Here is a 72,089-nt window from a genome sequence, read left to right as displayed (position 1 = left end):
TAGGATGTTAAATTTTCTAATTGATCCAATTAGAAGTCAATAACTACAGTTTGTTTCGAATAAATTCACTTGTTAATTAATGTCATTATTTTTAGGATATGTGGATTTATTTTCCATTATTTATTTCTCACAAATCAAATATTTGTGTGCTTGTATATAATTGAAAAATATTTAAGCATACTCATATTTTCAGTTCATTTGAAAGTATTTTAATCATTATTGATTAAATTATCAGTAATATAAATGCAACATAATTTTAGTTTATAAAATTATGATATTATCAAGTTAATGATAATCATTGCATGCATGTGAATAAAATTGTGATTTATCAATTTTGGTAAATTTTAAATCATTTAATATTTTAGATAATTCACTAAAATTATGTATTTGATTAGCATAAATAAATTTTATAAACCTTTGATATGTGTCGATCAATGATATATTGTTTAGTGGTAATTAAAATTTAGTTTGTGACATTTCTATAATTTCCTAATTTGTTGGTTGGAAATATTTTTGAGTAACAGCTCTACAGGAGGCGCAAGTGAGCTCAAGGCTTCACTATAAGTTCAAGTAGGATTCTACTTAGAAATTTTAAGTGTAAGACACTTTAAGCGCAAGTAACTACTTAGAGTTATTTCTAATAATTACTGCAAGCACAAGTAATGTCTAATATTTGGCATAAAGGGTGCAAGTGAGCTCAAGACACTACTATAGGCGCAATTAGGATTTGTACTTAAAAATTTTAAGTGTTAGACACGTTTAGCGCAAGTAACTACTTAGATTTATTTATAAGAGTACTGTAGGCGCAAGTCCAATAACTCCTTGTAGGAGCAAGTAACTCAGCTGCTTACATTTTTTTTATTTGTGTGGTATATATATATATATATATATATTAGGATTTTGTTTCACATATATACACACAACAACACAGAGCGCAAGTAAGGTGGTTTTGTGACTCAAATTTTTAAATTGATCAAAACTAGAACAAAACTCTGCCAAATTTTTTAATAAAACTAGATTCTTAAAGCCCTTTTCATTCTCTTTCATTTGATATAAGGATCACATTATTTCATAAACAATTGGATTGGAACCACGATTTCACATCTCTTGGTTTAAGGGCGCGTTTGGATATTTTTTTGATTAATTTTAAAACGGATCTTCATTCGAACTGCTTGATCTAAGGTTTAACATTTATGTGTTACATATTATTTATGTATGGGTTATTTTATTGATTTAATACGTGTCAAAAAAATAATTTATTTTAATCTTAAAAATGTATTCTCATTTTTAATTAAATGGCGGATAATATTGAGATTCAAAAAAAAATTACGTTCTATTTTAGAACATGATCCAGGGTAAATGGGTACTTATGAAAAATGGATATGTTTTCTAAACGGACACTCAATTGTGCACCATGCTTTAACTACTAATGTCAAATTGAATATTGAGCTTCTCAAGTATATTCACACTACAGATGAAGATCCGTCTGATGACAATCATCTTAGATTTTCTTTCTTAATTGGTGATAAATAATTAGAATCACCGAGGACGACTTAAATGGGCATCTTCAACTTTCTCGTGATAATTTTTATGATTTACCAAAATGATAGGAACTCCGAAGCTTCTTTCATGCCATCAAATGGACTATGGAAAATTACAAGCTCCCTCGCAAAATATAAAAGAGTCATTTACCAAAAAAAAGGCACTTATTTTTCAATATTTTGTCGTACTATCTAGCTCCAAATACCAGTAGCTTCCACGGGATTACAAAGTTCAATCAAATCATTGAAGTGGTTGTCACTGAAAATTTTTGAATCAACTTTGAACATCTGTTCATGGAAGAAATCTTGGAAAATCAGTCACTTCGTCAGTATTATTGCTTATATCTTAGATTCATACAGATTATGTTGGATGGAAAGCTTATAGAAGAAAAAAAAGCTTTAGTGCAAAGTAATTACCTGGAAGATTCCCATGTACTGTCAGACAACATTGTTGACAAATTGATAAATAATTAATCTTATGTCAACAACAATAGAGGAGAAGCACAAGTATCACTGACAGATAACATCCCGAACCACTTTGTTATTCTTTCTCTACAATCAGTAAATGTTCCACACATTAAGGAAGCAGAAGAACAACAAAGTGCACCTCATCCTGAAGTTGGAGAAATGGACATTGATCAGGAACCTATCACCACTGAATAACTAGGAGTTTTTGTGCCAACACAATCATCAAAAAATTTCTACAGGACAGACTTCTCATGTGTGGATGTTTCAATAAATAATGGTACGTTTGACAACGTTACTGATTTAATTGATATTGATTCATTGTACATGGATGATTTTCACACACAGATCCTTGAAGATCAAGTTAGGATAAGAGGCAATGAGTTTATTTACCCACAAATTCATAACCAACCTACAGAGCCAATTACAGAATCTCAAAAACTTCAAACCAAATCCCTGGAGTATAATGATCTTATGAGTGTGGAGGGAGAAACTGCTCTAGATGCAGTAAATAAGGAAGGTATGTTGAGAGCCCCCATATCTCTATCTCCTAAGAAGAAAAGTAGTATCAATACTGAGAAAACTATAATCCCCCTTGTATCATCCCAAAAGGATACTGGCTGGAAAGGCAATAAAACAGTTCCTAGGTCCATCTTCTCAAAAAGATGTATCAATTGAAATTCACCCATCGGCCAGGGTATCCTGTACTGAGTCATATATTCATTCACCTATTTGAGCACTTGAATCTTTGAATATGTCAATAATATGAGAGGTTTTTGGTGAGGACATATTGGCGGAAACAGAAGGTTTAATGATTGTATAGTTAGAATCTTATACTCAAGGTCCTTCAATGGATCAATTGCCTTCACAGATGTCAGGAGAGAGTTTTTAAATCGCTACAATGTCTAGCACATCACTTACTTCTTCAGGACTAGTCAACTCGGATGCATCTGCGGATATGGGATCCGACATAGGTGTGGATCGGAAATCCATTGGCCATGAACCAGATTCAACTGGTGAGCCTAAGGGCAAGTGTCTTCACAGACACTTAAGAACACTGGAGAAAAGATGCCACATATGATGGTTTCATTAATTACCCCGGAGATTCAACCTCTGGACAGGTCATCTCAGAATGACAGGAAACTTGTCTTGTACAAGGATCGGGAATCCCGAACTCCCATTGCATAACTGCTGACCTCCTTAAGGATGGCTCTAGTTATTTTTACAGGTACATACGAATCTCAGAGCTTTGATAGAAGTGTATATGTGAGGACTAGTGAAACACATACCCCTAAACTGAGTGACAAAGTGCTAAGTGAAACACTGCGAGAGCCTCGTGAGACACCTACCATCCAAACTACACCTAGAGACATGTCACAATATGTTATGAAAACATATCTTAAAAAGTAATTGGCATTCAAAGATGATTATATGGAGTAAAAAATGTCTCTAAAAGATCAACTACTAAAAGTTGAGTTGTCTGTCAGGGACCATCAGATTGCACGTCTTTCTGAATAACTTGAAGTTCAACAAGCATCATTTGCTAGTTTACGGGAATTTGTGGAGCAATCTTTATCTCACTCGGGAAAGGAAAAGACAATTTCCAACACTGGGCCAAAGATCTCCGTTAGCAAGCAAGTGCCAATTCCTACTTCCACTAAAGTAGTTCTTGCTAGTACTAAGCCAAAGACCTCAGACAGTAAGCAAGTTTATATTCCAGAATCATCCGCTCAACCAATTCCTGACTTGATTTTGTCTACTCAATCAACCTCGTCTCTGAAGGATAACACAACTGAGGGGGAGAAAAGGGTTGAAAACAAGAAAATGTAGCTGATGTTGTCGATTTAATTTAAGATGCATTTCAAGCAGCAGACTCAATGTATGATGAATTTGATGATGAGATAGAGGAAGTTGTGAAAGAGGAAAGAGTGGATGAAAGGGTTCTCATAAAAGTAAGAGCAAGTGAGCACAGTTCAAGAACTCAAGGGGAGCATTCGATCTCTAAACAAGATCTATTGAGCCAAGTTCTAAAATCTCAAAGGAGTCTTCTATCAGACGTATATGTTCCAAGACCCTTATTCATAGAACTGGAGGATAAATTAGAATGAGGAGAAATTGATGAAGAGGAAGTTCCTGAAGGGTTTGAGCCGATGTTTGAGAAATTTGTATTAGAAGGGAGAAAGATCTCTGAAGCTGAAGATGTCATATGAAGATATTCAAGATCAAATAGCCAGAGCGAGAGCAAGAATCCAAAGAGTTGTTCAAAGGAAAGAAGCGAGAGAGGCAAGGAAATCAACTCTTCAAAATAGAAGAAGAGGGAGAAAGTAAGAGAGGGTTAAAAGCAAAATGGACAAATCTGAGGCTTATCTTAAGACAAACGCTGACAACAGATAGCTTTTGAATATTGTGGAAGAATTTAAGAAATGCTACATGAATATTCATATATTCTATCACGAGTTCAGTCAGATTATAGCTGGTGTAACAGTGAATACTTTGAAGAACGGGTGGAATATTTATGTTAATCATGTAGATGGAATTTCAATGAAGATATCCACCAGTGTGCTGAGAAAATTGAACATGGTTGAACTGTTTGTCCTGTCTACAAAAATCCCATGGATGGCCTTACTTAAAAATGAGTATTTCAGAGACAAGCTTCACAAGATGATAATTGATGTCTCTCCACAAGCTTTCGATGAACCATTCTTGATCAAAAGGGTTGCAGACAACAGGATGTATAACTTGACTTTAACTGATGAAAGTGTGAGACTAGTTCCATATCTTTAACTCACTTTTTTAGAGAGTCAGCTTAGAAGCAAAAGAGCCAAGCTAAGTTAAAAGATCAGAAGCAAACTTCAAAGTTGCTGAAGTGTTTTATGCTTATAGGTTGAACGACAAGATGATTAGAGATTCAGAAAAGGGCATGAGAAAGTTAAACAGAGCATATCATGAGATGGTGTTCATTGTTGGGGTGGCTAAGATTGATATTCTGAAAGATAGCGAACCTATTATCAGCAAGGATGATGAAGGGGATCTAGTCTTTGAGATCAATAAAAAGAAGATTAAAATTAAAGGTTTAAGATTGACCGATTGAGAACAAGAAAGCTATGTGTGATGTCAAAGTCTCAACATGCAAAGATGACAAGCGTGCCTTGATTATAATCATTGAAGTACTTGAGGAAGTCATCGAAGAAGAGAATGTCAACAACACTAAAAGAGTGTAAGACTTTCCCAAGAGGATAATTGTCTATGTACTAGGAAGAAAATCTTCATTATTGCTTAGTCATCTTAACAAAGTTAGCAATATCAGATTTCTTCAACTGATGCTCATTGAACTGAATAATCGACCATCAAATAATGCACTGAAATTAAAGCTCGTGATTTTGTTCAAGTAAGACTAAATGAATTTCTGAACCGCAAAAAAAGGAAAAGAGAAGGAAGCATCTCATCCTGACTCTACACAGGCCTCAGATTCAAAGAAAAAACTACCAAAAGAAATTCTATTCAGAATGAATCTAATCAAGAAGAAGAAGGTAGTCAAGGCAAGAAGCGGAAGAAGTAAAAGACCAAGAATACATAGTTTATTTTTTAGGCTAGAGGAACACTTCTTATCTTTGTACTAAAAATTAAGGAATCTGAAATGGTATATGTGATCCAGAATGCATTTAATATTATTCTATGTTTTCAGCACATACTTTTTCCTATAGTCAGTTAAGTTACCCTTTAAGGATTTGCTTGTTGAACTCTAACAAACAAATAGGGGATGATTGTAAAGTGTAATGTAATGTAATACGTAACCGAGGATTTATAACTCACCATGAAACATAAATAGATAAATAATATTAAATTTGAAGCACAGGAACCCTGAAAATGAAGACTGGATAAATACAAAAACTCAAAACATGGAATTAATGCTCTAAGTCCGTAACTAGGTCATGGAAAGAAGTTCATTAACATGTTCAAGCCTCCATAAAAAAATAAAATATCAAAGGACTTCCAGTGACAAGGAAATGTATTGATTTGAGTATTAAAGATTAAAGGGTTATAGAAGAAGCAATGAATGACCAACAGGCTTTATCAGCTCAGAATTGTAAAAAGGTTGAGTGAATCCAATTCATTGCTAGTTATTTCTAAACCAGACCAGTGCACTAAGCGTCAGCCCATCAGAAAAGGATTAACTTGATCATTCAGAGGAAAACAAGCTGATACAACTTAGAGTAGATCAAAGAATGGAAGAAATTGAGTTATATTGAAGAAAATCAGAAAAATGTTTTAAGTCTTATATTCTCCCCTTTAGGCGCAACTAGAGATCAATACTAAGGCAGGGAACATCATCCACTCATGTCGCAAGCGGAAAATTGTTGCATAAAATACTGATGTGCAGCAGTACACAATCGTAAACAAGTAATATAGTAGTAAATACTAGATATCGTTCCTCAAGGATTGTATGTGTGAGTAAATCATAATTAATATCAAATAATTTAGTTAGAGAACACAAGAACGAGTTTTGATTTTTCTAAATTAACTAATTAATAACTAAATTAACTAACCAATAATATGGCAAAGAGATAAGTATAAGTTTTAGATACGAAAAGTAAAGTCAGGATATTACCCCCCCTAATATGTTCATGTCGGTAATAAAATAGTGTAATACTACAACAAGATCACAATTCACTAACCTGAAATTCAATGATTATAGGTTTCTCTCGAAATCACTATGATATAGATTATGTAATTAAACTAACATATTTCTATGCCCAAATTAACTTCCAGAATACAACTAAGCACCAATTTCATACAAATAAGCAAGGTAACAATTATGTCTATACCGTCAAAATAATATCAACAAATTAAATCATGCATCATTCAAGATTTGTGTCAATTATCTATAACATTTTCAGTATTATAATTAACTCTCTAACCTACTAAAGTTGATAAAACAATAGCTAGCATTAGCATAAAAATCACTTGAATAAATAAACTACAAATTGCATATAGTACTTCTTACCAAAACACCAACTATATACTAGGGTTCCATAAAAATCCCAACTCATACAAGTTTAGTTTATAATCAAAGTATCAAAATAATCTCAAGATAACTAACACAAGTTTATAAGAAGAGATAAATAAAAAAAATAAGAGAAACCAAAGCCAACTGAATGCCTCCAATAGCTGAATTCTTCTCCATTGATGGCTTCTCCTCCCCCTCCCATATGTGGCTACTTATTTCTTGTCTCTTCTCTAGCTATTAGGTTTGGTCTAACTTAATCTAATATATCAATAAAAAGTCTTTCTAATGAATTTAAGCAAATAGAATGAGATTTCCCAATTAGAATTGAATTCCAAGAAAGTGGAAATTTGTAGTTGACTTTTGAGCTCTGATTCTGGGTTGATTCAGCTGGACCTTGAATTCAAGACCACTTCTAAAATAAAGTTCTTCTGATAAGATTTATGTTGGCTATTAAATCATAAGAATCAGACTTCTAGAACTCCATATATGGCCCAAACAGTATAAACTGTGCAGCTGGCCTATAAAATCTGATTTTAAATCAAATTAAACTTTGAATCTGATTTTGTAAACTTCAAGCCTTCCTCTATTATAAATCCTTGATACCTACAAAGGAACATCAATATTTATAAAATAAAAATCCAAATCAATTCAAAATAACCAAAATATATGGACAATATTAAGATAAAGTGTACGCTTATCACATCCCATACTTAGCATTTTCCACGTCCTCGGGCAAAGAATAAAGAAAAATTCTAAGTCCTACTAGTACCACTACCGTAGGTGATCACGGTTGCATTTGGCATATGTAATAAGCCCTTTAAACCCCCAAGGTAGCCCTAGTGGACGAGTAAGGTCTCGTGAAGGCCTATAGTGAATGTACCCACAAAATTTCTAATTTTATTCTGATTTCTAAGTCTCAAACATGAATATATAATAGCACTCCACACATACAAACATAGAGATATAATAGCTCATAGATGCCACACAATATGATTCCTCGACTTTACACACATACACAACTATTTAAGCACGCAGACATAGTCTTAAAAGACTAAAATAATCATGAATAACATCAAAGTTTCATTCAACAAAAAATAGAATGCTTTTTATAGAAAAATAACCCCACAAATACTCAAATAACAAAAGTATTTAGGTGTAAATATATCACTTAAGTTCAATCGAACGCACTTGTGCTACCATAAGCTTTCTTGTTCACCAAAACTTCTAGACTTCGCGCATGTATAAATTAAAAGGTATTTGTCAAGGGTTGTAACGAGGCTTATGTGAAGGGTAAGGTATCAAAAAAATAAGCTAACAACTGGCTAAACTTGATAACAAGCAGAGCATAGTGTTCACTTTTAATTATAGCACCCAACATGAATAGTAGATCATGTAAAAGTTGGCCAGACTCTCACAAGGATTAAACACCAAAGCACATATTGCCATATAGTTTCCCACTTTCACATTCACTACGTAATAGATGGCCTATTTGCACGTTTTTCTTTGGTGTTGCCTTAGAAAATGTTGCAATAGGTATGAAATTTTGAACCTATTACAACACCCCAATGTTGGTGTTGCAATAGATATAAAAACATGTTGCCATAGCTCAATACAATTCTGGTGTTGGCATAGATATCCTCCTTATTGCAACACGGTAGACTGTGTTGCCATAGACCTTTTTTTATTATTTAAATTTAACTGAAAAATAAATGTTAATAATTTGATTTTTTGTAGAATGTAAATGTACATAAAATAAATAAATTATTAATATTTCATAAATATTTGTATATTTTCTTTAAATATAAAATTAATTATAAAATTAATTAATATTTATAAAATTTAGGGGAATTGAAGTAAATGGGTTGGGCTTATATTTTTGGGGTTGGGCTGTGAATTTTTGGTTTTGGGCGGCTGAATTTTCAGACAAGCGGGAATTGAAATTTCATATTAAGCAAGAAAAGGGGAAAATAAGGAAAGTATACTAAATTTCATACTGAATTTTTGCAACTAAAAGTAAGGCGGCTTATCTGAGGGTTCAAAGGGGATACAGTGACGGGTTGGGTTTGAGTTGGAGAGTGACGGCTTATGTGAGGGTTCCATTGCAGAGTGACGGGGTTCAATTAGGGTTCAACATTGCAGAGTGACGGGGTTCAATTAGGGTTCAACATCTTTGCCGATTTCCGATAGAAGGTATAAACCCTCTTCCATCTTGTAAATTAACTTTAAAATTTAATATGCACTGATTTGGGTTTAAATTAGGGTTCAAAATGTATGCATGTTTGGGTTGGGTTAGATCTGAGTGTTTGCTTGTATGTATGGTGTTTTGTCTGCATTTTGATGTTTGTATATTGCTCTTTCTGTCTCACTCTCTCTCTCTCTCCCTCTCTCTCTCCCCCTCCCTTTCTCTCTCTCTCTGTGTGTGTTTGTGTTTGATACTCTGTTTATGTAATGTTTGTTGTTTGATATTGTAACTCACAGTGTAAGACACACCAATATATTAAGGATGTTAACTTTTTGTCTCATAATTCTAGTAATAGATGCATTTTTTATGCTTAATCTGCTACTACCCTAATGGCCTATGTGAATTTCAGTATTGTAAGTAGTCATGTGTTTCAAGTTATAAGCTATTATAACAACTCGAATAGTGTATTTAAATGTTGTGTTTAGCTAAAATTTAAGTTCAAATACAGAGTCCTTTGGATTTTGAGACATATAACCCTCTCCCATCTCCCATTACTCAAGGAGTAACCGTAATTGATTACTCGTCCTTTATACTGACATACAGCTTTAGAGTTGTATTGTAGTTTCTTTCAAACAGTTTTGACCATCCTTTGCTAATCCAAAATCAGAGAGCTTAGCTGTGTAATCCTGAAAATGGATAACAATACAGCTAATTAAGCTTAATTACCGAGTGTAGCAAAATATTGGAAGCTTTAAAATCATGGTAAATAAGGGTATTAGTTAATTATTGATGAAATTGTTGGTTATATTTTTTTGTAGAAAATAATTGAGAAAAAGCTCGCTACATCAGAACCTTTTGACGGTATCGAAGAACTACTTTCTGGAGGAAAAAGCTCTCATGGGTTGGCTCATTGGCAGACACGACGTGAATGCTCTAAAAAATCCTACTCCAAATCCATCGGATTCATGCTTACAAGAGTTGACAAAAAAGATAAGGCAGGATGTTGTTGAAGAAGTCGAAAAAAGTTTAACAGGAAGCTCTCTGATGAAGTTGCCAAGGTTAAGAAGGTTCAAGACAATGTGAGCTTGGTGCTGCAGAAATTACTTGAAGCAAACCTCGGGTTGAACATTGACATGGCTCAGATTTGTGGGACAATTTCAGGTGACACAAGAGCTGATGGTGCTCCTCTTACCGGTGGTCGTAGCACTTAGACCATTTGGTATCTCTCTTCTATATTATTTTTAAAGACTTGTATGCTTTTGCGTTATCTTGCACGTTTAGTTTTTAGCAAGAGTACTTGTATATGGTCTCAAGTTATATTTTGGTGTGATGGATTGTAATTGTTGGTTGGACAGAATGTAATGGTTGGATGGGTAGTTAAGATTGGTTGGATGAATTGAACTTGTTGTGATTATTGTTGAATTTATGGGAAATCAAGTATTTAAAAAGTATATTTCAATATTTTACAGTCCAGGTGTTGCAATAGCCTATTAGTATGTTGCAATAGGGTGCTAAATTATTCACATAAATTTCTTTTTTGCAACATTAAAGGAGTTGCAATAGGTGTGTTTCCATAGATAATGTGGCCCCCACATTTGGATCCCACCAGTGGGACCCAACCACGTGTCCTGCCCTTGTTCTACCACATGTCCTGCCATGTGTCATGTTACGTGTCATGCCATGTAGGGCCCACATGTGGGGCCCACTTTTTATCAGTTAGTATACCTATTTCAATACCATGTCTGAGCTGTTATACTCTGAAAATTCGGTTGCAATTGATATCTATAGAAACCTATTTTTCTATGTTGCTATAGATTGACATTGGTGTAAGGTTAGATACCTATAGTGACGGTCTTAGACCCAACACCGAAAAAGTGTTGTAATAGACCAATTTTCGCCTATAGCAACATTTTTAGGGGTCTGTAGCAACACATTTTTGGTGTTGGTTAAAGCCATCTATGGCGTAGTGATTGTAAAAACAAATTAACACAAATCCTACTCGATCTCCTTCTTGCTCAATTTTTTTTCTTGTGTTTTTTTTCTTCAAAGTCAAATCATTCTACGGTAACCAAGGGCAGTGAAAATTCACCAAGACATTGTACTTTATACTAGCACATGTACATGAATCGTTCCTTTCATATGACATTGCACTTGCTACACATTGATCTCACAGGAGTACCTAATATTTTTTTTGCAATACACTGATTTTTTTCTTTCTTTTTCTTGAAAATTAAGTAAGTGAATCATCTTGATTCCCACCAAAATATCCCACTTTAATAAAGAAATCCTCACACTTAAAATTTACCAATCTCAAACATATATCATAATGTCTACTAGTTAATCAAGACAAAAAATAAATAATTAAGCTCAAGATTAAATTGCTGATATATGAAGAAAAAAGATATAAGCTCAAAGGGCTCATTAAGAATTATTTTCCAGGGTACTCTTTTGGACAATAGGGTTAATCCTAGTGCCTTATCATTTTTACACATACACAATATCAATAAGCGCACGACCTGGTTTAAAGCAAGTTCTAGAACAACATAGACAATGACGAATAACTCAACACAAACAAAATTTATTGATAAAAGGATCTCACGGGGTAATAGCATGTTACACTCATCAAAATAAACAATGACGTACATTCAAATTTTGAATTTTCGCAAGCACATATAAGACATCATTATACATGGGGTATTTTACGCTAATGAGACATATATATCACGCACAAAAATAAGTTTGCATGATGTGTACTTATCCTTATTAACACGCTATATTGACAAGGCAATCAAATATTTTTAATATTTTTTATTTTTTTGTGTTTTTTATATTTTTTTATATCAAAAAAATCTAATAAAAAAGTATCGTAATAATTCTTTTTAATGTTGAAAACCTTTCCCCACACTTAAGTGGTTCATTGTCCTCAATGAATAATCTAGAAAAAAGAGAAGAAAGAAAAAAGAAAGAGAAAAATATATAAAGAAAAGTTAGAATAACTCCCCTAATGCGTAGTGTCAACTCGTCGAATAACTCAGTGGGTCATTCTCTTTCAGATAAAGAAGGATGCCTCCTTTGGATGACGTGAATGAAGGTGCATGAGCATGTTAGAAGACTCCATGATCATGCTGACGTAGCCAAGTCTGATGCGTGAGCATGCAAAGAGATGTGCATGTCAATTCCATGGCGAGAACCCTTACTTGATAATGATTTATGAAAGAGCAGCATGATCACGTTATTAGATTTGCTGGAGCATGCCAAATTGGTTGGTAGAGGTAGGGTTGTGGAACTGCATGACCATGTTATGAATTGCGAGAGCATGCCAATATGAAGAAATATAACATGCGTATAAATATGGAGTTGCATGATCATGTCGACATTGGCATGGTCATGCCAAATTGGAAAATTCCAATATCATGCCAAAAATTGGCATGTTCATGCCAAACTGCAAAAAAACCAACAATTATGTAGAAGTGAAGTTGCATGTTCATGCGGGACATTGGCATGATCATGCCAAAATGGTGAAATCCAACAGTAGCTCCACGTTGTTATCCAATAGGTAATTCACCATCATGCTAAAAGTTGGCATGGGTGTGCTATATTCCTTGAAATTTCACACTTAATCAAACGTTTCTCACAAACAAAATTATTTTGTAGCATTACCTAAAACACTTAATGCCCACATCAACGCATCTAGTGGAATTAAACTGATTATCTAGATATAACATACATATGTAACAAGCTTATTAATACATATAATCTTCATGGGTTGCCTCCCAAATACCGTCTTTCTTTAACGTCTTTGGCTAGACATGGAACTTATCCTCTTACTTAAAAACTTTACACCATAGTGTAAAATTCCACACCGTGTCTCCTAATGGCTATTTAATTATCTTTTTCGGAGCTAAGTGTTTGACAATAAAATTCAACTTCCTTTTTCCATCAAAAATGGCCGTGAGATAGTCATCACACCATGTTTGCATACCAAGAGAAAAGATAATATCATGAATATTTAAAATCATGAATCCAATACTTGACTTGCGCTTTTGTAGAACCTTCATAAATAATCCATCTTTATTCGGGGGTAAATCCGTTGAGATGATGATGGATAAAACCGTAGTTGAGCTCAATTTTTTTTTAAAATGAAAAGGCATCTTTAATTCCAAATCAGGTGGTTCCTTAATAGATGTGTTTGAAGGGTTCACTTCCATAGATAGTACCTTCAATGATTCAAAATAATGCACTTTTTCTATATTTCATGAATCAACCTCCACTAAGATTACATGTTCCTCCTCTTTCCTATTCTCATGTTCAGTATTGAGAATATTCATGTGCTGCTCCAAAAAAACATCATATGAGATATGTTCTAGTTTATCAGAAACTAAAACATCAACAATATAGTTTGCGGAAGATTCATGTACATATCCTTCAAGATTCGATGTCGTCTTAGGGACCTCCACCTATTTTTCTCTTTCAACTAACATGGGTTCTGATTGTTCTTTCTCATTGTCAAGCCCTTGTTGCTGAGATTGTTAAACACATGAGTAGTTGGATTCCATTGTTGAAGATTCAAGAAAAGCTCCTTCTTTGATCCATAAATAATTAGGAGATTGTACCAATGGCTGATTGACACACATCAAATTGAATCTGGATTAGAAGGACAATAGTCATAGGTATGAGCACCACAACAGGAAAACACATGAAATATTATCAACTCGACTCCTTGGCAGACTCGGTAGTTTCCACATAGGTTGATTCCTTCCCATGCATAAATCATTGACCATCTCGTACATATAAGTTATTCTCTCATGCAAGGAAAGAATTTCACGATATCGAGCACAACACTCTTCATAATACATCATATCCATATCATATGGAGAATACATAACTCTCTATTGTTAAACCTGAAATAACAAGAGTTAGTCACTTCAGCACAAACAAACCAAACTGCAAGATTAATAATATTGCAATAAACATTATAATAGTCCCTGACAGTGGCGCCAAAAACTTGTGGCATAAAATACTGATGTGCAAGTGTACAAAATCGCAAACATATAATATAGTAGTAAATATCATATATCATTTCTCATGGACTGTATGTGCGTGTAAATCATAATTAGTATCAAACAATTCAGTTATAGAACACAAGAATGAGTTTTAATTTTTCTAACTAAACTAATTAATAACTAAATTAACTAACAAATATATGGCAAAGAGATATGGATAAATTTTAGATACGAAAAGTTAAGTCAGGATATTACTTCCCCCTAATATGTTCATGTCGATAATAAAGCAGTGTAATACTACAGCCAGATCATAATTCACCACCCTGAAATTCAGTGATCATAGGTTTCTCTTGAAGTCACTGTGGTATAGATTATATAATTAAATTAACATATTCCTATGCCCAGTTTAACTTTCAGAATACAAATAAGCACCAATTTCACACGGATATGCAAGATAACAATTATGTCTATACCGTCACAAAATTAATATCAACAGATTTAATCATGCACTATTCAAGTTTTGTGTCAACTAACTATAACCCTCTCAGTATTATGATTAACTCGCTAACCTACTAAATTTGATCGTACAATAGCCAGCATTAGCATGCAAATCACATGAATGAATAAACTGCAAATTGCATATAGTACTCCTTATCAAAACACCAACAATTCCATACTAAGTTTCCATAAAAATCCTAACTCATATAAGTTTAGTTCATAACCAACGTATCAAAATATTCTCAAGATAACCAACACAAATTCAGAAGAGGAGATAAATAAAAGATAAGACAAAACAAAGCAAATTGAATGTCTTTATTGGCTGAATTATTCTACGTTGATGGCTTCTTTTCTTCCTCCCTTGTGCGTTTATTTATCTATTGCCTCTTTTATAGCTATTAGGTCTGGTCTAATATAATATAATATATCAATAAAAAGTATTTCTAATGAATTTAAGCAATTACAAGGAGATTTCCCAATTATAATTGAATTTCAAGGAAGTGAAAATTCGTAGTTGACTTTTGGGCTAGAACTTGAATTCAAAACCACTTCTACAATAAATCTCTTCCCATAAGTTTTATGTGGATTGTTGAATCGTCAAAATCGGACTTCTAGAACTCCAGATATGACCCAAACAGTGTAGATTGCACAGCTAGCCGATAAAATCCAATTTTAAATTAAATCAAACAAAAATTATGATTTTGTAAACTCCAAACCTTCCTTTATTATAAATCCTTGATACCTACAATAAAACACCAATACTTATTAAATAAAAATCCAAATTAATGAAAAACAACCAAAATATAGGGACAATATTAAGATAAAGTGTACGCTCATCAAGAATATTTCTAAGTCATAGAAATCCCTCCTGGCGCAAGTAATAGAGATTTTCTAAGCCAAAGAACTTAATCCACCTTAGGCGCAACTGAGTTAATATTCTAAGGGAATAATATTTTCCCCTTTGGCGCAAGTGGAAATCAGTTTCCAAGGGAAGAATTCTCTTGCCCTTCTAGGCGCAAGTGAAAAAGAACTCTAATGGGAGAGCATTTTACTTTTGGCGCAAGTATAAAAATTACCTTTGTCCACTAGGCGCAAGTAAGACAATCTCTAAGTCATGTTGATTCCACTCTAGGCGCAACAAGATGACTTGGTTATTTCATGATTACAGAAACACAATTACATTGATGTGGCTGTAATGAAGCCACGTAATTGGATAATTGTGAAAACTACACAAAAGGAGCAGAATGAATTAACTCTGCTCATTATCTTCTCCAGCAACCAACTATAACATTTACGAGAGTTTATTGAAGGCCATTGGTTTTGAAAAGCTTGTAATTGTACTGTTATGTTGTTGAATTTATTGTAGCTAATTTTAATTGATTAGAGTGTAGCAACCTCAAGGTTTATATTAATAAAATAATATATTTCTCGAATTATTTTGTGCATTTCTTGATTCATTATATTGAACGAATAACTTTAAACGAATCGAAAAAAATTATAGGTATCGTATTCAACCCCCCTACTATACTTTGGGACTAACATAACCGACTACCAAATTTTTCATTTTTCAGCATACAATGCACAAATATTTTATTTTTATTTAACAAATTTTCATTAATTTGAATTGTTAAAAAAATCAAATAAAAGTTTAACCAAATAAAAAAAATATATAATTTCATCTGATTTTATTCTGGCTATACTTTGATTTTTATAAATCATATTTTGATGATTTACAGCTCACGTGAAGCTTGCGAAGTAATGTTTAATTCAATAATGGTTTATGTGTCTAAAAAATATTATTTAGAATTTAAAGATAAGCGATTACGAAATTTGCATTATTTTTTTATTCGATTTACCTTTTTTGGTTTGAGTCATTAAAAGAGTATGATATTCTATTCAATTCAGAATACCGACTTGTCGTTGATTATAGAATACTCCTTTATTTTAGATCTAACGGTTGTGATCAATTCATTTAAAGGTCCAACGGTCCATATTAAATTGGTAGTACATGGACCATAACTACCAAAAATTTGAATAACATCCCCCTTATACATTTATATCTATACTATACTATTATAAGCAGAACACCTTCTATTTGGTAGTTGCTCGGTACAGTTGCTCGGTAGTTGCTCGGTACAGTTGTTTGGTACGACAAATAACAACCGTCAGATCTAAAGTCAGAAAAATGAGAACCATTGGATACAATAATAAAATATTAATATTATTATATTAATATTTAAACTGCTCTCATGGATTCAGGGTTCGAACCCCGTCAACAACTTATTATATTTAAACTTTTATATTCTTTATTTAAACAATATATTATATTATTTATTTATTTTCAGTCAAGTTTCAAATTATTATAAAACATATATTGTTATAATTTATTATATTCTTCAATTTATTTTTCAACTATTGAAAATTATATTATAAAATATATTATTAAAAACTATCGAATGTTAAAAATAGTCCGTGCATCAGTATTATATAATAAGGATATAATGAGTCGCCACATATATTAAGGTCTTAAACAAAAGTTTTACCAGGTACACATGGTCATCCATGTTCAGTAATCTACCAACTATACATACATATGGATAGACTAAAAATAAATAATTACAAAGTAATAAACTCGAAATTTATCTTGCCAAGATCAATGATTACAAAGTAATAAAACTTGAGATTTGTCTTGATACAGGAAGAGAACCTTTGCTGACATATGTTTACTATAAGCGATAAATTCTGATTTTTTTTAATGGATAGCATAGTATTTCACCACTAAAGTGTCGTAGCCATTAGCACTATAGATAATATGAAAATATAGTCTTAAGACCACCAATAATCAAGTCATATAATTTAAAGCACGTGTTCAAAGCTAATCAAGATAAGCATTGCTTTCTAATTATCTATTTTTCTATGAAGTTATAAAGTTTCATTGACTGCTTTGAGCAAAACTTATATTCCACGGAAACAGATACAAAAACATATACCAGTACGGGGATGGGGATGGGGACATGAAACGATAATTTTAAAATTAAAGGATATGGGGATAACAAGTAATGTATTAATAAATTATTAATATATATATATATATATAAATTATTATTAGAATGAAAGCCCTTAGATTAGATCTTATTGATCAGGTGTACTACATTTAATATGTCCCGTCCAGTATTTAATCAAAATAATTGTCATTATTTTTGTTTTCTCTTTGTCCAGACTCTTCTCTATTTTAAACGTGATGGTTTGTTCTGTTATGTAAAGTTTTGATATTCCTATTATTATTATTATGTGTTTAATATATTTTTCTTATTCTTTATTTTTGTTGGATACTTTTTATTAACGTTTTTAAGTTATTAGTATTATATATCTACTCTTAAATTTTGATTTTTAAAATATGACCTTAACTTAGATTTTACAAAACTTATATTTACATATATATGAAACATTTTTTTTATTATTGCAAATTTAAAAATTAAAGCTTTTTAAATCTTTTTCATTTTTATTAGTTTTATGTATTTTCACACTTATAATTTTTTTGTATTATGTAATAATTTTGTTATATTTTTTTTCTTATTTTTAATAATTTTATATGTGTACATTAATTTTTTGGCACTGTTTTTTTCTAGTTTCATTTTTTCTTTTCATATCTTTTGTTTATTTTATTATTGTGTGCTCAATATTTCTTTTATGTTCTTAATCTATTTTGTGTTCAATTTTAATTTTATAATTTAATTATTTTTTTTGTGTACTATACTTTTTTTTTTAGTTTTGTAAAATTACATCTTCACACATTTTTTTGTGTTTTGTTGTATTCTGTAACTATAATTTTTGTATACTGTAATTTACTATTTTGTTGTGTTTTGTAACTATAACTTTTGTGTGTATTGTAATTTTTGGATACGTGTGTTGTGTTCTGTAATTTTTTCCCAAAATTTTATTAATGTTTTGTATTTCTTATATTTTTACCTCAATATTTGTGTTTACGGTAATCTTTATTTCTTGCACTTATTTTTGCATCCTATAAATTTTTAGGAATATATACTTTTAGATACTTAGCAAAAAAAATGAAAAGTACATAAAAAATATTACACAAAATTGTAAGACAAAAAAATAGAGAACTACACCAAAAAAATTGAGAGCGCAAAAATATGATAAAATAAGAGTACACACCACAAAAATTTGAAAATACTAAATTAATATGGGATATTAAAATATTATAGTATACAAAATTTAAGAACTCAAAAATTTTATGGTACACTAAAATTTATAGAACACAAAAAATATAACACAAGGTAAAATAAAATAATGAATAAAAAAATTTACAGATGTCAAAAAAAATTACAGAACACAAAAAAGGGAGTACACACAAAAGTTAGGTATACATAAAAATGATAGTACAAAAGAATAATAAAGAGGCTAATGGAAAGAAATTATTAACTACAAATGAAACAATTATATAAGTTTCCTTGGCATATATTTATTATTGACTTGATAGCAATTTGACGCCACAACTATAAACTTTTTACAGTAAAAATGACTCTTATTAAAGTTAATATAATATTAATTAAACTATTTTTTTAACAAATAATTGCATTTATTAAATTATAAAAATAACTCCTTTTTTTACATTCTCATGTAGATTGGGTTAGGACTGTTGCAAGTAGAACCCAAAGATAATTGATAAGCTGTGATGTAATACTACAAGTTATGGCGACATTTGAGAATGTTTAATGTGTAACTAGTCCTGCTCTTAGCTATTTCCAAGTGCACACATACCATCACAAAGTAACGTGGTCTTCAGTTGTAAAGTCAAGAATATGATGATACATGGATAAGATGGGGATTTTAGAGAAATTTAAAAGTATGACATAAAATGTAGATACAGACAATGCAATAACCAATGTTTAACATAAAGTAGCAACCCTAACAATGACTACTGCCACAGGCATAGAATATTAGGTTTGTTTCTTTACACAGTTTTCTGCAGAATATGAGTTGAGAAAAGAAACTAAATTTGTGTGCAACTCAAATCCTTGATGGAATCATTGGCATGCTTTTCTGAAAGTATGCCGAAGCAGCTGCAACTCCGCTCCCTAGCTGCACTGGGTAACCTACATCCTTCAGGATCATCTCCACGCCTGCAAGACATCCCAGCAGTTGCAACTGCAAGAAACAACATAAAATTTAGCTTTGATTGTAAGAGATTTGAATGGCGCCAAATTTTTAAAATGACTCATGTTTGATAGACAGAAATGATTCAGAATATTCCTCATACCTAAAGCAGGATAAAAGGTTATCATACTGATGGTTAAACCATTAATAGTTTTGACAGAACTTTGTTGAAAGAACTTACATACTGTACTACTTTGAATCTTGTGTCCAGGTTAATATGTATGAAACAAATTAATTATCGAATAGAAGATGTAAAAGCGTACCTCATTTAGGTTTCCTAGATGACCAATCCTGAAAACCTTTCCTGCAACTTTGTTGAGTCCAAGTCCTAAGCTCAAGTTGTATCGTTTCCATGCCCTTTTAACAACTTCTGAGCTCTCAATGTATGGAGGTACCACAACTGCAGTAACTGTGTCACTAAACCATTCATCCTTTTGAGTGCAGTTTTTTAGACCCCATGCCTCTACAGCAAGCCTGTAATTTCGAGGTTAAACATAGTGTTAAACAATGGAAACAGAGATGAGTGAAAAACAAGATCGAGTACAATAACATGGAACTTACTGACCAACCAGTAAGCAATTGGTTTTTACAAAAAGAAACGTCTCGAAATAAGATTTATACATTGGTTAACCATTTGGATGATATATGTTCTTTATGAATGAACCAACTAGAAAAGTTTTGATTTAAGTCACTACAAAGCAGTTACCTTGTTGCTTTAGCAAGGCGAGTGTGCCTTGCAATTACATTGTCAAGTCCTTCCTCGAATATAAGATCAAGTGCTGCCCTCAGTCCATATAGTAGCTGGATGGAAGGAGTGTATGGCCAATATGTTCCCATGTTATAGAACTTTAAGTAGTCTTTCCAGTCAAAGAAAACTCTCACAGATTTTGCAGTTTTGGATGCTTCAAGGGCTTTGGGGCTTGCACAAACAATTCCCAATCCAGTGGGAAGAGAAAGAGCTTTTTGGGAGCCAGTTAAAGCCACATCTACACCCCATTCATCCATGCGAAAATCAAGCGCACATATTGATGACACTCCATCAACAAGAAAAAGCGCTGGATGCTGATAGTGATCTGAAATTATAAAATACTTTCAATTAAATTCCATACATATTTGATAAATTTGTTTGATTTTGTAATCTTGAAACTTGTCAATTGATCCCAAAATTGGTAGATTCTCTACACATCTTTCTTTTTGGTCAAAGTTGACAAAAGTAATGACTGCGATTAACATAATACTAAATATAATTCAAAGGGAACTTCAGAAGAAAGCACAAGGCACATGCAACTATGCAAGAACAGAAGAGAAAGTAAGAAGGAGATGGTAGTACAAGAAATTATGTTCGAGCATTTAAAGAATATAATTGTTTTTCGTTAAAAGCTTACCAAGAATTTTTCTAACTGTAGCCAAGTTGTTGGTAACTCCAGTTGCTGTCTCATTGTGCACAATACAGACAGCCTTGATAGTATGTGTAGTATCTGCAGCAAGCTTTGATGCCAGAATTTCAAGATTGGCACCTTGTCCCCAGTCACTTTCAACAACATCAACATTGAAGTTAAGGCGTTGCTGTTGATCAATCCAGAGCAAACTAAATTGACCAATGAGAAATGATACAGTTCGATCTCCAGGAGACAGCGTATTTGTTAATGCACTTTCCCATGCACCGGTACCTATAAATCAAGAGTAACCATTAATCTAGTTCAAAACACATGCTTCTGCAGTTTATGTATTAATATGGTTAGGAAATTCAGTGAAAAGGGAGTGCAATTACTTAACATTGCTGAAACAGATGATCGTAATTGAACCATATTAGGACAAATGTTCAAAATTAGTAGGAAAACAGCATATCGTACTTGAACCATATTTTTTTAGAGATTAATGGTAAAAAAAATTATTAACTTTTCTTCTTCTAGCAGTGTGTGTAGAAGTACTTATGTGGCTGTAAAGTCTAACAAAGTAAGTTTATGTATCGGTATGGTCTCCACATTTATTTATCAATTTAGGTCCAAAAGACAGTTAAATTCATAAAGATCACTGGAGATTGCAAAGATGTCTCAGCACTTTTGTCATATTATAGAAGCTACTGTAATTTCCAAGTTCATCTGATCATCAAATTTATGCATGACATGTAGAATGACAGAAGAAACTAACTGGAACAAGTTTGAGAATTACCTAGTCTCGGATTACAGGAAACAAGTAATCACAAATTCCAAATAATCAAGCACCGACGAGAACTGAACTGGACATCATAATCTTGAACCAACAATAGAGAGCTAAGAAAAAAGTACCTGTTGTTGGGAAAAGAAATGGGGTTCCTGAAGTAGTCTTAAAAATCTTCTTGACATCCTCAAGTAAACTCTTTGTCATTGCTGGAATGGCTGGGGAGCGGTAGTCCTCGTTGTTCCTGTTCATTGCACGAAGGACCTGTTCCGGGATGTTGACTGGCCCCGGAACAAAAAGGTGGTTCCTCCCGGGTCCATAAACATAATCCATCCTTCCTTGAAAGTTTGTTATCCCTTACTTCAAAACACAATCTTAGCTGTAGCAATCAGTAGGAAAACAAAATCAACTACAATTCCATCATATACCTTGTCCACAAATGAACTATCGCGCAGCGAAACAACAATCATAAGACTCCAAGTCTCAGTTAGACTGTTAAAAAATTTCCTTATTTTTTTATTAATATTTAAAGATAATATAGAGAACACATGCATCTAATCCTGTGTACAGTGAGAGTAAAGTAGTGCTACAATAAGCCTTGCAAAAGATACAAAAACCTTGCATACTTTGTTTTTACAAAGAAATTTGATAAATTTAGTAGAACTAAAATGACAAATGCCCTTACATTGTTCTTGTGAAGGTAATGCATGCATTTCCTTCCGAGACTCGAATCCTAGTGATATGTATGGACAAGGTATGTCATCTCACCATAAACTTTGTTACCAATAAAAAGATGATCGGTAACTAGAGACTTAGTGATTTTTTCTCTTTTAGTTATTTATGTCTGGATTTGGAGAGACTTTCTAATAACTGTCTTAAGTCTTTTCCCTTTATTATTTACAATTTCGTTTCTTTTGTTTTTTTTTTAAAGTATAAGTACACAGGTTGCTAAACATACTAAGATTCACACAAAAAAAAATTATAAAAAAGAAAAAAATGACACATACACCTGTTAAAATGAAGATTATACAGGTTAAATTGGAGCTTGGAGGCTTTGAAGAATATTTAGTCATGTTACAGTGCAGAAGTGCAAACTTCAAGTAACATGTTACTCCATCTTATTTATATAAAAATCTACAAATATAATAATATGATTATATGAACATAAAGTAATATTTCACTTGCACCTCAATTCACTGGTTTGAAGCATAAATTAGTTTGTAGATACACATAAAGATTATTTTGTAGACATACTGAATATGACTCACATATAATATATATATTCCAATAGACCTGGAAATCAAAAAAAAAAAAACATTGCTAATTTTTGAAAGCAGCCCGAGTTTTCATGTTTATGTTTCCACTGATCTCCCAAATAACAATCGAGGCAAGGATTTAATTTTGTCTGCCAAATATTGAAGATAATCGGAATTGGTTAGCCTTCTTAGTTCCGCCACTAAACACGCACTCACACGTACAGAGTGTGACAGAGTATTACTAGACAAGTGAAAAGAAGCATACCTTTTGCTGATTGAATAAGTTGTTCAAATGGATAGATGTGAGCTCCTTCTCCTCTTCCCTACCCCAAGGGTGGAACAACTCAACTTCTCAACTTAAAATTTTATACGAGCGCGGGATACCAGTCACTACTATCATAAGGGTCCCACTTTACACAGATAAGAGAGAAACCCATGAGAATCTGTGGGTCCTTCTGGGCTGTTGATGTAACAAAACCATATTCTTTTACGATTTTGCATGTTCATTTATATTCGTTTAAATATTACCATTTTTTTGCCACCATAGAAAATTATACACAACAGAACATGATAACGTGTTGATATATAATCTTACATGTATTTCTCGTATGCTTGAAATTATATGTTCGATTCAATGCTAGAGCTCCCGAATACGTTTCCAAAATAGTTTCCAAATAATTATGTCAATTTAGTATTGAAATTATACGTTCGATTGAAATCTAGCGCTAATTTAAGTAGGTTTTGTGTCATATAACACACTCCGACTTGAACTTCACCGAATAAATGTATCACAGTTATCAAAATCACATCAATTGGGGGAGCCAATTTGTATACGCATGCTTCAAAAACACTTTACTTACATAGCCCTCGTATAAATATGAGGTCAAGAACGAAATGGTGAAAGATAAAGTGATAAAACAGTTTCAACCACTCCCTCATATGTGGGAGAAAAATGCCACCACATCCCTTCTAGTCATCCGAGTTCAACCTCATTTGGCCTTGTTACTTTTAACTATAATTTTTATAATTATATTTAGCAACTGATTAAATATTAGTTTTCTAGATCTTATGTGTCAGCCTTGGATGATTTGGAAAAGGATAGCTTGGAATTTTAACCAACTGGAAGCAAATCAGACATGAATAGAACATTACTCTTTTGGTTTAACCAAACCGCATCTTTATCTCTCTCAAGAGTTGAGTTCAAGCCATTCATTTTAATAGTGTCTTCAAATATCAATGTTTCTCTCATCATGTCAATTTGTGTTAACCACGAGCAGCAATATGATATCAATGTCCTCCCTCATCCTTTCAAGATATTCCTCAACAGGCAAGTAATATCTTGCAATAACACCCCCTTCAAAAATATCATTAGCTGACAACCAAAATAAAGCTAAACTCCGTCTATGACGATACACGTAGACCCAGTGATTGCCAATTATAGTAAAGAGCATATTAATGAGTAATTTTTCACCAAAATTTAACTCAACATTTTCTGCTTGTGTTCAAATTTTAACAAAGAGGGTAATTGGAATTTGTGCTTTAAAAGCTTCAGAAATAAAGTTAACACTAAAGATGCTTGCTCTGAACAAAACCCTATGAAACTGAAACTTGTATTAATCACTGCCCTAGTCTACCAGATCAATTATATCAAATTAATTTAAAATTCCATCTTAACGACATACCAACAAGCAAGCCAAACAGAGTATCTCATCAAACAAAAACTTGGAAGACGTCCTATAGCACTGGCAGTTGGAATCATCAACCATTAATGTGAAAATTGTATACAAGTAACTTTGCGATCAACAATGCATTTCAAAGAGATTAAGACAACCTCGGATATCAGAGTAACGCTTCCTACTTTCAGAAGAAGATAATTGAGAAAGATACGTCAATTGTGTCAGAGAACGAGTCTCGACTGATTTAAATATCAAAACTGAAACACCTAATTTGGAGGAGTACTTAAATGTGCAAATAAGGGTTCCTAAACCTAATAAAAGACATAAATAAAGCAAGGGATCAGGCACACATAAATATGTACAAAAATGAGAATATATATGTAACATCACTCGCTCGTCACATTACTTACTCTGGTAAATTATACCATTAACTGATGCCTCTGTCAAGTTCTCATAGAAAATCTTGATAGATCCAAAAGGAAAAGCAAACGTAAGTGGTGCAGATATTAAATCTTTAAGCAGCCCTGAGTCCCCTGCACCTGAATACACTGTTCATTATACAACAAACCAAGATCAGTAAAATGGCAGCATTGAATGACTCACTAACCTATCCGACAATTTTTCATGAAGATGAAATTCAAAATAATTTCTTTTCCGGTAATTATTTTGTAAACTGTGCCTACCTTTTGCCTCCCAGCTGACGGCCTTTAGTTTTCACAAGCATGTGATAGCAACAGAAGCTCCTTCCCTGCTCAAGCAGTGAATAACAGAATATGTAACATTAGACTATAGCTACTATCAAGATATGGATAGAAAGTAATTAACAGATGAACCTGAGATCTAGCCTGGAAAAATAGGAGTCAAGACAGTAAATTTTTTAACAAGCTAATTGTACTGTATTGCTGCTCTGCATGAGATATGTATAGTTGCATTTCTGACTGAAACTAAAAAGACATTAGTGCAAGTAGAAGCTGTGCACTTCCTTTCAGAAAAACATTATATTAACTATAGGAAACTATGTGTATTCCGACATTTAAAAAGCAAAACTGGGTAATTTACACTTCCAAAGGATGTTACATTCATCATCTTTCTCATACAACTGCTAATCAGCTGATTCTTTGCCTATTCACTATGTACTTAAAGAAATTAGTGAGCTGTTTAAATGAGCTTAATAATATACTTTGGTCTCAAGACTATATGTAATTTGTTGACAGTTTTTCCTCTCAATTGCTTGGGGGTTTGTCGTCCCACTCTCTGATGCAGGCTTTAGATGATTTAAAAACATTCTCCAAAATATACGCAAATTGTATATTTCCCGAAAGGGAAAAGAGCCCAGAAAACGTTGATGGCCAAAGCAGCTGAATCGAATGGGAGGAAAGTAGAATTCAGTTCCATTACACCTTCCAGTCGTCAATAAGGTGACCAAAGTTTATTTTACACCTGATGGGAAGCCTTTTCGTGAAGGTTGACCACTTGAGCGCATTTTATAAGACTTCTCATTACCAGATCTGTTGTCAGATGGTCCTGATCCTAAAATCCCAGATAAATTTGGGTCTGATATACGTGTAGCATTACTTGAAGATCTTTCATGCAGAGGTTGAACTACAGAGTTAATATCAGCAGCCTCGGCTCTTTTCATTCGTTTCCAAGCTTCAAATTTTCCTGTGTCAATACCCCTTTGAACTACAGAAATCTGATTGGAGGTTTCATATTTGTAACCACGTGAGAAACCATTAACCTGGGAAGGTTCTGGTCCTATCGCGTCCTGCTCCTGCTTTAACTTGGAGTAGATCTGATAAAGTCCCTCTCCAGACAAATTGGAAAAAGTAGATATATATTTCCATAATCGTGTTTTCATCCCTGCAGACAGGTGTATGTTTTTAATCAAGAGAAGTAAATGAATACATATTATCAAGTGACAAAACAATATTTAAAGAAAATTAACTACTGCAAAGCCTGGTGATCTACAAGCAAATATCTATATAAAGAATGGTATTTACGAGTACATGCGCATGAAAGTTGTGAAGCCATCGCCAGAATAAATTTTTCAAGGTAATTAACCACTGTGACACATTTCCTTGTCATCTCCGTGCATTTATGAGAACATGCATATTTTTTCACTTAAAATAGTAGTTTTTCTGGGGGTTGGAGGGTTGGGGGGGAGGGGCTGAATATTTGATATGAGTTACGCCACAGGCCAATAAAGAATGAATAATTAATCAAATACAAGGGAAAACTCATACTTTCTTGCTTATATAGTTCCTCCTCGTGCTCAAAAACAATTTGGTCAACCCTTCGTCCAAGGATCTGCAGATAATTTCTTATTCTGGATAGCACCTGAGAAAGGCATACAGTTTTAGCCTTTTAGACAATGCAGAAATCTGGTAAGAAACTAAGAAAAAAATATATCAGAACTATGTAGTTGAACCTTTTCCTTAGGGAGCTCCGAACTGGTAGTTTGCAACCTCTGAAGACGCGTCAGCGTCTTTTTTTCATCAGCCATGACATCCTCACACCATTCCATCCATTTCACTTCCTTGAACTGTTCATAGACTTCTTCAGTATCTGACATTTCACCTTCCTCTTTTACCAACGGTTCAACCTTCTGGGTTCTTGCAGCCTTCATCTTAGTTATCTGAGAATTATATTTCGGCAATCCCGGTTTGCCTTGCTTTGCCTTGCTGCGAGACAATGAAAAGGCCGAAGAATTTTCTTTTTGCTTCTTGGAAGCTTTGCGGCTAGCTTTGGCATTTGAGTTGCTCCCACTGACAGCAATAAATTCCTGAAAACAGGTGCAGGAATAAGTTCAGATAAAACAGAATAATTTCAGTAAAACACTTTACATCAAGACATATTTTTTTTTAACTTTTGTACCATTTCTAGTAGTTGAGAGGCCCTCTCCTTCAACTGAGGAGCCCGAGGCAAGAAAGTCTCGTGATGCTGGAGTTCTACTGGTGCAATTTTCTTTGTAAGACCAAGCTTTTCATGCAGCCTTATCTTCTCCCAATTGCCAAACCCATGATAATGGATTCCTAGAAGCAATCTTGCATCATCCTCTGTAATTATCAAGGAACAGAGTCAATTCATCTACTAATGATAGCCATCCTTTATAGAAAGAGGACTCAAAGAAAAGAAGTAAAGCAATCAACTTACTCTGGTTCCATCCACAACCTTTAGACCAAGTTGCAGGTTTGAGGTACATCAATGCCTGGAACTGTGAGATTGGTTTTTCATAACGGCTAATGCGCTTTGCTAAGAGTTGAAGTTCTTCAACACGGGTTAATAGATCATCAGCCTTGACAGGAACACCGAAAAAATCTAGCGTAGGCCCCTATATAAATGCCTCAATAAGTATTATTCAATCTACAAGAATGCATAAGCAGCATTACAGGTGAACATATTCACTTAATTTTTTTATCAATGTTCTTTCTCCATTTATTCAAGTAGCAGAAGGGAAATGCACCGCAGACTTTTAAAAGCAAACCTTTGGGTCCAGATTCATTCCATCGACTGCTTCTCGACATCCATCAATCAAAGCATCAAAAAGCTCAATTTGTGCATCAATTGGAGCAGCTTCAACTGACCCACCAACTTCTGCTGCTATTAAGCCAATTTGGCTATCATTGCCAAATTTCTTCACCTAAGTATACAGAAACCATATATTATACATAGGTTCCAAACAAAACGCAAACCTCTATTAGTAAAGCCTTCATTCTCACATACTTTTATTTTCTAAGATTTTCTAAGCTCAGCCTTCATAAAAAGATTTTCTTCAAGTTAAAAATTACCTTGTACTAGTAAAATTGGAAAGAACTTGCCAGTTTCACATACTTCTATTGATGTATAAATTGTAAACAGAAACAAAGAGTTTACTCCAGATGCATACTTCTGTGAGTAACACACTGTGACAGAATCCATGGAAATAAAACTGCATTCTAATTTCTATGTAGGGATCTAAGAGTTTTATATAATAATATAGCTTTTCTAAATAATAAGAGCGCCATAAGATAATACAATAACTCCATAAATATTCCTGACAAGGGATAATGATAATTCTTTTGCTCGACTTCACAATCATAAACATAAGTTTGTAGGAATGATTACGATAAACAAGGTTATCACGGCGCCAAGTCGACCCTCGACGCCCGAGTACCTTCGTGAAGACTAGTCGATAAGTCGCCCGACTAGTCGTAAAAAGTCGGGTTACGAGACTCTTGGGCGACCTTCACGTCAACTAGTCGATGACAAGTCGGGCTTCGAGACTCTCGGCGCCCGAGTACCTTCGCGTCGACTAGTCGCTGACTAGTCGTCGACTAGTCGTCTTCGTGATAACAATGACGATAATGATACTTCATCGTTAAAACAGTAGAAGTACAATTCAATGTTTAACAAAGAGCAATCTAAGGCCTAAGGGACGGATACAAATTTAAGTTTGTGGGTCTGGACTAAAAGCACAATTCAGTGTTTCATCCTGTGTGTGAGTGTTTAGGATCTGCGAATATGTGTAATCAGTTACATATATAAATAATTATACACACACGCACATATATAGAGAGAGAGAGGAGGGGAGGGGGGAGGGGGGGAGGGACGGAGGGGAGAGAGAGAGAGAGAGAGAGAGAGAGAGAGAGAGAGGGAGGGAGGGAGAAGGAGGGAGGGAGAAGGAGGGAGGGAGGGGAGAGAGAGAGAGAGAGAGCAACTCACTGCACGGAAAAAACGTGTAGCATCTCTCTTTGGCAGATTACCATAAGACCACCCTCTTACTTGAGCAGTAGCACCATCAATAGCCGGTACAAAAAAACTAGTATCTGATTTCCGGCGCTTTGTAGATCTTTCCTGAGTCTCGACACCTTTCTTTCTCCTTTTATTAAGTTTCTCAGGCAGGTTAGCCTCTACATAACTCTTGCTGTTTCTTGCAGCTCTAGGAGCTAAAGCTTCCTATAAACATAACGATATTACAACATATATAAGCAGAGGATTTCATTGTAAGAATATATGACAAACGAAGAGTCACCAATAACACTTCGTACTTCTGCCTGGTTAACAGCTTCAGGTTTAATCCACCGGCTCCAGAAACTCCCATCATCTTCAGCAGTACAGAAATCAGCAACCTGATTGCAATTGCAAATAGAATATCAGATAAAAAGATATATCCCTCTCCAAAACCTATGCCACTATCCCTATATGGCTGTATGAAACTCGGAAAGACTAGCCATTTGCATGGTTAATTAAAACCGCAGCAATTTCAGACATGTCATCAATACCAGAAAATGTTTTACAAAGATATCTTCCCAAGCCCATCTTGCAGATATACCAAAAAAATTATAATAAACTTGCCTTGAAAGCACTTAGCAACTCATTTCCTTCCTCTTCATGAGGACCCTTTTCTTCTACTTTTTCTGCTCTCTCAAGAATTTCATCTATATCCATACTAAGAAGCCGCTTTTTACTTTCTTCATCGTTTTTGTCTTCCTTGAATAGTTCTTCTGCACCAAACCTCAAGATTGCTGATAGCTCATTCTGCAACCATAGATATATCCACAACCAGAAATTGAAGATATTATTTAACAAAAGGGAACTTGAGTATATTGTGAAATACAATCTGAATGGTCTAAAAGAGAAGTTAAAATGAACCATAGCAGCATGCTAATGAGAATCGCTGATATTAGAACATATTCGCATTTATCCATTAGTAATTTTGAATATATAATTGTCTCCGGAACTTACTTTGTCGAAAGAACTCCCCTTCTTCGTTTCTTTCTTTTCCAATTTCCCCTCGGCATTCAGCTTTTGAATTACCAAATGATCAAGAACCTACAAAGGTACCATTCTGTATGTAAGGATGTGAACATTACAAGTAGTTTCAGTGTGCACAAATTTAAAGTTTGATTCACTGCCTGGGCATAATCTTAATAAATAATTTAATTACTCTAAACTTAAGGTCCCTAGATGAAATGCATAATTACAGAGATCATAGGTCTAGCTGATATTATACGATAGATCTATTGGTTAGCACAAATAAATAAAAAAGGACATGTGAGATGGCATTTCACTTCAAACAGACTTCTGTATTTCCATAATGAAAGGACTATAAAGAAAGGACACATCATGTGGAATTCATACATATATCACGTATAGCGAGATAAATACAAAAACAAAAGGGATAAACAAGACCAATAAAAACATTTTACCATTTTCTTTTTAGCACGTTCCAGAATATCCTCCTCAACACTCTTACTTGTAACAAACCGGTAAATGTTCACAACATCTTGCTGCCCAATCCTGTGTGCTCTACTCATGGCCTGATACAAACAAGAGAAAATTAATTAGGGAACATAAAGGGACAGACCATAGCTTTTGAAGAGAAGGGATATTGAAAGACAGTATTATCGTAAAACTGTAAATTGTGATGAACTTAACCTGCAAATCATTTTGTGGATTCCAATCAGAATCAAATATGATAACAGTATCCGCTGTTGCAAGATTGATACCTAAGCCACCAGCACGAGTCGAAAGAAGGAAACAGAAATCATCACTACCAGGTGCATTAAAATGCTCCATAGCTTGATGGCGAACTTCAGCTTTTGTACTTCCATCAAGCCTTTGGAACTTGAACCCTTTAATTGATAGGTATTCTGCCAGAATATCAAGCATCCTAACCATCTGCATTGCAACCATCGTGTCATTGACTAAAGCAGTGGTAGACGGAAGAACATTACTATCTAATATTAGCAAAGTATTAAAAAGACTAGCAAAAACAATCATGAAGTTATAAATTTAAGATATGGAAATACATTTCTATTGTCTATTCTGTTTTAGAGAAAAATATCAACTTTTTAAACAGATTGTTGTCATCAAAGTAAGCAAAGTTTACAGAACCATGCATGCAGACATACATATTATTTTTAAATAAATAGATAGATTATTTTTAAATAAATAAAAGTTGAGCACTTACAAATTAAATAACTAAATAAAAATAATATTAACTGCTTTGTACAGTTTTAGACCTAGCAATAGCATACCAACAGATGTGATCTTATCCATATAACAGTCATTGGGCTTTACATTGCTAATGCCTTAAATAATAATAGTGAAAAAAAAAGAAGTGAAAACCGAGAGATTTTAAATTTATCATATAAAAACTGAGTACAGTCTTAACAGTTGCGAAAATTTATTCAATTTAAACCATTAAATAGAAGACATATTCAGCCAAGTAATGACAAAAATCGCGAATTCATCTTATTCAATAATGCAGGCCGGTAATTGCTTATCTTCCAGTAAGTTATATAAGCAACTCTCAGCATAACTAAGTACAGAAAAAGAAGAGCCAAGTACAAGTCAAATAGAATAATTCCAAACAGACCTGTGAAAATATCAATACACGATGGTTTGTTTCATTTAGTCTGTCAAGAAGCTTATCAAGTATAACTAGCTTCCCGCTGCTCAAAATTACTCTTTCCAGTTTACTACTTCCAGTAATATTTGTTTCCCCTCCATAACCATGATCTGCACTTTCAAATAGGAAAGGATGGTTGCAACATTTCTTTAACTCAACCACAATATTTAGAAGAGAAACCTGCAAATTTGAGAGTCTATTAGTTGCTAGCAACAGAAAACCATGATATAGAGTATTTTTAATTCTAAACCTCCTGTCTAATACCAATGGTCCATGAGATTAGTTATTTAAGGTCAAGTTAAAGAAAATAAAACAGTTGACAACATTGATGAATTCTAGAGCTGCTAAATACACTCGAAAACCATTACCTCTTCCAGTGAGATCTACTTATGTTACATGAACCTTTTAAAAAAAATCTTCTACTTACACATCAAAACCAACATTAATGCCAACAGACTTTGGATAGGGTCATGTCTTTTAAGAAGGTAAAAACCGGTGATAATTCTTTTACAAAACAAAATAAGTGTCCTAAAAACCTCGGTTACCTGGAATCTCCTATTTCTGTTGTACCCATGTTGACTAGACACAACACAGACTTAGGTGTAGGATCAGTGTCAATCTTCCATCCCACGACTAAATTCAACACCATGCAAAACATGGTCAAGAAGAACAAAAAAAGGTTTTCCCCTAAGTTCCCATAGAATAACGAGGAAGTGACGGAACAGAGGAAGATAATAACCTGGTCGTGGGTGAGCCCGAACAGAAAGAAGTCCATGCCTTTCACAATTATTTTAGTTTTACAAATTTGATTTTATAAAATTAATATGTTTATTTTATCGGTGATTTGTATCTTATTAGAAATGTAAAAAATTAATATGCGTAATGTATTCACACAAAAAATTTCACATTCCAGTCACGGTACGTATGTCCATTTCAGACACATCTAAGAATTCTAAAATAACATTTATTGATGGTCATATAATAAGATATGATATCCAAACCCTCATCCGACTCCGAGTTGATCTATCATTGCCAAAAACACACTACAAGTACTAAAAAACCACAGCTTCCATTTCTAAATCTTAGGAAAAAATTCAGTTAAGCTCTAAAACAAACATATGAACAATAGAGTGACGGAGATATTCTTAAACATTCACAAAAACATGACACCAACACACGGTTTCAGTTCGAAGGACGTGCTGAACGAACGATTTAAATTGTAACTATCATGTTAGAGAAAGTCGACAACCCACCTGATTCCCACGAACTCCTTTGTTTAAGTCTTGGAAATTGCGTTCTAAAATCCACTTGTAGTACCTACATGACAAGAATCAAGAAAATAGGCATTAATCAATTTGAGAAAGAGATGTGCCCATTATTACCCATAAAATTACGCTGATAAAGACAGGTCTATGGAGGGTATGATGTACGCAGCCTTACCTCTACTCCAAATAGAGTAGAGAGGCTGTCGCCAGAAAATGACCCCATAGCGTGCAAGGGTTGGACTCATGACCTTTTGGTCATACATTGGGCACCATAACTACTAGGCCAACTCAGCTCCTTGTCAAGTAACAATAATTTATGAAAGCTTAAAACACTAGAGGCATCAAAAGAAACTTACTGTTTCTGAAGAGGAGACATCTCAACTCTTAAAACACGCTCAATCTTTGGAGGCAAGGACTTCTCCACATCCTTGATAACTCTCCGGAGAATGTGAGGCCTCAATTCCATATGAAGATTGGCGAGCTTGATAAATGATTTTAAGTAAACAAAGTTATAATCACAATAAAATTAAGGCAATAAATCAATGAGAAATAGAAATAGGACATGTTGAGATTATCTATACCTCACTTTCATTGAACGAACTTAGATTTTTGTAGTTCTGAACGAACTCATCCTTGCTCTTGAACTTATCAGGATCAAGAAAGTGAAGCAGAGCCCTAAACAGAAAACAATTTATCAATCACTAGTATAAGAAAGAAAGCAGAACAATTTTTAAACACGAGTTTTCATCGCCTATCTACTGAGTTCCAAATTTTCCAGCTAAAAGTGATCTTACTGGAAAATATGTTTTAAAACTCATTTGGTACATGGACACCATTTTTTATATACCTCAAAAGATAACCTAACTACTATTATGAGGTTATCAGAAAAAAATACTACTAAGAAGCCAATAATTAAATCATCTGACACGACATAAATGCTTGCACAGCGGTAAGAAGGGCCTAGCAACAATACTAGTGTCTGTGAACATAGCAAACTTTTAAAATATTCCTAACCAGACGAGAACTACACTACATCATCTTTATTTCACTTTTATTTCTCCCACCATACAGAGTTATGGTCTAATTTCACATCTAGAATGTCTCAAATATAAAATACATCATAAAGCTCCTTCTACAAAATCTCTTTCAAAATTACATAAGTGAGAGAAAGAGGGGATAATTATAACCAACTACTTTGTCGATTTTCAACTTGCTGCTACTAATTAAATTAATTGCTCAATTTTACAAGTTTAAGTGTCAAAAATATGAAAAACTTTTCCCTTGCAAGTTGCATTTGAACACTGAAATTTGATTAATGTGCCTCTCTTCGATTATGCACGGTCCTCGGTTCCAGGAGGATGGTGTGCCTATCCCCTTGAACGCCGAGTATAGTCATTTAAAAGGAAAAAGAAAAAATATATTCAGGTACCTACTACCTACATTATAAAACAAAAAATTCTTAGCAGTCATCAATTATGTTCGGCAAGGGACCCTTATGGAAATTGTCAAGATTTAACTATTACTGATGAGCAGCCGTCATACAATCAGACTAATAATACATAAATTCAAACCCACACACAATTAAGGCAAATTATTGACAAGACCTCTACAATGGTCGAAGGAAATTACCAAAGTTCCTCGACGCTGTTCTGCAGTGGAGTACCAGTAATAAGCAACTTATTTTTAGTGCTGAATTCCTGCAAAACCATATTTTGAAGTTCAAATATCTGCACAGAAAGCAAGCACAATACCTACAGCTCTGAAAATTGGCAATACCGCAAGTGTTATATACAATGCAGCTTCACTGTTCTTTAACCTATGTGCTTCATCAACCATGAGATAGTTCCACTTAAGCCTAGAAAGCACTCCCTTGTCCTTCAGTAGTACTTCATATGTAGTCAACAGGGCATCAAACTTTATGCCCCTGCCATTCTTCTTATCAGAGTAGAACTCATATTGTTGACAAACCTACAAGAATTATATGTATTCTTGAAATGAACTAGGTAATGCTGCTAGTAACAGGAAGTCTGGACAGAAGGGGGTTATTATCTTCCATCAAGTGAGGAGATGATCACAGAAAAGCAACTAGGCCACATATGTTCTATGAACAACTTAACATTTACAACATCTACATTATTATTTACGTAATAGGCTTCCTAGTGTTTCTCCATATTAATTGTGGTAAAGGAATGCTTATCAGTTTTAGTTTTTCAAGCTAAAAGTAAAAACAATGCAAGGACAAGATTTTTCAAATCCAAATGAGTTTAAACCAAGAATTTTATTAAGATAAGCAAGGAGACAGAGCATCTCTATCATTTGTCTTTCTTTAGGTATCACCTGAAGAAATAGCGCAAAATATAAAGTTCAATTTCTACAAGCTAACAATGACATTCAGCTTTATATTTAACCAGTAATGTCTACAATTATTTCACCTCTTGATTAAAAACAAATGATAATCAATGCAAATAATAATCAGCAAAGAATCGGAACACATTTTAATATGTCAGGAAGTACTGCATTAGTATTGTAATGGTAGTACTAATACGGGTAGTAGTGTCTTATCCTTTCTAGATGTTAGTTACAGGAGACAGAGTCTATAAATAGTGCTGTGCATCTTGTATTTTAGATTATAAATGTGATATATGGAAAGGAAATCAGTTTCCACCAATCTTCCTCCTCTCTTTATAACTACTTTCTCCCTATAGGGTTTCGATCTCAAGTCTCTATCTAAACCCCCTGCTTCTCTCTCATTTCTGCTCTAAATCTCTCTGTTTCTCTTCTAATCTCTCTCTGATCTCTGCTAATGCTCTCTACTTTTCTTTATATGTCTTACTTTTGCTTTAAAATATCAGAAAATGCCAGAAACATACAGAAAAACACTAAAAACCAACGTGAAGTATGATGACATTATAAACAGGTTCACTGTATTTAAAATACAGTGAAGTCGGATTTAAAAAAAAAACTTTCCGTTTGACGTGAAAAATCAAATTAAAAACTGAGGGGGGAAGCTGAGATTCTGTGTGGGAGGGTGTAGTTTAATTCTGTGTGGTGCTTGTAGGGGCCATTAGATTAGATTGATCTAAGGTGTGCATTAGTTTCTAGTTTTCATTTTAAGGTTTATTTCTATTTGAACAAATGTCTATATATATTAGTATTTAAACAGGTTCACGACTCAACACAAGAGCAGCTGAGTATCATATTTGGCCTCACGCTTGACTAATGTAGGGTAAAATTTAAGATAGCTCAGTTTTTAGTCAGATTACCATATTTCATGTTTTTACACCGTATGTATACAGACAAAAACATGAATCACTTAAACCACGGTCAATATGATACCTCTCGGCTTGCACGGGCTCCAACATATATGATGACATTCATTTCAGGAAGCCATTTTTTAAATTCTTTTGCCCAATTTGATAATGTCGATAATGGAACAACAACAAGAAATGGACCATGAATTTGTTGAGCTTTCTGTAGGAAGAATAAAATGAAAGTTAATAGAAATAATTACATCTAAAAGTTACAAATAGCTTTTCCAGAACCAAAGCAACAAAATTATCAGAGTACCTGCAGAAAACCAAGCATAGAAATTGACTGAACAGTTTTACCCAGCCCCATTTCATCAGCTAATATGACGTTCGTATCATTTCTCCAACTGCATTGTAAAACTAGCTTGCGTTAGAATTGTTCCACTACTGAAATATCATACCTAGCATCAAGCTAAGGACTGATACCTGTTAACAAGAAAGTTTAATCCCTCAAGCTGATAGTCTCTGAGTTTACCACCCTTCAACCATTCAGGTTGTTCATCAAGCTTCCTCAAACTTGCTATACATCATCATTATCCCAAAAAAAGGAGTATTACATTTTGAAAACTTCTATAAATAAGGATTCATAATGAGACAAATTAATGGATACAAAGTAACATGGATAAAAAAGAGGGAAGGAAAAGAATCTTCAACTGTTGACAAATGATGATTTTGATAATCAAGTAAAGGTCAAACCACAAATTACATAGAAAAACAATACTTAAAAGCATCTCTAATTATTTTTTTATTGCTAAATAATAGCATTACTTTCTAGTTACAATACTATCAAAAAATGTGTTCACATAGGTATCATTTGTAAATTTAAATATATCATTTATAACTGCATGTTTGCACCAAGATACATGATTTACATCCATGGCACAAGAATGAAATAAAGATAATATTAACAACCCCACTCCCCACCCCACAAATAAAAAAGGGATTCACAAGTTATAAACCATGAGTTTGATGTGAATTCAGTTGGTTGATAGACATATGCACAGTGTGTTTATTTAATTCAAAGTGTCAAGTCAAATGAAAGTTATAAACCATGAGTTTGATGTGAATTCAGCTACTTAACAGACATATGAACAGTTTGTTTATTTAATTCAAAGTGTCGCAAATCACAAAAAAAAAATCTAGATTTGCATAAAACACTTTAATCTATTAAAAAAAATGATTTCAAAGGTCAAATTGGAACTTTGTCCGAAGAATGGATGCTGTATCAATTTTTAACACCAATACACCATCACTAAGAAATGAGGTTCCTTTAGAAAAATGATCAGACGAATCAAACCTACTAGGCCCAAAGAATGAATAAAATGATGGGTCAAGCTTCATTATCAAGTAGTGTTCATGCTAAGATATGCACGGTCACCTATCCATAAAAGCAGGAAATTTGATTCACAGTCACATATTAAAAGTAACAACACAAGATAAAAATATCCATATAATAATACAATGTTCGAGGCGGCGCACCTTTGCTTTTCCTTCGTTGAACATCTACCATTTTCCCCTGTATTTCGACTGCTGCCTCACGGGCCTGCAAACAAAATGAAACAAAGTTCTTTTGTAGACGTGGGAATTCACATATTTATTACCAAAATAGCAGTACCAAAGAATATTTCCAAGTAAATAGTACTCCCTCCGTCCCTCCCAATTGTTATCGTTTCTGAGAGAGCCGCATTTTAAGATGAAGAGAAAGTATAATTCTATAACTTATTAAAAAAAATTCTTTTTTCTGAATAAAAATAGATATTTTAAACTTTTATTCAGAAAAAGAAAATTATAAAAAAAAAGTTATAGAACTATACTTTATATTCATCTTAAAATGCGTGCCGAGCACTTTTTCAGAAACAATAACAATTGGGAGGGACGGAGGGAGTATCATGTTTGTTAAAACTGCAAACAGACAGAAAACTAATCGTAACACAAATGAAAAAATGGCTCAACTATTTACAATGTTTTAGATCATCAAAACTATTCAAAATTAGAAGTACGCCACTTGTGTTCTTCTTCAGTGTGGACTAACAACACAGACAAGAAATGGTTGTTTTCACAAAGTACTTGACACTTCTTTTAGTTACCTAAGAAAAAGAAAAAGAGTTGTTTCCTTTTCTTTTCTATTCTAAGTTTCTAACCCTTTCATTACATGACTAACTTTTGTAGAGAGCTTATAAACAAAAAATACTCATGGATGCAGACAATAAGATCTTTAGAAATAAAAATTGGTGCTTAGGTACAAAAATTATATACGTATGTGTGTGTGTAGTTAATATTACATTAACTTGAAATGTGTATAAAACTCTTTGGCCATTTGTTGTGAACCAAGGAATATAAATTATAGTGCTCATTTTGCCCAAAGTAAATCATAACAGGGGAATTTTTCAAGTTGGTAGGAAAATTAAAACGACCACTTCAATTCTTCGGTACATATTCCGTAGTTACATAAAGTCAATGGTACATTTAAACCAAAGAAAAATCAAGAATCTAAGAAATTGATGGTAAAAACAAAAACGATGGACATGAGACATATGCAGGTACGTGACTTCAACAATCCTCCCCGCATACAGAATATATGACATATATCATATATGCAATAAAATCATGTCGTAACTCGTAAGTAAGAAAATGAAAAAAAAAATAGATCACACTTTTATGAGATAAGAACATTTCTAAAATCATGGGACTGACTACAAGCCTACATGTATTACTTATAAAGTTAAATGCTACCAATCTTATTGCTACAGCGATGAAAAAGTCGATCTTTCGCTTCCCACCAAAAAAAGAAAGCAAAATCAATATAACAATATCCACAGTATCACCTTTGTCTTGTTATGGACATCAACAAATAGTAATGTAGTCAATAACTGACAGGCAACACGTATACTACTACAGGTAAGTGGACATGCAACTCACAACTTCCAAAAAGAATGAAAAACAACAAACTCGGCAGAAAGATGCAAAACGGGCAAATCACGATATGAAGTGAAAAATTACCTTAAACTCGTTGATGACTTCTTGAGCAAATGATATATCCAAGTATTTCTCCCTAACATGACAGGCATAACTTGTGAGTCAGAGTATTTGCAATATCATACAGATGTAAATATCACATGCAATCATTAACAAAAGCGAGATGAGTAACTCTCTTCTTCCCTTCCCTATAAATAAAAGAAAAATTCACAATTACATTTATATTAGAGAACTATGTGTTTCCATGTATTAGACCGATTTGTATTTTTTGACCAAAATTGACTAAAAAATCAGAAGCTGGATACTTTATATACTAATTATCTGCAGATTGAATATAGGGAGAACAGTATCATTAACTTTTAATTGGCTATTACCAAGTTGCTTCAGCATAAGACAGTCCTTGCCACTTCACCAAGTACTCAACATTATCTAAACTGTCCTTGCTGACTCTTTCTGCAATTACCCTTTCCACCTGACATTCATCAAAATTATTTAACACATAATAACATAGAGAAGTAACAGATGATGTGAACAATACTGTATCAAGGCTGAACCTGACTGTTTTGTTTGATGAGATCTAAGTCCATTTCCTTGCTCACGTCATGGACCTCAATCTGAAAAGCCACGCCACATGGTAAATATATAAAATAGCCAAACTGAGTCGTCCTTTGTAGAAAATAAAGATGTTACTTGAACAGAAAGCTAGACAGAACAAAGATGTTCATCAAAAGCTTAGCTTTAGACCGACCGGTGCAACTAAATGCAGATCAATGAATCATAGCTTCAAGCCAATTGGCTTGCACTCATAAGACAAGTCCACATTAAGTTTAGCTGTTAAACTGTAACTAGGCAGGTCTTTGTTATAATAGCAATTATACAATAATAATATTCTTAACGATAAATTTTAAAAATGATTAATTCAAAAAGCCACAAATAACATAATACTAATTCATAACAAATAACATAAATTGAGTGTTAAGCTCTTAGTACGCTCATTTCCGGCAATTCAAGAAGTAAACTTTTGGTCACTTGAAGCATTTGAGAGGGCCCCGAATGGAAACAAGTTACCCACCTTTCATCATAAACCAGAAAGCGAATATTAATGAAAAAACAAAGCCACTTCTCTAAAATGGCTAACAATAAGGAAAAGAGGGAAAATGCTACAACCTGAACCATATATAAAAGCATCTCTTGACCAGCCAACCCTACTAAACTCATATTTGATATTAGTTAAAAACATGTTAGTAATTTACAAACGTATACAATATGTTTTTCACCTATTATTGAGATCACTAAGGGATTAAAGGGATGATCATTCCAAAAATGCAACGGAGTTTAATAAAAACAACGTAGAAGATCATTCCAGAACTTTATCTGAGTTATATCTGATAAAAACACACGTAATACATAGTAGTTTAAATCTCAGTTAAAACAGCATGCATAATGAGCGATTAAATTATATGTTCAGGCCATTGTGCTGCGCACACGATTTGCACAGAAACATGGAATGAGAAAACAATAGTGAACAGGAAAGAAGGGCTCTGAATCTGAACTACTATCTTGCACCCTACTAAGAGTGCCAGATAGAATTTCAGCAAATTTCTTCCTCGAACAATTGAGCAGTTACATTTGGTCAAAGTTTAGATCGTTTCTGCAAGAGATATCACACACCTGGGTTTTACACATCGAAGCTTGCCAGCATTAATGGTTTAGAAGCAGGGACACTTGGGTCGCTGCCGAGTCCCCGTCGGATTCTCGGACACACGTATCCCCGTATCGGACACACGGATTCTTCCATGATACTAATATGAAATTTTATCTTTAGAAATTGTAGTTAAAATCTATTTCAGCAAACTACAGTTACAAAATTAAGTATCCATGTCTTTTACATACTACATAAGTATTCATTATCATATTCATTTTTTCATAAACTAAAAGATTTTACTTGTATTTTTGTGTTTTAATTAATAAATGATGCATTTGATTCATTTTTCAAGGAATTTCTGGTTTTGTTAGTAAGTTTTATTATGTTTAACTTGAAATATATACAAATTTTTTCTTTATTTTTCCCGTGTCCCGCCGCACCCGTATCCCCATATTTTTATATTTGTCGAATTCCCGTATCCCCGCACTACGCACTCGCACTCCCGCACCCGTGTCCTTGCTTCCTAGGTTTGAACCGATTAAAAGTCTTTAAATAAACAATAGTAAATCGTATGTTCGTCTTATGCAATAAAAAAGATAGGGACAGGGTATCCCCGACTTCCATAGGTCCTTGGGTCGGCCTTTCTAGACTTCAGTTCTTAACCTTTGGTCTATCTTCCTCCAGATGAGTGATTGTTGACTCGACATTTATTTCGTGCATCAATTATTTTGATTATCAGTCTTACATGATAATTCCAACCCATCACAGTAGAAGTGCCTTGGTAGAACATGTAACCATCTAGTCAAAACTTACACAGTAACCTCTGGGACTTAAACAGCTGCAAGCATGTTTTTACACATAAAAACGAATTGCAAATCACATGAATAATATTTATTTCTATCATTTCACATATGAAGCATCTTTCTTCTTTCCGTACAATATTCAAACAAGAATTTAATAGCAATGCATGTCTAGGGCGAAACATACCTCCTCCCGTGAGACAGCTTTCCGATACTTGACATCTTCCATCACTTTTTTTGTGTAATTAATGACCTTCTTAAACCCACTAAGCTGCGAATCATTGAATTAAAATCAACTTAAAATGACTACAAGATTTAATTACCACAAAATCATACAAATACATGTATATAAAGATACAGAATAATACTAAATAAAAGTACTTATAATACTACTTTCACCCAGTACATTTCATAAATTGGCATACATATTACATAATGATGCTTTCAGAATTATTGAAGCATTTCTACAATCAATATTTCGTTTCTAGACCAAATCACATTACAATATCAAAACGGAATCAAATCTTACATTTTGTAGTTCATGCATTGACTTCCATTGGCAGTGCAAATGTGATTGGCCTTTCCATTTAATATAAAATTCCATTTCATTCCAGTCTGGTTCATAGTCATATAAGTGACTTAAAAGCACGGGCTCTGTCGATTTGTTATTTGCTAATGCCTCCTCGGCCATGCCTTTTGGTTGATGCCACAATACCCTTTCAATTGAGTCTTCATCTTCCTCTTCAATCTCCTCCTAAATGTGAATAAAATTAGTCAAGTCAGTAAGTTGCGTCCATATGACAGATACTTTTGTAGCTTGCAATGCATGCGCTACCATCAAAATGAGATAAACAGAATCTCAAATAAGTTCATTGAGCAAAATAATCATGCACTTGTTCATATACATTTATTTACAGATCACACCTTTTGACTCTTCCTTTTCTTAGATTCATCATTTTCCTCACTATCCTCACTTTCGGCATATGATACTTTCTGGACGGACCGTCTTGAAGTTCGTGTTTCCCTATCTCGACTAGACATATAAGATGTGGCGCGAGCAATTTTTTTCTTCCGTAAGCTTGCTCCTCTCCTAGCCCTACCACTAAAACCCTCATCACTGTCATTTTCAGAATCCTTTGCAGATGATTCATTATCTTCAAACAATGGTCCACCTCTTTTTCGCTGACTAGATGGCATAATCGACTTAGGTACTCTTGCATTTCTTGAAACAAGCCCGCCTTTTCCACGTTGCCTACCTTTAGATTTTCTAGGAAAATCATCATCTTCATCCGAAACATCAAGGTCATCAACATCATTAAAATCTTCATCTATATTTTCACCTTCCCAGTCATCATCCTGGTTCTACAATGGGATTTTTACAATGTTAATACTAGAAACAATTAGTGCAAACATATCTATGCAAGCTTTAGAATAATTATATGAAGAATCTTTCCTCCTAAGAACTAAATGCAACAAAATAAGTAAATTAATTTTAAAAAAATTAAAGGGAAGTGGAAGAACTCTTAGAACATAATGGATTTGACCTAGAAAATCAAAAAAAATATACATGGAAGTAGTGCAATGTTTTCAATCACAAGAAGAGGGACAAAATAATGCTTTGACAAAGATGAAGAGGGACAGATTAATATTCATACACAAAATTTTAAATTGAATAATCATTATTCAAATTTTTTATTTAATTTAATATTTTTCACATGTTAATTAGATAAGAAGTAACTGAGTTTTATTTAAGAAAAGAAACAAAATAAGAGGACAATTAAAATTTTATTATAAAGAGAGTAATCATATTCACGTGAATAAAAGAAATTAACCCCCAAACTTAAAGTCAGTGTTAGCATTCTCTTTAAACAAACTACAACCTCAAATCTTAGTTTTTACATATTGATAAGGTTAAAAATTATAAATAAATTTAAGACTTATTTTTAAATTATTTATCATATATTGTAGTTTTTCATCCTTTTATATTTTTTGTGTGCTAAAAAAACATAATCCATGATTTTAATATATACCTACTACTGCTAATTTCTAGCTTTACATGTTAATTGTCAATCAACTCAAATAAACAAAAACAAAACTATAACCGATACTATATAATGTTCCATTTTATTTGTTTTCTTTGGATAGTTTTTAGCATTTAGAAATTTACTATTATTGACTACAGAAGCCTATTTATATGTATCTTTTTATGTGTTGGGAACATAAACAAACAAAAAGAACAGAAATGTGTGTTTGTTGCGGTTTCAAGGGTTGTTTAGCATGTTTGTAGCACAAACATACGTCTTCTCTATTTTTCTAAATCTGGAAACAAATAAAAGCTGTTTTCTACAGTCTACTGATGCATAGTTTTAATCCAGAAGACTTTGGTTTCTAGTTTTCCTTGTTCTCTCTTTAGGAAATACCTAATCTGAACATGTTTCTACCTTTTTCTGCTTTTTTTTGAAAAAATTGCTAGATAACTGTTAACGTAAACAGTCCCTAAACTTCTTTATTGAGGCACCAAACACCTAAGTCTAATACCAAAACTAAATACACCTATTAATTAATCATTCAGTTTATCCACCAACCAGAACAATATATTGTAGTGTAAAAAGCATTGTATTTAAGTTTTTTAGTATGGAAAAGTTTCATTAGTGAACAGGGAGAGGAGAAGAAATAGAGCACCTCTCAGTTTCCTAATTAAAATTCTGTAACCACATATGCAAATTAGAAGTTTATTAACTAAAAATTTATAAATAAAACCTTCATTACCGGGCGTTCATTAGTGATGTCAGGATCAAAATCTGCATCATCAGGATCATCTCCTGCACAATAAATAAATAAACACTCAAAGTGTCATTGAAAGTAAAAATGTTTGGAGGGGTGCTACACAGAGCCATTAGAACTAAATAAACAAATCTGCTAAATATTTCATATTGTGTATAAGTTAATAGATGTGTAAACATGTTTTATGAAAAATACTATTACCATCTCCATCATCCTCATAATCAGCATCATCATCGCCATATTCATCATCATTTAAAGCTCTTGACTTTCTCAATTGATACATGTCAGCAACAATAGGCCTAGGTTTTGAATTTGAATTCAGGCCAATTTCAGTGTTTCCTAGTTTATGATGCATTAAATCATTAGAGCGCTCATCACCATCCTGCTCATAATAATCATCAGAAGGCATCTCATCCACTGGTACATCAGCCTGCCGTCTTCGAACCGTGTCCGGATCTTCAGACTCTGACCTATCCTCTCTGACCCCTAACGATTCGTCTTCAGACCCATCCCCATTTTTAAATTCAGAACTACTTTTTGATTCGTGGCCCGAATCAGACCCAGGACGCATGGGTTGACAGTCCTTCCAAAAGGTAGAACCCCATTTCCCAGACGAAGTCATTTTCCTCGTAGATGGCTGTATATCAGGTAAAGCGCCACTGTCACCTACATCCTGTTGGAACTTACCATCGTAATCTGCTTCGCCATCGCTCCTATACTCGGCATTTAAATTTATATCAAAATCCCTATCACTTAAATTCCCATCTACATTTCCTGCAATACTTTCAACTTTTCCCGTACCCGGTCCCGGTCCTTTCTCATCCAATACACCATCCGAAACTGGCCCACTCGAGTAATTCCTATAAAATGCCATTTCCGTTACACATGTAACGACAAAGAATCCCTTTTCAAATATTTAACAAACCGCACTATTTGACAAAATAAAAAACTCCACGACAATCCAAAAACCTGTACAAAAAACAAACAGTCACGTCACAAATCAAGCCGAACTATGAACCTTCTACGATAACAACAAATCCCTAATCACTTCGTATACAATTTTCACTAATCGACAAAACTAGAAAACGCCACATCATCAATCAAACTTACACCATCAATCTAATCCAAAAACAAAACCCGACAACGCCACATCAGCAATTATACTAATACCGTCAATCCAAAAAAACCGGTATAACTAACTTCCAACAATTCAACCAACCAAACCTTTCTTATACAACACACTCAAAAAAATGAACAAAAAAGTTCTTGAAATTTTTTGCACGTGGATAGAAACCAAGCCTAAACAATCGAAGTCAACTCGAGCACACGTATACAGTAAAACATCCATAAATACACAATACATAACATATATGTGTATGCGTGTAATTCGAAATTCAAATTGAAGATAGAGCAGCAAATACCTGACGAACTCGACCGAGTCGAACCGGTATCAAAAGCAAGCAATTCCAATGGCTGTTAGTTAAACCAACTCGTATATACAAACATATATATGTATGTGTGTCTATGTGTATGAGAATCGCCGGTGAATTATAAGAAAAACGAGGAAATAAACCCTAGAAAAGCAGAGAAATGAATGAATAAGGAGATAATTAAACGATTTATTATCGATCTTGGAGAAAATTAATTGAATTGAGTACCTCTGATGATTCTCTCCAGCGACAAAATCTCTCTCGTCCTCTCTCTCTCTGTGTGTCTCTCTCTGTGGTTCGATCTCTTTCTGTTTAGGTCTTCTAATTATAAATTGCCAAACTCTAATTTTGCTGCTTTCATTTATGCCATTATATACTGGAAAAAGAAAAATATATATTTTGCTCCAAAAAAATCAATATCAACGTTATACCAAAAAAAAGTATAAATTTGACATTTGTCACCCTCTCGTTAATTTTTTTTTTTGCCAAAGTAAATCGAAATTCATTAAAACTTCAAATCAATATGCATTACATGGTGTAGTTCTCGGTAACTATCACCACCATACCAAATACGATCGGCAATTGAACTATTGTCTCTCGCTAAGAAGTGAGTCACCTTATTCGCGGACCGTTTAACAAAGTTTAACGCCACAAGACAATTTTTTAACTCTTTTATTAGCTCCTTGCATTCCTCTACCACCCTGCCAAGGTAGCTCAGATTGACAGTAGAGCATCGGATGGCTTGAACCACCGATAGACAATCTGTTTCGACAATCACCGGTTGTACAGCCTGGCTTTTAACCCAACTCAAAACCTCATTGATACCAATTGCCTCCGCAAGCTCAGGTGTTATTTGACCCATTTTACAATTAACAATGGCTACTAACAAGCCTCTAGAGTGATCCCGAGCTATCATGGATGTACAATACGAATTAGAAATCTTGAAAAGTGTTCGCATATACATTGACCTTAACTGTACCATGTTGTGGTTTTTCCCATTACTCCTTGTCGTCCTCATGAGTCATAAACCCTAGAGAAATATCATACGACTTATCATGAGCAATCCTCCATTGTTTAAGAAAGAGTTTTGCAGATGAAAGTACTTTTGAGTGCTCTGAACCATGTTGATTCCATGTAATCTCGTGTCTGTTCTTCCAAATTGACCAACACACCATAGCTGCCTCTTGCACTTCTTTATTACTGTATTGATTCAATACATTAGCAAACCATCCTCTAAAACTTGCTAGATCATCCCCATCTATACGCTTATCAGCTAGTCCCCAACATAACTTAGCAAAAGGGCATGTAATGAGAGTATGATACACTGTTTTTGTCTCTACATTACACACTGGACACATGAGTAAGACTGGAACTCGCCTAAGAACCAGTTGGTCTTTGGTTGGCAAAATATTCCTAACTGCTCTCCAAATGAAATGCTTCACTTTAAGAGGTATTTTAAGATTCCACAACTTCTTCCAGTTTACTGTATCAATTATAGGACCTGTGGGTTTAATTTCCTGAATTGTCGCATATGCGCTTTTGGCCGTATAGCGTCCTAGCTTGTCATATTTCCAGAACCATGAATCAGTGTCGTTGTCATTCAGAGGTATAGAAAGTATCAATTGGGCGTCTCGTTCATTAAAAATATCATTCACCAAATCGATGTCCCATAAGTTCTTATCTGGTATCATAAGAGTTGCAACTGTTTTATCCTGTATTGCCTCGTGCTGTGTATGCACGTAAGGATCATTGTCAGGAAGCCAAAGATCCTTCAATATGCTAGTCATTGTGTCATTCCCAACTCTACGCACAGCACCCTGTTTCAACAGAACATGAGCCTCCATAATTGATCTCCAAATATAACTCGGACTACCACCTATCTTTGCTGTCAGAAAGGACCCCCCGGGATAATATCTTGCTCTATAAATCCTCTCAACTAGACTATCTGGTCTGTTTATTAACCGTCAGCCCTGCTTCCCCAACAGAGCTATATTAAAATCCCTAAGCTTCCTAAACCCAAGACCTCCACTGGATTTCTTTACACACATTTTGTCCCAGTTAACCAGTGAATTCCCTTACCGTTCTTACTACCTTTCCACCAGAATTAATTCATTATCTTTTCCATATCATCACAGATTTGAATAGGAAGAAGAAAAGTGCTCATAGCATAATTAGGCAATATTTGAGCTACCGTTTTCAGTAGTAGTTCCTTCCCACCCCTGGATAAAGTTTTCTTCTCCCACCCCTGAATTCTTTCTCTTAAGCGGTCCTTTAGGTATCCCAGTACTGCGTTTTTATTTCTCCCAATAATATTTGGTAATCCCATATATGTTGTACGTTGGTCAGCCTCCTTAAAGTTCAGAACATTATAGATAACATTTTTGACACCTGAGTCCGTGTTACGAGTAAATAAAATAGAGGATTTATCTGCATTGACTTTTTGCCCCGAAGCACGTTCGAAAATCTTAAGCAAATCTAACATTTGCTCAGCCTCCTCTGCACGAGCCTTACAGTAGATATACGTATCATCTGCGAAAAACATGTGAGTTAACTGCGGAGCTCCCCTTGCAACCTGAATACCCTTCAACAACCTGCTTCTTTCGTGCTCTCTAAGCAAAATTGATAACCCTTCCATACAAATTAAGAACAAGTAGGAAGAGAGTGGGTCTCCTTGGCGAATGCCACGGGAAGGGATAATCGAACCAAATCTTCTTCCAGCGTGACTAATTTGATACTTAGCAGAACACACACACTCCATGATCAACCAAATAGAATCCTCAACAAAACCCAACTGATACAAATATCTCGCAGAAAGGCCCATTCTACCCGGTCGTTAGGGGTGAGCAACGGGTCAGAACCGGACCGAACCGGAACCCAAAGAACCGAGAACTGAAATAGCAATATTTCAAGAACTGAACCAGACCTGTTTATATGTAAAAACCGAACCGGAACCGAACCGTAAATTTCGGTTTGGTTCGGTTCCGAACCGAAAGAACCGAAGTTATATTTTATTTCATATTTATTTATTTTGCATATTATTTTATATTCTAACTTTTTAATTTTTGACTAATTTTTATTATTTATTAAGGGTAATTTAGTAAAAAAAGATTTTTGTTAGTGGTGGATCATTTTAAATTCGATTACTTTCTAATATTTAAGAAGAAAAATATTTATAAAAATATTCGAAACTCCATATATATTTAAAGAAACGAGCAATACAATAAAAATCATATTTTCTTAAAACTTATTAAAATATTATAAATAAGAAAATATAATACGTAATATATATACATATATTTATATATATTTTTGTATTTATTCATTTATTTACGGTTCGGTTCGGTTCTTACAGTTCTAGTATGTTAAGAACTGAACTGAACCGAGAACCAATATTTCTAGAAAAATAAGAACCGAGTCGGACCCGAATTAGTGAAGAATCGAACCAGAACCACAATTTTTTATCGGTTCGGTTCTCGGTTCTGAACCGGAAAATGCTCACTCTTACCGGTCGTAAGCTTTACTCATGTCTAGCTTAAGGGCCATCCACCCCACCTTTACTTGAGTTTTACGCTTCATAAAGTGCATGACCTCGTAAGTCACCATAATGTTGTATGTAATGAGTCTACCCGGGATGAAAGCACTTTGAGTTTCGGAGATGATATCATTGAGCATTGCTTTCAATATATTGGCTAATACATTCGAGATGACTTTGTAAACAACATTACACAGCGATATAGGTCTTAGATCCATCATATTTACTGGGTTCTTTTTTTTAGGAATCAGCACGATATTTGCGTCGCCGATCTGCTCCTCCAGCTTTCCTGTTATGAAAAAATTCTGAACCATGCCCACCATATCAGTGCTAATAATACTCCAGAACTTCTGATAGAATACAGGACTAAAACCGTCCAGGCCTGGCGATTTATCAGGGTGCATGCTGAATAAAGCCTTTTTAAACTCAGTTAAGTCAACTTGAGCTGTTAAGACTGTTAGTGTAGGTGCCCTAGAGGCAATACATTATTCTTTTATAATCTTTATGTCAGTTGATTATTCAATAAATGTATTTATTATGACCTTAATTACTGCGATATTTTGTTAGCATAATAAATATCCTTAGAATCATGATACAAATTGTATAGTTTAAGTACATGACTTGAACTTGAGATTATATAATATATCATATTCTTAAAGGTCCCTAGTCGAGTATTATTATATAGGACAATAATAATACATAGATAGACTAGTATGTTGTTTGACAAGATAACCACATCTCATTGGTTATAAGTATGGGGATACTAAAGTCAATACATAGGTGCATGTGAGAGTACATGGTACTGGATAGACCCACAGTGAGATTCTTCATGTTTAATAAAGTCATAAGAAAGACTCACAATGATAATGGTGTAACGATCCTTTGACTTGAAATCATTATATTTCTGTACGAGGTTAATATACTTTGACTACATTAAAAGTTACTTTTGATCGGGTGATGATAAAAATGGACATCGGGTATATCATGAGTCGTATGAGAAATATGAATGATAGATAAAGGATTTAACCCTCCTATAATTAGGAGAGATATTATTGGCCTCTTGATTGAGTGAGATTATAAAAGCATGGCCATGCTCAAATAATGATTTGTCTCGATAATCTACTCATGGATCAAGTAAACCCAGATTAAATATTGAAGACGATGACTAAATACATGTCTTGATTTTAATCTATAATATGTATGGTTAAAGGGATTATATTACACGAAAAACATTAATCACGAAAGGTTTTATCTAATCACGATTTAATTATTGTTTAATTGGGTAACAATGATGTATTACTAGATACCGCTCATTGTTTATAATTTTATTAGAGAATAAAATTATTGCCAATTAAATAATAGCCTATAGGGTCGCACAAATAGAGCACTTAATGGAATAGTTAATTTAAATTATGGATTTAAATTAATTGATGATTATTTGAATTTTATTATAATTAAGTAAGACTTAATTGAGATAATATAAATTCGAATTAAAAGGAATGTTTTTGCCCATAATAATTAAGTATGACTTAGTTATTAATTAAATAATAGAAATTCGTTTTTATTATTTAATCCAATACCTACTAGGGTTGGGCTTTGCTGTTATGGGCCTTTTTAATCAGCCATTATAAATACATAATGATAGGTTAAAGAGGCTTGTACGTTTTTAAAAAAAAACCTAGTAGCAAAGAGAGGCAGAGGCAATTCAGATCGTCAAGAAGGAGGCTAGTACATCCATTCCGTAGTCAAGTTCGTGAGACGCTCTTGAAGGTGCTCGTGTGGATACCATAGAGGTGTTTCTCCGAGAGGTAGACACAAAGCGTGATAGCTAGGATCTCCGTTGAGTTCGTGAAAGTTAAGCTCTTGAAAGGTATGATTCGTTATCTCCATAATCTGCCCATAATTATACATGGATCCTGTTTTGGGTTTTGAAATTTTTGTTTTATTTACGTTTATCCGCTGCGTTTTATGCCTTCGGAACCCAACAATGGCATCAGAGCTACGTGTATAAGGGGCTGATTTGGTTACGTGTTTACTGTATTTTTACAAGTATGCATGTGTGATGAGTCTGCCATGATAACAGTTATGTTATATGAGTCTGCCATGATAACAGTTATGTTATATGAATGATATGATGAATCTGTTAATGATCTATATGATGATACTAGTATGTTTAAGATCTGTCATAACTCATATGTATGCGATCTCTTAAAATATGTATACTGATACATATTTTTGGTAACTGGGATATGGATCGTGTGTATACCGATACATGCTTCTGGAATAGTATTCTGATACATGTTTTGCTAGTATTCTGATACTTGATTTTGAAAAAATTTCCGCCATCGGGGGGCTCGCTGCCCCCCCGAACCCCCCCAATGACCTCACCGCGGAGGTCGAACTGCGTGCTTAGGGTTTCGTTTTTAATTTGTGCTTATAAAATATGCTTTACTTATTTATTATTCTTGATTGGATCATGATAAGTGATAAATAGTATGTCATCTTTATATGATCTATCATGTTATTTAATGGTTACTTGAGCATGGTGCATAGTTATGGCCTTAAGACCTTAGTTGTAATGGTTTATTCTTTTGGTTTGTAATAAATACGACTTGCATGTCGTTTTCTATTTGTAGTTGTTTTATCTCGAATGTAACTCGAGTTCTTTTGTAAGTTCATTAGTATAATTCTTAATGTAACATCCAAGAAGGACAAGGGAAAGAGGAGGCATCCTATGGAGGCCAAGGAGACAATGGAAGCAATAGAGAAGACATATGTAATAGTTATTTTTACACCATCAGAATGACCTTGATCTTTTCATTAGCCTGAAAAGATCACATAGGATTGGGCCATAACTATTGCACGTTTACTTTACGCACTTTTCATATGATGTATAAATAGTATGTGTAGAGTAGAAAATGCATGTTTTAATTAGATTAATGATGCATGTGTGTATTAGATACACCACCCATTCCATGCCTTTAAACAAGATAAAATCTGTAACGACTCAAGATTTAAAATTAACAAACGATCATGAGATTCTCGTGTTTATGAAACACGGAATAAAATACGAATTTTCTTTATTTCTGACATGGGGCGATTTTGTCAACAACGGGTTCATAAAACTTGTAAGGCTGTGGGTTTTAAGCGAGACCGATGTGACTCCTCCACTACCTGGAAATCAAACCATTGACGAGTATTGATTTGAAGTATTTTATTCAAGGAAAAATTGGGAATCTCTTTATGATGGGATCATGATCGTTCTAAATTAAAAATCCCTAAGTAAAAATATTAAGTTTTAATCAGATGCTTTCCAATGAATGAACACTCATTAAATCCTAGATCGATAAGGGGAAGGGCTGTCAGTGGCAGGGGACTCCTATCTATCATGGTGAGATGCGACGATTATAAACGGTTATATTCGGACGTTGTATCATTGGGTCTAACTTAACTGAGTCATCATAATAAGGTGAATATAAACGGTTATATTCAACTATTATGAACTTGGAAGCATAGAGTTTGGTTAAAAATCTATTAGATAGATAAGATCAATTGTTGTTCACCAAATTATCCAAGAATTATATATGATATAATTGACAACTATTGTCTACCTAAATAATCATGTTTTAAGGATACCAGTGGTTGACTTAGAACATGACGAAATATGGATCTTGGCTCACTAGAAAGATTTATGGGATATACTTTTCGAATTAATAGTTAGGGCTATTAATTTGATTTAAAAAAATAGTGGGAGATATATATGAATATATCATAATCATATGAACATAAAATTTTAACTCAGACAATCTAATGTTTATTTTGCGCTTTTATTATTGTAGATACTGAGTAATGGCAAACAACACAAACACACTATCCGTACGTTCAGTCCTTGAGAAGGACAAGCTGACAGGAGGAAACAACTTCCTAGACTAGCAGAGGAATTTGAGGATTGTCCTCAAGCAGGAGCGCAAGTTTCATGTCATTGATATTCCTCCTCCAGGCCCCCTTCCTGAGGGTGCTACTGCTGATGAACGAGCAGCACGCACAAGGGATGAGAATGATGCAAATGATGTTGCATGTCTTATGTTGGCAACTATGAGTGCTGAGCTTCAAAGACAACATGTGCATATGGATGCATATACTATCAATGAGCACTTGCAAAGCATGTTTGCAAGCCAAACTCGTCAAGAAAGGTTCAACACGAGTAAGTCACTTTTTAATTGCAAACAAGGGGCGAGTGAACCAGTTGGCCCACATGTTCTGAAGATGATTGGTTACATTGAGTACCTTGAAACTTTGGGTTTCCCGATTGGTCTGGAAACTGGTATTGACCTAATCATGAATTCTTTGAACAACAAATTCACTCAGTTTGTTGTGAACTACAATATGAATGAATTTGACAAAATACCTACTGAATTGTTGCATATGTTGAGAACATATGAGACCAACATGAAGATAGCTGAACCTGCTCCCATACTGATGGTGGGAAATAAAGGTAAGGCCAAAGGGAAGGGCAAATGGAAGGGTAAGAAGAAGATTGGATCTGATTCTACACCCAAGCCAAAGTCAGGTCCCAAACAGGCTTTAAAGCCTAAAGGTGGTGTGGCCAAGGGTGAATGTCACTACTGTAAGAAAGATGGTCACTGGAAGAGAAACTGTCCAATTTACTTGGAGGATCTGAAGAAAAAGAAAGCAGTTCAGATTTCTGGATCAGGTATTTATGTTATAGAAGTCAATTTATCTATTTCTACATCTTGGGTATTTGATACTGGATGTGCTTCTCACATTTGTATAAATGTGCAGGGCCTGCAGAGAAGTAGAACTTTGGCTAAGGGAGAAGTGGACCTAAGAGTAGGCAATGGAGCAAAAGTTGCTGCTTTAGCTGTAGGGACTTATTATTTATCTATGCCCTCTGGGCTTGTTTTAGAACTAGAAGACTGTTTTTACGTGCCTGCGATTCACAGAAACATTATTTTTGTTTCTTGTTTGGACAAGAAAGGTTTTTCGTTTACAATAAAGAACAACAGTTGCTCTTTTGCTTTGAATGATTTAACCTATGGTGTTGCGTGTTTATTTAATGGTTTATATGTTCTTGATTTAGATAACCCTGTCTGTAATATAGAAAACAAACGACTTAAAATGAATGACTCAAATCAAACATACCTCTGGCATTGTCGTCTAGGCCACATAAATGAGAAATGCATATCCAAATTACATAAGGATGGATACTTGGATAAGTTTGATTTTGAATCATACCAAGAATGCGAATCTTGTTTGCTTGGTAAGATGACTAAAGCCCCTTTCACTGGTAAGGGTCAAAGGGCCACTAAACGTCTGGAGCTAATACATAGTGATGTATGTGGCCTAATGCGTGTAATGGCTAGAGGAGGCTACTACTACTTCATAACATTTACTGATGATTTCAGTAGATATGGATATGTATATCTTATGAAGAACAAATTCGATTCTTTTGAAAAATTTAAAGAATACAAGGTTGAAGTAGAGAAGCAAATTGGCGGAGATGCAAGTATTAAGATCTTACGATCCGATCGTGGGGGTGAATACTTAAGCACCGAATTTAGAGAGTATTTGAAAGAGTGTGGTATTGTATCACAACTCACTCCGCCAGGAACACCTCAATGGAATGGAGTTTCAGAGAGGAGAAATCGCACCTTGTTGGACATGGTGCGATCGATGATGAGTCATGCAGATCTTCCAATTAGTTTCTGGGGTTATGCTCTAGAAACAGCGGCTTTTACACTTAACCGTGTTCCTACTAAGAAGGTTCAAAAGACTCCATATGAGATATGGAAGGAGAAACGGTCAGGCATGAACTTTATGAAAGTTTGGGGATGTAAGGCATTTGTGAAACGTCAAGAATCTGACAAGCTTGGACCTAAATCCGAAGAGTGCATTTTTGTAGGATACCCTAATGAAACAAAGGCGTATTATTTTTATAGTCCTTCTGAGCAGAAAGTGTTTATTGCTCGAGATGCTGTCTTCATGGAAAGAGATTTTATTTCCAAAAGAAACAGTGGGAGAACTATAGATCTCGATGAAGATCGAGAACCACAAAATAGCATTGAACCTGAAGTGGAACAAGAGCAGAATAATGATAATGCTCAACAAACACAGGTTGTTCGTAGATCTGGTAGATTTCGCCATGCGCCAGAGAGATATGGATTTCTCATGACTCAGTGTGGTGATTTGATGCTCATAAATGAAGATGAGCCTCTCACATACCAAAATGCTATGAACAGTCCAGACTCTAAGAGATGGCTTGAAGCCATGAAATCCGAGATAGATTCCATGTACGAAAACCAAGTATGGACTTTGGTTGATCCACCTGAAGGGGTAAAACCCATAGGGTGCAAATGGGTTTTTAAGAAGAAAAAGGGCATGGATGGAAATGTTCAGACCTATAAAGCTAGGCTGGTTGCAAAAGGTTTCAAACAAATTCATGGTATTGACTATGATGAAACTTTCTCACCAGTGGCTATGGTCAAGTCTATAAAGATTTTACTTGCCATTGCAGCATTCCATGATTATGAAATCTGGCAAATGGATGTCAAAACAGCCTTCCTTAATGGAAGCCTTGAAGAGGATGTGTACATGACACAACCTGAGGGTTTTGTCGATCCAAGGAATGCTGGCAAGGTATGTAAATTACGTCGATCCATTTATGGATTGAAGCAATCCTCTAGGAGATGAAATATTCATTTTGATGAAATAGTCACGGAGTATGGCTTTGTACAAAATGAAGATGAACCGTGTGTTTACAAGAAGGTTAGTGGGAGGTATGTGGCATTCATAGTACTATATGTTGATGATATACTACTAATGGGGAATGACATACCTTCTCTAAAGGCTGTTAAGACTTGGTTAGGGAGCAATTTCTCCATTAAAGACTTAGGAGAGGCATCCTACATTCTAGGAATGAGGATCTATAGAGAAAGATCTAGAAGGATGATCGGTCTAAGTCAGAGCACATACATTGATAAGGTTTTGCATCGTTTTGGAATGCAAAATGCAAAAAGGGGATATGTCCCCGTGTCTCAAGGGATAACGATCTCTAAGGACCAGTGTCCAAAATCATTGGATGAGAAAGACCACATGAATAAAGTTCCATATGCTTCAGCAATTGGATCTATCATGTATGCAATGGTATGTACTCGCCCAGATGTCTCGTATGCTTTGAGCATGACGAGCAGATACCAGTCTAATCCGGGTGAAGGTCACTGGACGGCAGTTAAGAATATTCTTAAGTACCTGAAAAGAACTAAAGATTCATTCTTGGTGTATGGAGGAGAAGAGAAACTCGTTGTAAAAGGTTACACCGATGCAAGTTTCCAAACAGACAGAGATGATACTGTATCACAGTCTGGTTTTGTGTTTTGTCTAAACGGAGGTGCTGTAAGCTGGAAGAGTTCAAAGCAAGAAACAGTAGCTGATTCTACAATGGAGGCTGAGTACATTGCAGCTTGTGAAGCAGCTAAGGAGGCCGTTTGGATTCGAAAGTTCATTTCTGATTTGGGAGTGGTTCCATCGATCGCAGATCCCATTGATCTATATTGCGATAATAATGGAGCCATTGCACAGGCTAAAGAACCTAGATCATACTCCCGGGCTAAACATATACTCAGGAGATTTCACCTTATTCGAGAGATTAATGAAAGGGGTGATATACACATATGTAAAGTGCACACAAATGATAACATTGCAGACCCACTGACCAAAGGCTTGTCGCAGCAGAAGCACGATGGTCACACTAGTTCCATGGGTATTAGATATATGGGTGATTGGCTCTAGTGCAAGTGGGAGATGGTTAGTGTAGGTGCCCTAGAGGCAATACATTATTCTTTTATAATCTTTATGTCAGTTGATTATTCAATAAATGTATTTATTATGACCTTAATTACTACGATATTTTGTTAGCATAATAAATATCCTTAGAATCATGATACAAATTGTATAGTTTAAGTACATGACTTGAACTTGAGATTATATAATATATCATATTCTTAAAGGTCCCTAGTCGAGTATTATTATATAGGACAATAATAATACATAGATAGACTAGTATGTTGTTTGACAAGATAACCACATCTCATTGGTTATAAGTATGGGGATACTAAAGTCAATACATAGGTGCATGTGAGAGTACATGGTACTGGATAGACCCACAGTGAGATTCTTCATGTTTAATAAAGTCATAAGAAAGACTCACAGTGATAATGGTGTAACGATCCTTTGACTTGAAATCATTATATTTCTATACGAGGATTAATATACTTTGACTACATTAAAAGTTACTTTTGATCGGGTGATGATAAAAATGGACATCGGGTATATCATGAGTCGTATGAGAAAATGAATGATAGATAAAGGATTTAACCCTCCTATAATTAGGAGAGATATTATTGGCCTCTTGATTGAGTGAGATTATAAAAGCATGGCCATGCTCAAATAATGATTTGTCTCGATAATCTACTCATGGATCAAGTAAACCCAGATTAAATATTGAAGAGGATGACTAAATACATGTCTTGATTTTAATCTATAATATGTATGGTTAAAGGGATTATATTACACGAAAAACATTAATCACGAAAGGTTTTATCTAATCACGATTTAATTATTGTTTAATTGGGTAACAATGATGTATTACTAGATACCGCTCATTGTTTATAATTTTATTAGAGAATAAAATTATTGCCAATTAAATAATAGCCTATAGGGTCGCACAAATAGAGCACTTAATGGAATAGTTAATTTAAATTATGGATTTAAATTAATTGATGATTATTTGAATTTTATTATAATTAAGTAAGACTTAATCGAGATAATATAAATTCGAATTAAAAGGAATGTTTTTGCCCATAATAATTAAGTATGACTTAGTTATTAATTAAATAATAGAAATTCGTTTTTATTATTTAATCCAATACCTACTAGGGTTGGGCTTTGCTGTTATGGACCTTTTTAATCAGCCATTATAAATACATAATGATAGGTTAAAGAGACTTGTACGTTTTTAAGAAATCCCTAGTAGCAAAGAGAGGCAGAGGCAATTCAGATCGTCAAGAAGGAGGCTAGTACATCCATTCCGTAGTCAAGTTCGTGAGACGTTCTTGAAGGTGCTCGTGTGGATACCATAAAGGTGTTTCTCCGAGAGGTAGACACAAAGCGTGATAGCTAGGATCTCCGTTGAGTTCGTGAAAGTTAAGCTCTTGAAAGGTATGATTCGTTATCTCTATAATCTGCCCATAATTATACATGGATCCTGTTTTGGGTTTCGAAATTTATGTTTTATTTACGTTTATCCGCTGCATTTTATGCCTTCGGAACCCAACAAAGACGTCGTTCTGAGCTTGGTTAATTCTCCGAGACACAGCCTCAAACATCACATTCCACTCCTTCTCTGTAGCAGCAAACAGACTGCTAAAATAATTAACCATTGTCTCTTTCAAACCTGTTTCCCAACCCACTGATTGGCCTGCTTCATTTTACAGGGTATTGATTTGATTTATCTTGCGTCGAGTCCTATCAGCGTCGTGAAAGAATTTACTATTTTGATCTCCCTCTCTTAACCATAGTTGCTTGCTTCTTTGCCTCCAAAATACTTCCTATTGATTGTAAATTTCATTCAATTTGTGAGAGGCTTCTTGGAATTTTTAAATTGATTAATTCTTGTTTTAAAGCATCCGGTGATCTCCTTCCCCCATGCTGTTAAAATTTCTAAACACTCGTATGTTTTTTCTTGCATTGAGCATCCGTGCTTTCTATACCACATTTCCTCGACGATTTTCCTGCACATCGACTCATGAAGCCATGCGTTCTCGAATCTGAACGCTTTCATGGATACAAAGTGGGACACTATCTTTGGTTCAAACAAGAGAGGGCAATGATCGGATGTTGATATCTCTAAGTTTGTAAGCTTAATATCAGTAAACGCTTCCATGAACTCACTATTTGCAATAGCTCTATCCAGTTTAACTTCTACCCAGTTACTAGTACCTCTTTCACGCTCCCAAGTATATTGGTATCCTATCAACTCAACATCATATAAATCACAGCCCTCGAGTGTTTCCTGAAACCCGTTTATTAGCCATGTTGGATAAGGTCGTCCTCCTTGCTTATCTTCTTGTTTAGTGACATTGTTCATATCCCCTACCAAGCATCATGGCAATGAAGAACAGTCCTTTAAGCTTCAAATCAAGTTCCATGTCTCCTGTCTTTTATCACGGTTCGGTTCACCGTAAATCCCTGTTAGTCTAAATTTTCTCCAATCCTTTATATCCACTGTAACATCAACATGATTTTTACTATACGAGAGTAGCTGAACTTCTTCTTTGTATCGCCACAGCATAGCGATACCTCCGCTTCTTCCGTGAGCATCAACAGAGAATGCTCCTTCAAATCCCAATAAATCTTTGATCTTTTCCACCAAGTCTCGCTTGCATTTAGTTTCACATAAAAAAACTAGGTTGGGTTTATTTTGGATAACTAGCTCCTTTAGGAATTAGACAGCCCACGGGATCCCAAGCCCGCGGTAATTCCAACTTAATGTACTCATAATGATTGGCGGACCCCTGTACCAGAGCCCGCCACAAAAACATTTTTTGGATCAGTATTGTAGACTTTTATTGATCTTGGTCCATGTCCTTTGTCTCCTCTTCATTCAAGCCCACACATAATTTTGTATTTCCTTCAAGCCCATGTTGGTCTCCAAGCCCATCTCATTTTCTTCTCTTTTTATTATCCACTATAATCACTCCTTTCTTTAAGGGATTTAATTTAATTGCCTCTGCTAAATTATCTCCGCTTTTTGAACAGATAATTTTACCGCCCATATCCTTTCCAGGATTAGAGTTATCTCCTTGATTATCGCCTTGCGTCTTTTATTGTTAATTATACGGATTATGTTCATCTTCCTTATGCACCGTACCGGAATTCATGTTCACCGTGAAGCTACTACGATCTTCCTCGCTGCTGCCATCCCTCATGTGGCGCCCTCCAAACCCGGGTCAGAAGTTTGGGGTCCACACACACACCTTAATTATAACCTGCTTATAACAATAATAAAGATAATAATAATATATGCAGTGACCCTACTTACCAACCACCACGGACCGCAACAGGTTAAAGTATGCACACAAGCCAAACACACTAATATATTACAAACCGTTCAAATCCCAACTATTTCAAACTCAAACTGAGTATTAAACATTATTACAAACTTTTACAAACTTAAATTATCCCAAAAGAAGCCTACTAGCTCAGCTTTCTCAACCTGAACCCCTAGCTCTCGCGCTGGACTGGGGATCCTCGCTACCAACTGGTTCCTTTTTAACTGGAAAGAATATAAACAACATCGCATAAATGAGCTAACTAGCTCAGCAAGTCACAATGACAAAACTGAGAATAATGATCATCAGGTGAATATGATTATGATATCAAGTGAACATTGGATTATGATTTAGAATTGAATATTATACTTTTAATTTAAAAACCAAGGTTAGGCTGCTGATCAGTCACGCACTAACCCCGAGCAAGGCACACAGCATTGCTCTAACTACTGGATCCAAGGCACACATTGGCCTAACTTGACCATTATATGGTCTGACCACGAATCTGGTCCACAATTTTATAAAAACAATCCAATTCTAACATAATAACAGAATATGCAATAATAAACCATAACCGAAATCATTAACAACAATAAATGTTTAACAATAAAAGGGTTTCAATCCTTGTAAGGATCAATAAGGCAATTTAAAAGCTTGGATGCTGGGTAATGAAAGAATTGAATAACAAATGAATCAATATTTCAGGGTTTCAAAGATTTGGGCTTTCAATGCATAGGATACAATGATTGAATGTACAAGTAATTCAGTTCAGTGTTTGGGATTTTGTTTGCATTTATTTATGGAGTAATATCGTATACTTGAGGTTCGTGTTTGGATATACAACAATCAATGGTCTAGAAAGAATAAGGTTCATGGCTCAAGAATAATAACTGGAATCAGAGTTTAGGTTTCAGTGCTTCAAAGCACTTGCAATATCAACAAGACTATCACGTATTACAATATTTCGAGAAAGTTCGGAATACTTGCCTGATATTAGCTTACTACACTGCACTCGCTTCCAATCACAAGCGTCTTACTCCTCAACTATCTGTTTCCCTTTCCTACGTCTTGCCTCTTCTGCTCACATATCATAAGTATCTATCAATAATTTACTCATGGAATTCTATTCAACACATACTTCTATCTACCCTTCGTTTTACCCAAATCCGATTAACGGATTGAAAGATATGCAATAATCAAGTAAACACATAATATATAGACCGATAGTCAATTAACAAGTCACATATAGCATATAATACATCACGTAATCAATGATATATCATTTATAAAGAAGTCTCGGGTCAAAAATAGGCTTTCTGGTATTTAAAATGATTTTTAAAACATTTTTCGGAATTAAAACGGGTCGTTGGATCAATTTCGGGTTAATAAACAGGGTTCGGTTGGCCAATTCTGGCTCCGAAATAATTTTAGAATAATTATCGAGCCTTGGAAATAATTTAGAATAATATTTTAAAGTTCGAAACTATTTTTTAGAATTTTTAAATCATTTTTAAATAATTAAATCTAATTAAATAATTAATTAAAATCAATTAATAGTTAATTAAATCAATTAATCAATTAATTTTTGAATTAATTGACCAATTAATCAATTAGAAATTAACTGAAATTAATTAACTAATTAATTTAGATTTATTTGTGAATTAAAAATAATTTTCAGAATTAAAATAATAATTTTTAGAATTTTCAGAAATTAAAAACGAATTTTTATAATAAAAATAAATAGGAAATATGATTTTTAAATATTTTTAAAACAGAAATCCAATTTTTGCAAAGACTGGAAACTACAGGGACCAAACTGCATCGTTTTCAAAACTATAGGTACTAAACTATAATTTTTCAGGGGGTCGCCGGAAAACAGTTGGGGATGGCCGGAGAACACGTTCCCGGCGTCCTCACCCCACCAACACCTCCAGATCACATCTACAGGTTACCAGGAACACAACCATGCAATCAAAACAACCTAACAATCCCTGAGTTGGCCGGAATTTGGCCGTGAAATTTTCCAGTTTCCGGCGAACATCGGAAAACTTCAAAACACAACTCCCTTCTCTACAGACCTCATTGGTTTATGAAACTTATACGACTAGATTGTAAATTTCATAGAGAACACAACCCACTATAACACAACATCAATCTATCACAGAATAAGAAACCTCCAAATTTCAATTAAGAACATTCTACTGGTTATAAACCCTAATTTTAAAATTCGAAAATCAAACTCAAATTTGAACTCCAAATCAGACGTATGACATATGAAAATCATCAGGAAAACAAGCTCTACAACATGCAATCATCAAATCATACAAATAATCATCCGAACAAAAATTCATATTTTTAATAAAATAAATTCGAAAATAAATAAATTTTTAGAAAAATAACCTTGATTTCTGCAGGTGTATGGATTACAGAATCTGGTAGAGCTCTTCAAAACCTTCAGATTGGTTACTCGAGCTTTCCAAACCGAATTCAATAACACCTCCAAATGCTTGTTTGATTCTTAGAACAGTTTTGGGAAATTAGGGTTTTTCTCTGAAAATTATATAATTATTTGTCTGCAATTGATTTTGATATGAAATAAAATACGGTAAAAGCCTATTTATAATTACGGAAAATTAGTATCCCGTTGGATCATTCCGGATATAAAACGGTACGTTTATTTGTAAAAACTGATCCAAACGGTATCGGTTTTCGGGATAATTATCCAGATCAGTACAATTTGTACTGCGATCTTGGTCTCAGCGCCTGGTTACACGTATTACGAAGTGATAATTGTGATAGTTTAATAAAAAGCTCCCGTTTATCGAAAATACGGGTTTTATTGATTTACCGAAACGAATATTGTATCGAAAATGTTGCGCTGGGACCCGCGCAGGACAAGCCGTACGCCGGATCGAAAAAGTCGAAACATGGAAAATACTCGGAATATTATAATTAGGTTAGGAAGGATTTCTCGAAAGAGTTTCGGGTTCCAAAAACGTAACAACGGTTGACGTCGGTTGGTTCCCGTTTTTATAAAATAGATTTTAATTACCCGGAAAAAGATTTTAGAAATTTCAGATGATTCTTATAAATCCATAAACCAACATAAAAATAATTAGGAAGATATGACAATTATCTATATTTTATTTTGGACATATAAAAATTAAAATACTCAATTAATATTATTTTTGAATAACCAAGTACAGATAACACTTTAACAATTAACTCACAGAATAGATACTGAACGCACATAATAATTATATAATAGCAAAAATAATTACATGATATATCCCGGATATTACATCCTTCCCCCCTTAAAAGGATTCTGTCCTCAGAATCTCCTAAGAAAATAAATGAGGGTACTTTTCTCTCATATCACTTTCTAACTCCCAGGTTGACTCTTCAACCTTTGTGTTTCTCCATAATACTCTTACTAACTTTACCACTTTATTTCTCAATACTTTCTCTCTCTCTTCTAGAACTTCTACCGGGCTCTCTATATATGACAAATCTGCTTGAAGCTCTATTGGCTCATATTCTATTACATGCCTGGAGTCTGGATTATTATTTTAAGCATTGATATGTGAAAAACATTGTGAATGTGCTCCATATGCGGAGGTAACGCCAATTCGTAAGCTACTTTGCCAATACGCTTTAGGATTTCAAAAGGTCTGACATATCTTGGGTTTAGCTTCCCTTTCTTCCCAAACCTCGTTAGTCCTTTCCACGGTGATACTTTCAATAATACCAAGCTTCCTTCTTCAAATTCTATGTCTTTTCTTGACTGGTCTGCATATTTCTTTTGACGATCTTGTGCGGCTATTAATCTTTTCTGGATAATTTCAACAACTTCCTTTGTCTGCTGTACCAATTCGGGTCCGAGTATTTTGCGTTCTCCTACTTCGTCCCAATATACTGGAGATCTACATTTGCGTCCATAAAGGGCTTCATAAGGTGGCATCCCAATGCTGGCGTGATAACTGTTGTTATAAGCAAACTCTACCAGGGGTAAATGCTCGTCCCAACTTCCTTTGAAATCAATAGCACAAACACGTAGCATGTCCTCGATTGTCTGGATCGTTCCTTCACTTTGGCCATCCGTTTGGGGGTGATAGGCCGTACTCATATTCAATCTTGTTCCCAAACATTCTTGAAAACTCTTCCAGAATCTTGAATTAAACCTTGGATCTCTATCAGATACGATAGACACTGGGACTCCATGACGAACTACGATCTCTTTCAAGTATATATGAACTAACTTGTCGAGCGAAAATCTTTCATTTATAGGCAGAAAATGAGCTGACTTGGTAAGTCTATCTACTATAACCCAAATGGCATCATGATTAGCCCTTGTCCTTGGTAATCCAACTATGAAATCCATGGTAATATGTTCCCACTTCCACTCTGGAATCTCCAATGGCTGTAGTAATCCGCTTGGTCTCTGATGCTCTGCTTTAACTCTCTGACAGGTATAGCATTTGTTAACCCATTCCACAATTTCCCTCTTCATATCTAGCCACCAATAATTCTTCTTTAAATCTCTGTACATTTTGGTACTCCCTGGATGGATGGAATATCTTGAACTATGTGCCTCTTATAAAATTTCATTTTTCAGCTCCGTTACTGGTGGAATCCAAATTCTTGAAGAAAACATAAGAATACCTTGATCATCTTGTTGCGTACATAATTCCTCACCTACCAAACTATTTATATCTTGATCCATTACCTCTTTCTGGCATTTCTTTATTTTCTCCAATAACTCCGGTTGGAAAATCATATTGTACACTTTTACTTCCTCAGGCTTGTAAATTCTAATCTCCAATTCTAATTTTTGAAATTCTTTATATATCTCTTCAGGTACGGATAACATATTTAACCTTTCCTTCCGACTTAACGCATCTGCTACAACGTTCTCCTTACCGGGATGATAATTAATCGAGCAATCATAATCCTTGATCAATTATAACCATCTCCTTTGTCTCATATTAAGTTCCTTCTGGGTAAATATATATTTCAAACTTTTGTGATCCGTGAAAATTTCACATTTTTCTCCATACAAATAATGTCTCCAAATCTTCAAAGCGAAAACTATAGCTGCTAACTCCAAATCATGAGTAGGGTACTTCTGTTCGTGTGGTTTCAATTGCCTTGACGCATACGCAATCACCTTGTCGTGTTGCATAAGAACACATCCTAATCCTTTGTAAGAAGCATCGCTATAAATTACGAAATTCCCTTGATCGTCTGGAAGTGACAAAATAGGTGCCGTGATTAATCTCCGCTTCAATTCCTGAAAACTTTCTTCGCACTTGTCATTCCATATAAACTTTTCATTCTTTCGTGTAAGCTTTGTCAATGGTGTTGCAATTCTTGAGAAATTCTGAACGAATCGTCGATAATATCCTGCCAATCCCAAGAAACTTCTTACCTCAGTGGGTGTTCTCGGTCTTTTCCAATTCGTAATTGCCTCGATCTTTGCCGGGTCCACTTTGATCCCTTCATTACTGACTATATTTCCTAAGAATTGAACTTCCTGTAGCCAAAACTCACATTTCGACAATTTAGCATATAACTTCTTTTTCCTTAAAATCTCCAAAGCTGTCCTTAAATGTTCCGCATGATCCTCCTCCGTCTTTGAATAGATCAAAATATCGTCTATAAATACTATAACGAACTTGTCCAAATATTCCTTGAAAATTCTGTTCATCAGGTCCATAAACGCTGCTCGGGCGTTGGTCAATCCAAAAGACATTATCAGAAATTCATAATGCCCATACCTTGTTCTGAAAGCTGTCTTTGGTATATCTTCTGGTTTGATCTTCAGTTGATGATATCCCGATCTTAAATCGATTTTGGAGAAATACTTGGCTCCCTTCAATTGGTCAAACAAATTTTCAATTCTGGGTAACGGATACTTATTCTTGATTGTCAACTTGTTGAGCTCCCTATAGTCGATGCACAGTCTCATGCTTCCATCCTTCTTCTTGACAAATAATACCGGTGCACCCCACGGGGATACGTTGGGTCTGATTACTCCTTTTTTTAAAAGCTCTTGTAATTGCTTTGCTAACTCTTTCATCTCAACGGGCGCCATTCTGTACGGGGCCTTGAATACTGGTTCGGTTCCAGGTGCTAAGTCGATTGCAAATTCAATTTCTCTATCTGGAGGAAGTCCTGGTAATTCGTCGGGAAACACGTCTGGAAATTCCTTCACAACTGGAATATCTTCAAGTTTTGCTGGCTCCTGACTTCTATCGATCACATATGCTACGAAATGCTCACATCCTTGTCGTAGTAACTTCTTGGCTTGAATCATCGTTAAGAACTTCTTTACCTGCTTCTGTCCCTTGAACGTTACTATTCTTTCGTCTGGCATTTTCACCATTACTTTCTTATTTCGACAATCTATCTGAGCATCATGCTTAGATAACCAATCCATCCCTAATATAACGTCAAATTCTCCTAACTTAAACGGTATCAAATCTACACAAAACTTACTACCAGAATCTCAATCTCACAATTCCCACAAACTTGGTTAACAATTACACGTTCTTGATTTGCTAATTCCACAGTCATTATTTCATTTAAATACCCAGCTGGACAATTTAACTTACTAACAAAATCTTGTGAAACAAACGATCGAGTTGCTCCCGAATCTATTAACACTTTGGCACATAAAAAATTTACATTAAGCGTACCTGCCACGACATCCCTATCCTGAATTGCATCCTTCACCGACATGTCAAAAACTCTAGCCCTCGGAGTCTCATTCACTGTTGGGGTAGATCCCATAATCCTTAATGCATTACTGACTGGGGCTGGTGTCTTGCAATCCCTGGCCATATGTCCTGGCTTTCCACATTTGAAGCATGTAAATCCAATGGCTGGAACCTTCACTGCTGGATTTCGGATAGGTTGATCCTTATTTGCTGGCTCTCTTGCTGGCTGATTTCGGCACTCCCTCGAGTAGTGCCCTTTCTGGTTGCATTTAAAATATACCACATTCAACTTATTACAAACTCCTCCATGCTTCTTTCCACATACTTGACAATCTGGAAAAGTTAATCTCAACTGATTCGGTTGATTCACATTAGCTGGACGATTGCCCTGGCCTCCGCCTCCTGCATTTTGTCTCCTGAAATTAAAATTTCTCCCTGGCTGAAACTTGCCCTTCTTAAAATTTGGAAACTTCCCTGTTTGTGACTGACCCTCACTTCCCTCAACTTTCCTTTTCTTACTTTCCTTATCTTTCTGGAACATCTCACTCTCTGTCTCTGCAATCATAGCCTTCTGTACAACCCCGGCATAGGTATCCAATTCAAAAATAGCTACCTTCCCTTTAATCCATGGCTTCAAGCCTTGCTGGAATCTCTTAGCTTTCTTTCTATCAGTATCAACATACGACCGCACATACCTTGACAATTCCTCAAACTTCCCCTCATAATCTGTTACCGACATGTTCCCTTGCTTTAATTCTAAAAACTTCAGCTCCATTTGATCCTGAATAAACTGAGGAAAATACTTTTCTAAAAACAATTCCTTAAACCTTTCCCAAGTAATAACATCTGAGCTTTCCAATGTCTTCACCATCTCCCACCAATAGGTGGCCTCATTCTTCAGATACTAACTTGCAAATTCAACCTTCTGCTCCTCTTTCACTTTTACCAAGGCAAATGCCTTCTCTATTTCCTTTAACCATACATTTGCTTTAATTGGCTCTAAGGAACCCTTGAATTCTGGTGGGTTTACTGCCTGAAAAGTTTTGAAAGTTACCTGGGTATTGGTCTGTCTCTGCTGTTGTTATACCAGGTGAACTGTTTGTTGGGCCAAGATTTGAAGAATCTGGGCTATTGCTGGGTCCATGGGTCCTGGGTTCATATTCTGGGTTGTCTCATCTTGGTTGTTATTGTTATTGTTGTTGGTTTCTTCATTCTGGGTGTTGGTGCGGGTATTTCTTCTGGGAGGCATTTTCTGTAAAGAATCAATCAATTTATTTAGCTTTTGAATCAAATCTTTGTATAAAAGAAAAGTTTTGTAAAATAGGAATATCTCTTTTTGAAAACAGTTGTAACTAAGTAAATTGCATGCTTCTTTACAGAATATAAACAGTTATGGAAAAGAGGGTACATGGTATCACATGGTATACTGGTGCAATAAATAAGGTAAAGTAAAACAGGTGCAGTAAAGTAAATGACAGTGTTGGAAAGGAAAAAGGTACTGATATATATAGATCAAAAGTTTTAGGTAGTACAAGCGTAAAGACACTTCGAAAGTAAAAGCAAAAAGGGTACAATAACCTACTCACTAGTCAACATCGCTAGTCTATAAATACAACTCAAAAGTCTACTGATACACACTACACACTACTGTACATACTACATAATCATAACAACACTGCTCAGCATCTCCATCTCAGAATCTCTAACTCAGCTCCAAGGAAACTCTGGTCCTGCCAGCCTCTCAAAGTCCTCCATCACCTCAGTAGCCCAGCCCAGCAGTGCATCAGGGCCTCTGCCAGGTAGTGTAGCTCCATGTAGCCTAGCCTCAAGAACCCTCCGTGTCACATGAATCTCCTCTCGAAGCTCCCTCACACCACGATCAACATCTGTAGTCCTGATAATATGTTGTAACTCTCTAATTTGAGCCAACAAGGAATCACGCTCCAATAGAAGAGCCTCATACCGGTAATAAGGAACTGGGGGCAATGTAGACTGGAATGGGGCACTCGCTACTGAATGCCCAGTGGAATCTGAATCAGCTGGTGGGGGTCCTCTGACAGGTGGCCTCATGCCTGGAGGTGGAATGGCCTGCAATGGTACGGGCTGCAACACCGGTGGAGGTAGAATAGCCAATGCTGGTGGAATAACAGGACGTGGATCCGATGCTGGTGCTCCAACTGAAGGCTCTGAGTGATCAGCTGATACGGGAATAAAAGAGTCGGCCATCTCTGCTATCTGAAATCATATCGTAATATAAGAATCTCATACCACGACGCAAACTATACTAATACCGGTTATACCATAACACTCAACCTCTCGACGTTCTATCATCCTATACCTTACTTCTAATCCTATCCCTCTACCCATTTCCGTCAACCTAGGCTTGTGTCAGTGACTTATAACCTGTAGCTCTGATACCAAACCTGTGGCGCCCTCCAAACCCGGGTCAGAAGTTTGGGGTCCACATACACACCTTAATTATAACCTGCTTATAACAATAATAAAGATAATAATAATATATGCAGTGACCCTACTTACCAACCACCACGGACCGCAATAGGTTAAAGTATGCACACAAGCCAAACACACTAATATATTACAAACCGTTCAAATCCCAACTATTTCAAACTCAAACTGAGTATTAAACATTATTACAAACTTTTACAAACTTAAATTATCCCAAAAGAAGCCTACTAGCTCAGCTTTCTCAACCTGAACCCCTAGCTCTCGCGCTGGACTGGGGATCCTCGCTACCAACTGGTTCCTTTTTAACTGGAAAGAATATAAACAACATCGCATAAATGAGCTAACTAGCTCATCAAGTCACAATGACAAAACTGAGAATAATGATCATCAGGTGAATATGATTATGATATCAAGTGAACATTGGATTATGATTTAGAATTGGAGATTATACTTTTAATTTAAAAACCAAGGTTAGGCTGCTGATCAGTCACGCACTAACCCCGAGCAAGGCACACATCATTGCTCTAACTACTGGATCCAAGGCACACATTGGCCTAACTTGACCATTATATGGTCTGACCACGAATCTGGTCCACAATTTTATAACAACAATCCAATTCTAACATAATAACAGAATATGCAATAATAAACCATAACCGAAATCATTAACAACAATAAATGTTTAACAATGAAAGGGTTTCAATCCTTGTAAGGATCAATAAGGCAATTTAAAAGCTTGGATGCTGGGTAATGAAAGAATTGGATAACAAAGGAATCAATATTTCAGGGTTTCAAAGATTTGGGCTTTCAATGCATAGGATACAATAATTGAATGTACAAGTAATTCAGTTCAGTGTTTGGGATTTTGTTTGCATGTATTTGTGGAGTAGTATCGTATACTTGAGGTTCGTGTTTGGGTATACAACAATCAATGGTCTAGAAAGAATAAGGTTCATGGCTCAAGAACAATAACTGGAATCAGAGTTTAGGTTTCAGTGCTTCAAAGCACTTGCAATATCGACAAGACTATCACGTATTACAATATTTCGAGAAAGTTCGGAATACTTGCCTGATATTAGCTTACTACACTGCACTCGCTTCCAATCACAAGCGTCTTACTCCTCAACTATTTGTTTCCCTTTCCTACGTCTTGCCTCTTCTGCTCACATATCATAAGTATCTATCAATAATTTACTCATGGAATTCTATTCAACACATACTTCTATCTACCCTTCGTTTTACCCAAATCCGATTAACGGATTGAAAGTTATGCAATAATCAAGTAAACACAGAATATATAGACCGATAGTCAATTAACAAGTCACATATAGCATATAATACATCACGTAATCAATGATATATCATTTATAAAGAAGTCTCGGGTCAAAAATAGGCTTTCTGGTATTTAAAATGATTTTTAAAACATTTTTCGGAATTAAAACGGGTTGTTGGATCAATTTCGGGGTAATAAACAGGGTTCGGTTGGCCAATTCTGGCTCCGAAATAATTTTAGAATAATTATCGAGCCTTGGAAATAATTTAGAATAATATTTTAAAGCTCGAAACTATTTTTCAGAATTTTTAAATCATTTTTAAATAATTAAATCTAATTAAATAATTAATTAAAATCAATTAATAATTAATTAAATCAATTAATCAATTAATTTTCGAATTAATT

The 72,089-nt window shown here is 34.7% G+C and overlaps 2 protein-coding genes across 4 annotated transcripts; both read right to left on the bottom strand.

Annotated features, from left to right (window-relative positions):
• Positions 1–19,524: 19,524 nt before the first annotated feature.
• Positions 19,525–23,692, bottom strand: LOC141687192 (serine--glyoxylate aminotransferase). Its single transcript, XM_074492387.1, has 6 exons — positions 23,554–23,692; positions 22,161–22,411; positions 21,258–21,542; positions 20,579–20,945; positions 20,136–20,346; positions 19,525–19,863 (listed from the first exon to the last, which is right to left on the bottom strand). Exons 2-6 carry the CDS (start codon positions 22,363–22,365, stop codon positions 19,726–19,728), a joined length of 1,206 nt encoding a protein of 401 aa, XP_074348488.1. The 5' UTR covers positions 22,366–22,411; positions 23,554–23,692; the 3' UTR covers positions 19,525–19,725.
• LOC141687191 (protein CHROMATIN REMODELING 5-like) lies at positions 22,365–46,928 on the bottom strand. Of its 3 annotated transcripts, XM_074492385.1 has the most exons (35): positions 46,794–46,928; positions 46,557–46,709; positions 45,337–46,104; positions 45,121–45,173; positions 43,276–43,713; positions 42,881–43,105; positions 42,539–42,622; positions 40,461–40,520; positions 40,281–40,378; positions 39,931–39,982; positions 38,410–38,473; positions 37,357–37,450; positions 37,190–37,277; positions 36,959–37,093; positions 35,399–35,590; positions 35,252–35,319; positions 34,204–34,297; positions 33,979–34,103; positions 33,611–33,674; positions 32,325–32,537; positions 31,382–31,624; positions 31,153–31,263; positions 30,689–30,775; positions 30,299–30,481; positions 29,992–30,072; positions 29,666–29,899; positions 28,449–28,604; positions 28,118–28,295; positions 27,839–28,020; positions 27,393–27,746; positions 27,208–27,301; positions 25,648–26,824; positions 25,375–25,512; positions 23,554–25,275; positions 22,365–23,437 (listed from the first exon to the last, which is right to left on the bottom strand). In XM_074492385.1, exons 3-32 carry the CDS (start codon positions 46,007–46,009, stop codon positions 26,394–26,396), a joined length of 5,154 nt encoding a protein of 1,717 aa, XP_074348486.1. In that variant the 5' UTR covers positions 46,010–46,104; positions 46,557–46,709; positions 46,794–46,928; the 3' UTR covers positions 22,365–23,437; positions 23,554–25,275; positions 25,375–25,512; positions 25,648–26,393. The 3 variants fall into 3 exon arrangements, with proteins under 3 accessions (XP_074348486.1, XP_074348485.1, XP_074348487.1); XM_074492384.1 differs by having other exon boundaries at positions 23,554–25,512; XM_074492386.1 differs by having other exon boundaries at positions 23,554–25,512; positions 45,337–45,995.
• Between the last annotated feature and the right edge of the window lie 25,161 nt (positions 46,929–72,089).

This window comes from Apium graveolens, chromosome 9 (assembly GCF_009905375.1).
Source record: "Apium graveolens cultivar Ventura chromosome 9, ASM990537v1, whole genome shotgun sequence".
NCBI classification, from domain to species: Eukaryota; Viridiplantae; Streptophyta; class Magnoliopsida; order Apiales; family Apiaceae; genus Apium; species Apium graveolens.
This window is presented reverse-complemented; position numbering and strand designations above follow the sequence as displayed.

What these genes read in the sequence shown, in the direction of transcription:
- LOC141687192 (XM_074492387.1), bottom strand. Translation starts at nt 22,365, where the DNA reads ATGGATTATGTTTATGGACCCGGGAGGAACCACCTTTTTGTTCCGGGG. An exon ending in ATTTCTTTTCCCAACAACAG is followed by an intron (nt 21,543 to 22,160) that starts GTACTTTTTTCT and finishes CTTGATTTATAG; the next exon opens with GTACCGGTGCATGGGAAAGT. An exon ending in TACAGTTAGAAAAATTCTTG is followed by an intron (nt 20,946 to 21,257) that starts GTAAGCTTTTAA and finishes TTATAATTTCAG; the next exon opens with ATCACTATCAGCATCCAGCG.
- LOC141687191 (XM_074492384.1), bottom strand. Translation starts at nt 46,009, where the DNA reads ATGGCATTTTATAGGAATTACTCGAGTGGGCCAGTTTCGGATGGTGTA. An exon ending in GAGCCCGTGCAAGCCGAGAG is followed by an intron (nt 35,591 to 36,958) that starts GTATCATATTGA and finishes TAATTCTTGTAG; the next exon opens with GTTTGTCAACAATATGAGTT. An exon ending in GTGTATTGATATTTTCACAG is followed by an intron (nt 31,625 to 32,324) that starts GTCTGTTTGGAA and finishes GTTGCAATGCAG; the next exon opens with ATGGTTAGGATGCTTGATAT.